The 72089-nt window shown below is 40.7% G+C and overlaps 3 protein-coding genes across 4 annotated transcripts; 1 reads left to right on the top strand and 2 right to left on the bottom strand.

The window, feature by feature from the left end:
* The first annotated feature begins 41548 nt into the window (after window positions 1-41548).
* Window positions 41549-44913, top strand: LOC113156037 (nucleoside diphosphate kinase B-like). Its single transcript, XM_026350849.1, has 5 exons — window positions 41549-41656; window positions 43214-43346; window positions 43950-44051; window positions 44251-44363; window positions 44456-44913. The coding sequence occupies exons 2-5, from the start codon at window positions 43218-43220 to the stop codon at window positions 44568-44570; spliced, it is 459 nt and encodes a 152-aa protein (XP_026206634.1). The 5' UTR covers window positions 41549-41656; window positions 43214-43217; the 3' UTR covers window positions 44571-44913.
* Window positions 44914-45830: 917 nt separating this feature from the next.
* mbtd1 (mbt domain containing 1) lies at window positions 45831-61368 on the bottom strand. The gene is made up of 17 exons (XM_026350848.1): window positions 61205-61368; window positions 59941-60145; window positions 59674-59807; window positions 59471-59585; window positions 59287-59369; window positions 59086-59203; window positions 58691-58825; window positions 58499-58587; window positions 58106-58340; window positions 57178-57233; window positions 56793-56897; window positions 56522-56669; window positions 56228-56310; window positions 55800-56034; window positions 54449-54520; window positions 52939-53094; window positions 45831-52519 (listed from the first exon to the last, which is right to left on the bottom strand). The coding sequence occupies exons 1-17, from the start codon at window positions 61223-61225 to the stop codon at window positions 52401-52403; spliced, it is 2109 nt and encodes a 702-aa protein (XP_026206633.1). The 5' UTR covers window positions 61226-61368; the 3' UTR covers window positions 45831-52400.
* Window positions 61369-61752: 384 nt separating this feature from the next.
* On the bottom strand, window positions 61753-71414 carry tdrkh (tudor and KH domain containing). Of its 2 annotated transcripts, none has more exons than XM_026352254.1 (14): window positions 71210-71414; window positions 68107-68267; window positions 67914-68005; window positions 67176-67377; window positions 66690-66829; window positions 66280-66595; window positions 65985-66151; window positions 65187-65362; window positions 64583-64647; window positions 64301-64452; window positions 64088-64198; window positions 63328-63382; window positions 62402-62483; window positions 61753-62316 (listed from the first exon to the last, which is right to left on the bottom strand). In XM_026352254.1, exons 2-13 carry the CDS (start codon window positions 68234-68236, stop codon window positions 62428-62430), a joined length of 1662 nt encoding a protein of 553 aa, XP_026208039.1. In that variant the 5' UTR covers window positions 68237-68267; window positions 71210-71414; the 3' UTR covers window positions 61753-62316; window positions 62402-62427. The 2 variants fall into 2 exon arrangements, with proteins under 2 accessions (XP_026208039.1, XP_026208038.1); XM_026352253.1 differs by lacking the exon at window positions 71210-71414 and adding an exon at window positions 70030-70109.
* Between the last annotated feature and the right edge of the window lie 675 nt (window positions 71415-72089).

Here is a 72089-nt window from a genome sequence, read left to right as displayed (position 1 = left end):
TATTTTCATGACCCGGCTGATGATTTCCTCATCTGTGACTTGGTTGTTTGAGAGTAGTGGCCTCAACTGCTGTCTAATGTCTGTGTGCTTTGACCCTAGGCCCTGGTAGATGGTGTGAAGGAACACCTCCTGTATAGTCTTGGGATCATAACAAACATCCGCATTGACCTGCTTCGACTGGAAGAGAACTTTTTGTTTAAGTCCAATCATGCGATACAGGAACTGTTGAGGGTGTTCATGTTCATTTTGCTTTGCACACATGAGTTCCTGGAACAGTTCTGTAGTACCTTTTTCCCCAAGGTGGGATCTGAAGAAGCCCTTAATCTCGCTGACGGATAGTTCATCTTTATTGATGAGCATGTCCTTGAATGTGCCAGGCTTTACAATCTTCAGCACACCGCGGATCACTTCTGTCTCTGTAAACCCTTCTCTGACTCCCTCATCTATCTGTTTACAGATGCTGCTATATGTAATATCAGAACTTTGGTCCCCAATCTGCCCCCCATGTATCTTGAATTCTCTCCTCTGAAGATATGAAAGGTCCTTTAAAGAGACCATCTTTTCTGCAGCTACATGTGTGGCACTGTGTGGTGATGGTAAGGATTGGGTTGGCCCATGCATGTTGTGACGACCCCTCGATTCTGTATCAGCTATATCCTTAAAGTGTTGTGTCTTCTTACTTGGCTGATCATGTGTTATGGTCACCTGGTCTGCACGTTGGGTGCCAATGTTGGTATCTGTAGTAGTAAGTGTTACTAGTGTGTGTGGGTTTGGGGATGATTGTGCAGTGTGATATGGTGCCTTAACTGGTGGAGTAAAAGCAAGGGTGTCATGCACTGGTGTTACCCCCCCTGTGACCACATCTGTACTTTGATTTTCAATTACATTAAGAACCAGGTCGTTTAATGCTAATAACTGACTCATACCTTCATCTTCAGTTTTCAGTAAAGTATCGGACTGCATGTAACTGAGGATATAGTCCACACATGTTTCCTCGTCAGTGGGGTCCAAGTCACCTTCCCCCTGACAGCCAGTAGCAATGTCTTTTGCAAGCTGGTAAGCTTCGTAACCTGAAAGTTTGTACAAGTTCTTTTTGATGCACCAAACGAGTTCTTTCCGTGGCGTGGACATGACTCACTTTTATGAGACAGCGGTGCAGTTCCCCTGGCGGAATGAAGAGCCGTGTAGACCTCTTATCTCCCCTGGTGGACACCCACAGCTGTGACCTCCGTCGCAGTCACGTCCCCTCCTCGTTGGTCTTGTGGTTCTGGTATAACTGGATCTGCTCCTCTCGACGGTTCTGGAAGAAGCAGATCCCGGACGAGCCCCCACAAATTGTTACGGGTCCCAGGAATGGTACCACAGCAACAATAGTTGAGACACAATCTGGAAAACACAGGTAAGTTGCAGCAGCAATGAAGCACGGAGCGCTCAGTTCATCCTCCAGACTGCATCTGAGGGTGGGCGGAGGAGTCCCCCAAAACAACCGAGGTGCAACTGCTCCGGTTTACAAAGGTTCCTACCTAAAGTGCTGCTCATGCTTATTGTTTTAATAGACAATAAATATGAAAACCCTGTGTGACATAATCATCACTACTCTTTTTAAGTAGTTAAGTCATTTAGCTTAAATAAATTAAATTACCACAAAAGTGGACACACAATTTTGGGTGTATCACACATGGATGATGGTTTAACTACATTGTTTCGGTCACTTGTTCAGAGACGCCTTGACATGTGACCAGAGACACCAGGAGTCAAACCACTGACCCTGACACATTTTCTTGTGTATGTTAGTGTTTTGTTTAAACCCTGTGGAGTGGTGTGTGTGGCTGATGTGTTTTTAACAGAGTCTGGAGAACAACAGAGGTCTGAAAAAATACTTTATTGATCCCCATGGGGATATTGTTGTTGCACAGCTTCCAGACAGTACACACTGGTGCTATTAAAGGGTTTCAGTATCTTGTCCTAGGCCACCACGACATATAGCCAGGAGAGATCAGGACTCAAACCACTGATCATCTGGGTTGTAGAGGACTGTTCCACCAACTGAGCTATTGTTGCTTCAGCATCTGTGGTTGTTATTATTAAAAATATGATTTGAATCACACAACTGGCTGTGTTCTCTCTCTCTTTTTTAAGGCTATCTGTTACAATACAGCTCCAGTATTAGATCCAGACACCACCTGGACATAAAAGCTAAAATATTGATTTCTTGTCTCATATTCATATTTTGATGTCAAACCCAAATATTTTCAGTCTACACCAAAAATAAAGGAACTGGCCTCACTGTTCCAATACTTTTGGATGGTGGTGTACATTAGTCTATTGAATTCTATCCACAATAGTGAGGAGGTGGGCCTATTCTGAAACACTACACAGTATACTGTAATTATTTAATGCTGAATTACTTCTGCTAGGTAATTAATGTCCACAGTTATCAAGTAAAAATTGATTTTATTGTTGGGTTTCATTTGTTCATTTAAAACGTAATAGTTATGTGCATTGAGTAACTCTTTGTGAGCATGTGTGATTGCATGTTTTATGTGCTGCCTTTGCCCAGGCTTGAATGAGTTTTTATTACATATTCGAGGTGTAGTTTGGAACACGACGCTGAATTTCAACCTTATTCCCATGTATTTGTCACTACACGCATGTCTTCACTTGCCGATGTTCAATATAGTCTGACAACAGGGAGTCTGGCTGAAGGAGGTTCTATCTTCTCCACTAAGCCCACAGTAATAGTTTGTGGAGAACTGTGGCTTGATAACCTGAAGTGACTCGACGTGGCAGTGTATTCACACAGAGCACGCTAAACGTTGTATACCAAACATCACTTCTTAGTATTACTGCCAATATTAAACTTGTCAAAAGTATTACTTTCCTACATATTACTCAAATTAAAGTCATTTGATGCCGGCTATGGTTTCTTTTTCCAACATGACGTGACTGACACCTCTCACCACCCACTCTGTGCCGTCTGAGTGCATACTGTTATGACTGATGCCTGTGGAAGAGCAGAGAATGGTAATACAGCAGCAGCCGGTCAGACGCTGTCAATCCTGCAAAAGCGAGCTAAAGTAGGAACGAGTGGGCAGCCACTGGCTCTTAAGTTTGTCTGATATACTGTTTAAACAATGGGTACTCATTAGAGGGTCAGCTGACCACTTAGCATGCAGACGGTGATGCCCTGCAGAGTTCAGTTTAGCTAATGTTCTGACTTAACTTGGACTGTTAAAGCCACAGTACGTCACTCCCCTGCATGATGTTGCTCTCTGATGCTGTAGTTTGCTTCATTTAAAGCGCTGTTGTTAGATTATTAAGACATTCAGACAGTAAAACATACGCTTTCACAGTTGTTTAAGAACCAAACTTTAGTACCCTCACACATATCATAGCATAAGCAATCAAAAAATATTTTGAATATTTCCTCACAACATCTTTTGAACATAATCATCAGCTTGCAATCTAAACCTCAAAATCCTTGTAGGTATGCCTTTCTGATGCTGCCCCTCTGCATCCTCATCTTCTCCTTTGTTGGTGTCATCTCGGGCATTAGGGAAACAAAGCTCCTGTAGCCCATGAATATTTCAGGCTCTCCAGCTGTGAAATGTTTAGCCAGGGCCTTAGGCTCAGGTTTTTCGGGCTCTCCAGGCCTCTAAAACTCCACTGCACCGTTTTCTTTTTTTCTTTGTGTCTGATTGAGGTCAGTTTCTCTGCCTGCTTCGACAACAGATGTGGTCTAATTGGTTTAACTTTCTTTCTGACTCGTAAATAAATGAGTTGTCTTATTCTAGGAAGGAACTATGTGGGGGTCAGGACATCTGCAAATCTGTAAATTATAGGGATTCTAATTTTGAGAGAGCCTTTTTGGATTCATAAAAACATTTTGGTCCAGTGTATATATGTAGATAACATAAAGTAGCCAGAGAATTCATATTGATACACAGTGTGCGTTTGCAGAGCACTGCTGAAATGAAAAGGCAGACTAAGAGAAAGGGCTACATTCACAGTCTTATACATGTTCTCCTTTTTTATCTATTCCTGTGACAGCAGGCTGTTGCTGATGCTACAGTAAGCAGCAAAGATGTAAACAGTAAAATGTGCTTAAAAAATGCTGCAACATGACCGTTTTTCATTGACATAACGTACTGAAGCAGAACATTGTCAGGTTGGTTGGAGCAATATATTTACAGAAAGACTTTGTTTTCATCTAAAGAGTCATTTAGGCTGCTTAGAATGCAGCTCCAGCCTCCCCTGGATGTCTGTGTGCAACACCTGCTTTCAACACCGCTGACAGCCCGAGGACACAAAGTGGCCCCGTGGAAAATGAACTCATGCCACTTAGTTGCTGTGTGGGAAAAAAAAAAAAAAAAAACACCTACGAGCACAGGTCTGCAGTGTACAGGTTTGCTAACGCCACTCTTCAACATGCATAAAATGACCCCTGGCTTTAAAACGGAATAACATGCACATAAGGGATAGGAGAGTTGAGGGAAACCTGCATAAATAGATGTGTAATTAAATAATGCATGGACATAAAATATGTAGGCGTAAGCACATGCACATTAATTGAACTATGGGGGGCGAGAGGAGAGAAGGAACAGGAGGCAAGGAGTTAAATGTGGCTGTCCTCACATCTCTGGCACTTGTAAAGACACCTGCGTGTCCACATGGCCCTCCCCTCCTTCGTGTTATGTACTTTCTCCTCTTATCATCCTATTTGTGTCCTGAGATGAAAAGCAACAACTGGGCCCAGGATCAATTTAGTCCAGTTCGTTTGTAGCTCATCAACATGCCATTTAATTTCCTATTATCTATTTTCATTTGATCGATGGATTTTTTTTTTTTAAAGGGAATGTGCCGTTGAGCTCAAAGTGACATTTTAGCAATATTAATACAAGCTGGAAGTAGAGATGAGATTTCCTGTGCTCACAGACACTCCCAGTCGCCCCACGACATGCCTGGAAACCCGACATGAAACCAAATTCACCAGCAACGAAGACAGTATGAGCAACATATCAAACAGCTGCTGAACAAATAAGAGTTAACTCACTGAAGACCCCTTTTCCCATCTAAACAGGTGTGCGATTGTGAGCATGTTAGGCTAATTTTAGTGAACTGTTGGGAACAAGCTTAAAACAAATGATTGAGTCTAACTAAATGTGTAGAAGAGTTCTGGATCTTTGAGGTTCCGACGAACCACCTCTTCCTTTCCACATGCAGTGTGCGTGTTTGCATGCTTGTGTACAAAGGCAACATCGAAGCAGCAAACTGTATTATTCATACATTCACTCATGCATTATTCAGTAAATAATCCGATCCAACTTGATATGGATTGATATCCACTATATTAATAATAACTGATACTGTATTATTACTGTATGACTTATATAGGTATAAAGGTGCACACATTCAGAATCATTTTGAATATTTAAACATATATGTTAAAAATAGGCAGCTTTAGATTTGAGAACTAGCACATTCATCATTAATGATATACCATATATACATTTTGAATGCTGCATTAATACACACAGCTGTATGTACTTATGTACACCATACTGGTCAGCTGTGCTTGGAGACTCCAAAGACCTACTGTAGTAGCACAATTTCGAATATGGCACTAAAGAGCCAAATGAGACTTCAGATGATTGCACAAAAACAATTGTGACACCACATGCTTTTCATGTATATTTTAACACCAGTGAGGCCATGTTTGGCAAGTTGTAAATGACAGATCTCGCCATTCACCATTTCTTGAATTATTTACATGGACAGATGTAGGCGACGCAACAGTCGTCTACGTGATCTGGGGCAGTGATGGCTCTGCGTACAGATGGAAGGTTGAGCTGCTGGCCCTCTTTGTGGCAATGACAACCTGGAGCTGGGGATGCTCAAAAGAGGGAGACCAATATCAACACAATCATCAAAAAGAGACAGCAGAGGATGAACTTCCTGCGCAAGCTCAGGAACCTAAATCTGCCTCAGGAGCTCCTGATTCAGTTTTCCACTGCAATCATCTAGTGTGTTCTTTGTGCATCCATCACTGTCTGCTTTGGATTCGCCACCAAACAGAACATCAACAGACTTCAATAGGTAGAGCTGCAGAAACCATCATGCTAGCCTGACCTTTGTTTTTTGACTTGGCAGGAATCTCACTGCTGACCTCTCACACTTCGGACAAAGCATGCAACATTTTTTCCCAGACTCTAGCATTAAACTTTCGGGGCATTATTCAGTAAATAGTCAGATCTGACTTGGTATGGTTAAATATCCACTATAATAATAATAATAATAATAATAATGATACTGTATTATTCTTGTGGATAGGCAGTTACAAGGCTACATCTGGAAGTTGAGTCATGGCAACTTGACTTTCTTTAGTTAGTTGAAACATTTCGCTACTCATCCAAGTAGCTTCTTCTTCTTTGTCTGAAGATAGTTGGTTAGAGGCCGCAATTTTATGCTCTTTTCTGAATTTCATCATACAAACTCTCCTTACTCTGATTATTATTGCAGTAATGTCAGAGGCAGTCTGGGTTTGATAACTCTACGACACTTAGATCCACTGCAGTCTACCTGCAATTACAGTAGAAATTATTCCCAATTATTAATAAAAGAATCCACGTGGTATTGTAAGTACATTCACCACTTTGTCTGTGGGTGTGTGTAAAGACATTCTGTCATTACAAAACTTTAATATTTAATGTGATTAATATTAATGTTCAATATTATTCCATGATTGTATGTACTAACTTAATAACTTGTAACTAACTGCTATACAGTGCTTGATAGTACATTACTATGTGTGGCTTTCAAGAATTTAAAACATCATACATTTCTGTTCATACATGTTTTGAGTTGGTAAGCAAAATATGATTATATCATTTCTTTGTATCTGCTCATATTTGGTCATACAATGTGTTGAATGTTTGTAGATATCATCATATTGTGGAGCTGTGCACCGGCTCTGGCATAATCTACAGTATAAATAAATGTCCATGCATAGATACAGTAGCAGTCAAGACTTTTTCCCAGTGGCATTGTGGGGGGTCAAGGTGGTCTTTTGCAAACTTCAGTTGTGCTGCAATGTTTGAATGAATGAATTTAAGGTATCTACGTGATAATTTTACAGAATAATGTCAAAGTGGCTGTCCACCAGCTGAAGTTCAGAAAAAGTTGGTGAAGTAGAAGGAAAGTGACCCTAAACACTGAAGTAAAAGTACACTTAATGCACACAGTCAGTCAGCCAGATGATGCTGCTGAATTAACTCAAGACAGGCACTAACACTGGATATCCTAAATATATATATATATATTTCTCATGTCCTTTGACATCTCATATTGAGGCTATCAGTTCTCCCTTAGCGTCGATATAAGGCACACAAAGATGGCACTTCACAACTAAAATAAACAAGGTGCATCAATATTTGGCACCTAGAGCAATGCCATGGCATATTAAACCAGAACTCTGTGTCGGGAAGACGACAGAGTGGTTGCATGGGTGAACAACGTGCAGGACTTTCCAATCGAGCAGAGCCAGTGTGAGACATGTCGTAGAAAAGGTAATGCTTGGAAGTACTTATTTTGTTTTTTCTTATAACCTAACTGAATTTGTTGTGCCTAACCCTTTAAAACATTACAACGAAGTGCCTCTGGCTTTGTCTATGCTGTATTTAAATGTGAGGCATCAGGTCCCCCTCTGCAGAGGGTGCTGTTCAGATGTGGGAAGAAGCGGCAGACGTCTTCGAACTCTATTTGTGACTCAGATGAAGTCTCCAGAGCTCAGGGCGCTGCTCCACGACATGACTGCGGCCAGTCAGAGGATAGGCGGACGAGGGCCTAAGAGGTGCCCGCACCCAGATGAGAGAGGGAGCTGCCACAGGAGCCAGCCGTGCAGAACTGACATCTCCTGCTCCCCACCTCTCTGCTCCGTAACCTCCAACATACTGTGTGTTGACAGTTTTCACATCACAGCCCAAAGCTGACCTCATCCATCAAACAACAAATGACATAAAGTAGATACATAATAACCCTGTGGATGTGCTGCAAAAGAACACTTTTGCCACCAGGATTGAGTCACTAGTATTAAGTTGTACATTGATTCGCAGTGCCCTGATAGCCAAATGGTTAGCGTTCATGCCATGTAACCACAGTGTCCAGGGCTCGATCTGGTGGGGAACTTTTGCTGCATGTCATCCTCCTCCTCTTCTTCCTTTCTTTCCTGTCAGCCACTAAAATCTGTCAAATAAAGGCTCAAAAGCCCCAAAACACCTGAACCTTCATTTATCTGACTGAAAGGTTAATATGAAAAATGTGTGTGACTTTCGAGGCCTCAAGTGGTATGAGAACCTGTCATGCTACCATAATAAATATATATATACATGGCCTTGAGATGCTTTGGAAAACCATTGTCACTTAGCTCAGTCCACTGCTGCTTCCAAAAATGAAAGATGTAGCACTATTACACAATATCACACTTGCACAAGTGCAAGAATGAGAATCTTCCGTTCTGAAATGATTAAAAAGTGAGATTAAAAACAAAGCGCATGTGACAAAGTGGTAAATATGACTATGTACCAAACATATGTACAAACTAGTGTGTTTCAGCATCAAACTCATGGGGTTGCTGGAGCCAATCCCAGCTTTCTCTCCTTCACACTTTTGTCAAATAGATAAATGTTCAAGCAAATTAGCATTGAATAAGAGATTTTTTTTTTTTTTATTGCACTTTAAAAATGTCCAACCTTTCTGGAAATATTATATATTAATAAATATACTCAACTATATGTCACAGTAGGCTGTTACAGGAAATGCTTTTAATGTCATTCAGTGTGACGAGCATTCACTGAAGATCATACCACATCCAAATGTCACAACGCAAAGCAATTTGACATGATGGAACATTAATAATTCCCTGTGCAGTGGGTCTCTTCATACACCCACCCACAATTGTCCATTGGCGTAAAGTGGAGAAATCTTTTGTGAGGAGCAGAAATTTCATTTTGTATAAAGTGATGATGATGTTTAAAAATAAATGTCTTCTACCCAGTGTAATGATGTGAGGAATAAGTGAGAGACAGGGTGTTAGCATTGAAATTAAAGCAACAGTAAAAGCTTAATTTATTCATTTCTACTGCAACATACTGTTGTGATAACACTTTGATCAGTCCTCTGGTCAGTGAACTTCAAAATGGCAGATCTGGTTTCACAAGAAAACTTCTACGAACAAGCTTTTGGTAATGTGACTGATGATATGGGGATTCTTTTAAGTGCATGTTCATGTCCCATTGTCAAAGGTATTTTTGTAGAAACAGCGTTGGAAGGAAATGTTCAAGGATAAGTAGGTAAATAGGATGTGTACCTGTCATGTGCAATCAGTAGCTGCCATTGAATTATCCCCATGGACACTGCAGAGAGATAATATGTATACTGAATAATAAAATTCAATGTTTTCAACTTCATTCCTGTTGAATATTTTAAAAATGTCTTTGCCATCACATCGACTACTTGCTCATTCAAGGACTCGCAAGCCTGTTGTTGAAATATTTTACTTTTCTTGTCCTGAGCCAACATCCAAATTACAAGGCTGACTGTCAGACCGAGCTCCACTGTTTCACAGGAGTTGTTTACAATCACCGTCATTATCCGCCAAACAGCATCAGCGGAGTGATTGTCTTTTGCGGCGCGCCATTCATTTAGCTCCACGAGAAAAAAAGAAAGGAGAACAGAGCTAATAACATGTATGAGGACAGCGAGGACCCTGCAAAGAAGAATGGGAGGATGCTTTGGTGTAAAGCCCTAGGCGGGAATTTCATTCCAAGCATCAAGGTCTACAATACGTAATTAATAAAATAATATGCTGCTGCTTTTCGACACTGTTTCTCCACTCAAGCCTGCAGAACGACTGGGACGAAAAATACAATTTGCTGAAGACACGATCGCAGTGGGTCATTGCCTTCAGGGGTCTTCTAAGCAGACAAAATGCACAAACAAGCAATTATTTCTAAATAGCTAACCTCTGCAGACGGAATGTAAAAGAAACACTATCCTTAGCAATTTGTTGGTAGCAATTATTCATTTGGACATTAGAAACTTTGTTTTGCTTTGAAAGGAAAAAAGGAAATTCTGCTATCTGTATTTTCACCCCAACGAAACGCTGTTGAATGCCCTCACTCATGGCCTTCAGTTATAAATCTGTCTTGGGTCTAATTTGTCATATGTTTTGTAGAACATTTGTATCTGCAACACACAAAGTGCAAATGCCTGGCCAGGTATTTGGCATCATCTCAGTACGCTTGGAACCTTCGACGTACCAGTTGCCGTCCACAACTCTTCCACCTGGAACACCAAGGAAGGCCACTGAAAAGCAATTCATTGTTGATTCAACCTATATTTGTTAAACAACAAAATGATAAAAGTACATCGCCTACCTTCTCCTTTAAAGGTCTAACAGCTCCTGGATTTTTGTCCTCCAGAAAGTTTTGCCAGTGCCCTACTTGTATGGAAACTGTTACCCTCTCCATGTTGGTGTAACTTGGGGAGAAGCTGCCTCCCCATAGCCCCACGAAACACTCGCCTCAGGGCATTTTGTCAAACCTCTCCCACTTCAAAGTCTCTCAGCATCCACCAGAGAGGCCACTGGGGCTTTGGCATCAATTTTAAATCATAAAGTGGAGGAGAGGGAGAATAAAATCTTAACAAAGAACCACCAAGAACCAAGTGTGTTATTATTGCCAATATACCCATGGGCTCCATGTGAACCAGGGTTTAAAAATTGGATGGGACTGGGATGGGGTTAAACACTTCAAGGTGATTCAGATCAACCCAGCAGCTTTCTATTCAGTGCATCACTGGAATCAAAAGCAGCATGTTTTGCTTCTGTGTTCAAAATGGAGGAAGGCACAATCCTTCAGACACTTTTCAGAGAAATTCTTTAAACACGCTAAGGAGGTGTGGCCCCACAGTGCCTTTAAACACTGGATTTACACATCAAGCAGTGAGCTGCAGATCAACAAGGCTGTATCAACTTCCTACACACTGAGGGTCCAATTACTGATACCACTGATGTCAGATCTGAAAGGATCAGTGATTAAAGATACCACATGTAGCATTTTGTTTCTCGGAAGGCTCACGACATGGTGCCTATCCCCATCACTCTGCCAACAACACACTGTCTTCCACCTTCAGTTTTAAGTTTAGTGTAGCATGTAGATGTTCATGTGGATTCTATCATTCTGATATCGACCTAGCCACTGACAATGAGGGCTGCAAAGCCAGTGCACTCTCTGGGTGCTGGTCCAAAGCAAAATGCAGCTGACTGAGACAACCTATCCATTGAACTGTGGTGTGGATCTGAGAAAAGCGTAATTCCTTAGGTTAATAATATAAGTTAGCTATACAAAATCAAACTTTTGAAGAGGTGAAGTTGTAGCATAAATTAAGGAGAAAAAAAAAAGAAAGTTGTGTAATTGCTGATGCTGTACAACGCACAGGTGACACAAAGAGTGGTGTATTTCACTGAGAAACTGTGTCAGCAATCAATGCAGCTAAGTTGCTGAGTTTAGCTCCAAAGCCCATATGAAAATTGTGTATTTCTCTCTGTAGCTTGACCCTTGAACTCACTGAAGTGAATATTGATCACACACCACATGCTACAGACAATAGTTTCCACTATGCACACACGCACACACACACGCACACTGTACGTACAATTTAATTCCCCACCATACCTGTGCCTCGGGCAATCTGTGGATGAGGCAGAGTGCGATGGCAAGAAAATAATATAGAATAATATTCATATTTGTAGACTTTATCATTTTGGTGAATGAGTAACTGGGTGGCAGACCCTCCCATGTTGATATTGTTGCATCAGTCAGAGTCAGGTTTAGTGACTTTTATGGTTATTACCATCATTATTACTCACTCACATGAAGACACCTGCACCCTAGGGGTAGAGGAGAAGCTCATTCTCTCTATCCACATAAACATTGGCATTTTCCAATATTTTCACACAATGCAGGTCTTATTTTATTTTTGGGGCTCCCCACCTTAAGGTGTGTTCAAAATGAACCCAACATGTATTTTCACCTATTTTTATTCAGTCTCTTGATTCCTAGATTTTTTGTTTAGTCCATTTTGATAGGAACGTCTTTTCAATAGTGTTTTTCAGAAATTAGGAAGAAGTGCCAATGAGGCAGCAGGTGTCTCTCGTAATAGAACAAGATTGGCAGGTTTTCTACTGTTCTGATTTTATAAAGAACACAATATAATTATCAGAAGCCAATAAGGTCATAGCTTGTCTCCTTTTCCCACCATATTGTGTTTTTAATACTGATTTGAATCTAGTTTAATTTCACCAAATGCTCATACACCACCACGTGTGTGTAGGTAAAAATAAAAAAAAATAAAATGTATTAAAAACTAAACAGTATGGAAAAGGAAGGACAAAAGAAGAATTATGACATCTTTAGCTTTCAAAATATAACTGTACAGTAATAATTATGAAAATGATGGTGGTTTGATTACAACTACACGGTTAAGGTTTGTGAAAAGACTGTGGTTTGTGAATCTTTAAGGGGCCTTTCTCAGTTTTAAATATACTGCTGATTAAAAGTGTGTGTTGGATGTGAGTTGCAGTGACACAAGCAAGTGAAGTGATGTGTTTTTTCATTTTTTCATTACATTTTTTTCATTTGTTGATTTTCTGTACATGGTTTTCAGTATTCATATGTGAGCAACGGGGGTAAGTGTTGTCCAAACTCACTTTTTGTAGCTACATGCTGCTACTGCTATACACTATGCAAGCCATGGACCACATGACCACAGAGGCTATCCTTCTATCCATTACAAAACTCTCATAATTCACCATATAACTGATTGCAGCAAAATCTGAAATTAAAGAAAGTTGGTAAAAGTTGTGGGACAAAAGATCCACTTTGCATGTTTAAATAGTTACCATCTGCTTACACCTTCTGTTAGTGCCAGTCATGTTCCAAGAGATGCACCCATGTTTCAGGTTTTGTAATGTTTTACAGAATTCTCTGAACTTTCAAAATGATATGTTCAGATCATAGACCCAACCTATTCACTGTAGATAATTCACATCTAGAATGAATGGTAATCACATAAATAAATCAAGACACAAATCCCTTCTCTCCAGTTATGTTTTGTATCAGTTAGCAGGACAAATACACAAATACTAATGGACAGGGGTGGTTCCACAAATGGAACCACCCCTGTGGAGGGTAGCTCCCTCACGTGTAACACTTATAATAATGTCTGGAATCATTTTAGCCATTAACTTTGTTTAAGGGCTTGAGGAGTCCTCAGCTAATGAACTTGACTCAAGTCACAATGAATATGCAGATAATTGAGTTTTACATCACTAAATTGAGGAGAGGCATGTTAAGCTTTTGCCATCTCAAGTTATGACTGGTAGCCGGACTAGAACAGGTTGATAACAGGTGGATGCTGCAAATGGTTTTCCATTTCCATGGTTTTCTGAGATGCACCTGATGAACAGCTATAGAATGACTCAGTCATTGTGTATAAAATTTAATCTCCTTCACTTTGAAGCTTCTATTTGCTGCCTGACATTACTCCTGAGCTAGTTTCCTAGTTTAACTTATTCCGATGCTTTAATTCTCCTGGTATCTGGATAAGCTATTCTCTTCCTGTGTCCTGATCACAGTAAGTTTTCTTAGTTCTGGGATAAATGTGAATAAATGGACAAGGTGACACAGCTAATCTACTGCTATCAGCCCTTTCACCAGCTAAGCTGTGTTATGGATGGTAATTGTTCCTTTGAAGATCCCATATCCTACATTTGCATGATCCCTTTTTAAGGGAGGCCTTGAAGGTCAGAAAAGTGAATGTAATTGAGAGTCAGACGGATAGACCTGTCAGCGTGGACAGAACTATCTGCCATATATACTGTTCATCGTGTACCTGGGAAAGATGTTCATTTGCCTAAAAGGCTCAGTTCCAGTGCAAGTGCATGTGCCGATAAACGTGCGTCATTGTCTGCTAATGACCATCACTCCGCCTGTGTGACTGCGGCAAGATTGCCACTAAGTGGTCCTCACAAGATGCACCACATATTATCATCAATCACCATAAAAACAGTGCACAAGCTCCATCCTCACACAAACACCACAGCACAAAATGACACAGGTTGTGGAGCCAAGGCAAAGAAGGAACGGTGCATTTAATTCATTCACTGCTTCTTCCCCGACAAGGTTTATTGGTATCGCCTGACAAAGTGTGCACTTAGCATGCCATACCAAATAAGAAAGACAAAAGAATTGAAGCCTTCACTTTAATTGACTCAAGCCAAATTATTATATTAATTCATCCCAAGAAACAAATTGCTTTGAGGGTTGTTTAAACCCCTCAACAATCTCCCATGTTGACTGAGGGAGCGCGGGAAGCTTGTGAAGCGCTTCCTGGTCATAGTAAAACAAATATGCACAGAGAAATGGGAGAGCCGGTTTGAATAACAAGGGTTAGTGTCAAGCAAGCTCACTAGCCAGTTAGCCACATGCTTTAATCCTAGTAAATTGAGACACAGTGTCATTTAGGATTTAAAGGTTGCAATTTACAACAAGAACAGTGCAAACATTATTACAGAGTGCAGTTTTGGTATTTGGTTCTGTAAAGTTCTGTGGACCCTTGTCTGGAGGAAGCCTGTCTAGAGTGAAGCTTGGTGATGGTTCTGGCTTTTGCTTTCTGTGGCACGGGACATCTGCAGCATTAGAAGGTAAGATGGATTCATTCAAGTGTCGGCCCCTGACATGAAGAAGTTAAAACCATTTTAGGTAATTGGTCATTGAAGGTTTGTGGGGGCACCTTGGTATGTGGCTAGAATGCATGCCATATATCTGCAGTGGTTAGACCATTGTTGTATGTCTCTCTGTGCTCTCTTTTGTCTCTTTTGTTATGTTTCCTGTCTGTCTCCTTAATAAATATCTTTTAAAAAGTTGTAGTAACCACTCCATTAGTTTTGCTGAGTATCATCTGGAGAGACGTCTCCACCACTGGCATGTTTCCACATCATCTGCCAACACAGGCCTGTGCCGGGCCACTTGTTCTCATAAATGTGCCATGAGTAACAGCTTTTTGACAACCCTGGATCTCATTCTGTAGTGGTTGCATTCACTCTTCCTCTTCCTCCTTCTCTCTCTCCAGTTTTGGCTTCCATCATTATTTAAGCCAGGACTTCTAACATGCGGCCCGTTTTACAGTGCTCAAACTCTGATTGCTAAGGGGACAAATTAGACATAATTGTGTTCACCTGTCAGGTATCGGGTAATTGGTAAATGGCTATGGCACTTGAGTGGCAGCATCTATCCCACAGGGAGTGATGTACTGGATTGTGTCTCCGGTGAGAACTGTGTTTTGTTTTGTTTTACAGTGCAAGGCAGAGAAGGTGCTCATGGTTAGTACACTGAACCACGTAGGCCACATGAGTTAGGGGTTAGGGGTCAGGTAACAGTTCTTGTGTCTCAGCAACTGTCAACAGATAATTTGAAACTACTAAAGAGTTTTAATTGCCATTTTCTCTCCATCATGTGAGCAGAGAAACACGAGTATTGTGTACTCACCACTGCTGTGTGTTTACAACCTGTACAGGCATTTTAAAAGTCAAATCTACGTCTCTGTTCCCCAAATGAATGTATAAATCAGGCAGAGGCGTTTAGGTGTGTAATCACCCGTGAAAGCAGTGACTCCCTGAAAGTTAACAACATAAAGCTTTAATTAGAAAATACAATTTACGGGCATTTCTCTGCCTCTTTCACTGTTCCCCTCGAACACACACACACACACACACACACACACCCAAAAACAACTAGCAGCTATCTCTTTGATTAGAGATGACAAGGGCTTTTTTTAATTAAAGGAACATTTCCCCAATTTCTAAGCTTTTTTTCCCCCCATGTATTATTCATTAGGTTGGTGTCTATAACATCTACAACAGTGTTCTCTATATCTCGGTAGCCATTTATAGCAAACTTGTTTGCCTCCGACATGCAGCGACATGGCACCTGTGGATTAAGGGGAACCGAGATTGGTCAGGAAGCATGCTGATGAAAACAGAGCTGCTTCAAGCTGACTGGTTTTTCTTAGCCAGTTGTCGTAACTCAATAAAGATAAGTGTCCTCCAGGACACACGGACACAACGAGCTTCGGGAATTAACTCAGCAACTTGGCTATTGGCTGTGCAGTTTTCCGATGGTATTCTGATCCAACTTTGTATAGAGTGATGATCTTGAGGGCTGCGGCAGCGATGCTTGCCAGCTGACACCTGGCTAACCTGACCCAGTGGATGTAGAGGATAGCAGACATATGTTCAATAATTTAATAGTCATGTTTTAAATGATCTGTTTTAAAGCCTGGTGGTGCTTTCCAAAGCTGTTTTCACATGCACACACCAGGCAATATCTGCAGAATGCCGTCAGGAAATTGTGTAGCATCCAGGAGTCCAGGTGACATATATTCTCACTCTGGCAAATAGTCAGTTTGATTTCAGGGTATGGGATGGTCAATGTGTATCAAGCTGAATGGCTTGACTTCTAAGGTTCGTAGGATTCAAGGCTACATGCAATCCACAGTATGGGTTATGCATAGATTGAGAGCATTATTATAAATCAAGGTTTAGCCATACATGTTGGTTTCCTTAAACAAAGATAAGTCCAAACGACCACGATCTACTTTTACGTACAATCTCACATATCGTCTCATTGCTCATAGATGTCAGAGTTTGGTTCTGCCTGTTCTCAGTACAGCTTGCAGCATCAACCCTAAACTCGCTTGTGTCTTGAACGTCCGCTCTGCAGATTTCATGTGAAGCCTGTGGGGACTCCCGTCTGAATGTTTCAAATCCATCATTTAGCCTCAATTTAAGGTATCACTGAAGGAAAAACTAAAAGAGCTCAGTAGGAGGTTTGACATTTTTAATTTTATGTGGATTGATGTAATGCTATCTTCCCCAAAGTGTGTGAGTATGTGTGTGTGATAAAATGAGTCTTAAAACTTTTCAAAGACATAAAACAAACTGTGGTCATGCTCTTATTTTAAGAAAAGGAAGAATATTAAAGTTAACAGATTTCAATTTGTATGCAAATGATAGTTTTCTCCTGCGTGCCACTGCTTCTATAACAGATATTTCTCAGAAAGTAACAAGGAAGCCACCTCTTAAGAAAAATGACACACCTGATTGTGATGTGATGGAGTATGACTTCAGATTTACAAGAACATCTGTCTGTGGAATATTTGATGGCACTTTGATGGAGTCTATGAAAAGTAAGCCCATGCGGTATGCTGTGAACAACAGCCTCAGTTAGAACAACAGTCTTCATAAATTATCAAAAAGCCATTTGCGGTAGGAGTATTTTGAGCACTATACATCAAGTCTAGCTGCATTTGGAAATGTCGAATTATTAAGTGGTGCTTTAATAAGCATTTTCTAAAGGTTGGGCTGGTAAATGTGATTTGAAGGTCACCAGTTGAAATCCTCAGACCAGCAGGAGGCAGCTCAGGGAAAGTAAGAAAATGGATCAATCTAAATATGCGGACATGTTGTATAATGAGCCACTTAATCCTTAAACGTTCCATCAGAAATGATGGCAGGAGAAGGCAGCTTTAGAGATTTTACTGAGAAACACAAAAATGTAAATATATAAGAAAAAGTGCAGGGAAAAAAAATGCTTTTAAAAAGTAGGCATTAAAATGAGCTTCTTGAAAGCACATCAGATGTTGGTGAAAAAAGGAATATTCACACTCAGCTATGCACAGATAGCTGTGAATAATTAATATTCATGGAAAAAACGGGGTGTTATTAAAAAGTTGTTTCAGGGCGGATTCCCATGATTTAATGTTAGCTGTGTAAAAATCATTTCTTTTCTTTTTTTTTTTTTTCTTTCTTTCTTGTTTTCATTACCGTGTCCAATCTTATGAGTGATTGCTTTGCATTCTGGGGGTTGATGTATTCTAAATACCTGAACTTCATTAGAATTTCACATTAGAAAGTGTGATGTGTGATGCAGGGAGCTCGTGAACCAGAAAATCTTACTCAGCCCTGCTAGGAGCCACTGCCTTTTTCAAAAATGCATGGGCAAAAGACCTTAAGGGACACACATATTTAGTTATGGTGATTTCTGGTCCTCTCTGTCCACTTCGTGTAGAGGGTCTTCCATACGGTTTGGTACAAACATTTGTTTGTTTGTTTTTTTATGTATTTTGGTGTAGGAATCACAGCAGTGTTAATGTTTAATCATTTCTGCACTATAATATTCAGGTGATTAACTTTGCCACTCTGAAAATCTCCTGTGTTGCTTAAGCAGTATGTTTGAACCTTAAAAAGATGGTTCACTTGAATCAGATAGGATGTGTTCATGCACTTCAGAATTCAATTTTGCTGCATCCACCACTAGTTATATCATCAACAAAATTAAATGAGCTTGTTCGTGTAACGGTGTGTGTTTCACAGATGAGGTGGTGGATTTTCATCTTTGGCTCTTGCTTCTTTCCTATATCTCGCCATCAATCTGATGTTGGTTTCATCCTGTTGACATGCTTATCTGCAAATCTTACAGTGTCTTGTAGTTGCCTCCGTATTTCTGAGCATAGTGGTCTTTGACAAATCCCCACACGACTCCTGAAGAGTGTTTTTGATCTATCGGACAGCTGTCTTTTTTCTTTATGGAGTCATCATCTGGACATGTCTTCATTGGCTTGCCGCCCTCCTTGCAATAATGAGCTCATCTCAGAATTATGTTGATTTTTGCTAATTAGCTAACAATTGTATTATGCTTTATGTCTTATAACGGGTTTGTTGACTGTCACTGTCCTCATGTTGATTTACAGGAGCAACGGTTTCCAAAGGTGATTGAAAGACTAAAAGAAAGATGCTGGAAAGGTGCTGATAGTTCTGTTATGCAGTGCTGCCCTAACACTGCAATGTCCTTCTAAGTTTTTCACATTTGCTTTAAATAATTGCTTTGTTCCTCACTTTGGATACAAATGAAAATGTAAATGCATTAAGCAGGCAATGAAAAGCAGCTGAACTATTAAAAACTAACAACAAGACAAGGTGCCCTGAAATGGGGGAACTATCAAATATATAAAAAATCTGAGAGTATTGTACAGTATTGTATTGATTTCTTGATTTTCTGGGTATTAATGACATGGTAAAAAAAAAACAAAACCTACCACCGTTGTTCATATTTGGTCCAGGCAGATGTGTCAGAAAACAACTTTCCAGTCAGAGAAGAGCATGTAAATAATGCGTTGAGCACAACACACCCCTAGAACTACAGCTTCACTAGAGCCCAGCAACTGCCTGTTTCTTTGCGTCTATGTGTCAGACCTTGGTTTTGTCTGTACACCAACAACTTAGGTTCGCATTTTGACAAGGTAACATTTTGCTGAGTGAAATGATGATGGACTGACAGTCTGGGCAATGAAATGCTGTCCTCTGAAACATACTTTGGTCAGAGGTGGGTAGGTGGTTCTACCATTGTTGAACCACTGAGCTGAAAAGTTTAGCCTGGGATACTTTGAGATCAAGACAAGTGACCATGCTGACCCCTGTCCAACCCCATTCATTGATTAGTGGGTATTATTTTGACTCTCACTGCATTAGTATACTTCTTTATTTCCTTAGTTTCCTTATTTAGTTTCAGTTTTCACATGCGATTGTTTTTCTCTCTCCCTCTCTCTAGGAACAGGTAAAAGCCGATTTAACCTGCAGTCACTTGGATATGTTTGCTTGTAAAGGTATCGATATGTCTCCCAGGCTACACCCCACACATCTGCAGATAACTCTAATGGAGTGGCTGCCGTGCCAAGTAAGTGAGAGTAAAGTGCATCTGCTTTGCATTCATCATCAGCGCCTTCCTTTGTTGTTTATCTTAATGTTTTCCTGCCTACCTGCTGCTAAAAGAGATCTGTCTTCCTCTCTTTGTTAGATCCAGGAAAGCACAGAGACACATAGTGCACGCTGTACATCTCTACACGGTTAGGAGGTTTCATTCTACGCTTCCTTGCTTCTAAACTCCACAGTTTTACTGTGCTCGTGTGAAATTATATAAATAAACAGCACCGCAGCCCACACAGCTCATTCATTAACATGACTCAAAGCAAACTGTAGTCTGTACAGCCTTAAATATGCATATCAACTATTTATGCAGTTGCTGCACACACCTTGGTCTATAGTATTTATTATGTATGAGGACAGCACTGTTGCTCAGACTCTTGAAATGCTTTGGGAGAAACATAATCACACATACACTAAAAGACACACGCGCTATGAAAACGGTGACAGACAAAAAACTGCTTATTACAACAGTAAAGTGCAGGCGAGGGGAGCGCACATATCAACAGAGCTTGATAAGTGTTTGTCTGTTCTGTGACCTGCTGAGATTTACATCATTACCTTTCCATTGCAGCCGTCGTATTAGCATCCAGGCGCGTTGGCCTGTCACTTCTTTGCTGACGGGCCCTGCAGGAAGGCTCTATGAAGCTTACAGCGATTTTGTGTGTGTGTGTGTGTGTGTGTGTGTGTGCATGTCTGTCTGGTTCAGTCATGCCTATCAGCTAACACACATGGGTGTAACCAGCATCAATAAGGCCCACAAAGACATGGGCAGCCAAATGCCATTGTCATTCTAACAAATGCCGCCGTCAGTATGTGTTCAGGAGGAATAACTGGCCTCTGTGCTCAAACACAACTGTTGCAGATTACCATGAAGGAGGGCAGAGCACTGACAAGACAGTGTTTAGAGTGAGAGAGAGGGTTGGAGGAACAATCTGGCCTCCAGATAACTCCAGTTCTCAGAAATGAGCACACTATTAGCTGAAATATCTGAAGAGGAGAGGAGGGACTCACAGTCTCTCTACACGGGAACAGAACTCAATTGGCACTAATGGATTATTTTAAGTAAAAACAGTGATCGGCAGTGGGTGTCAGCTAAAACTAGAACTTTGGAAAAGAAAATGTAGGTAAAGATGTTTCATTTTACATCGAGCTTTACTTTTTGTTAAGACCCTGATTTACTAAAATCCCAAACAGAGAGTATAAAATGAGTTATTTGACTTAGCATATGTTTGCATTTTTTTTTTCCTTAACTATTCCAAACGTATTCACACGAGTTGTTAACATGCATTTTGGACAAAATATTTAATTTCTCCTTTCATCGTAACAGCAGCCATCCATGCTCAAGCAGGTTGCAACTGCCTTTCAAAGGCATTAAATTCAGACACAGTCTGAATTCAGCCACCACAAATCGCTTTAAGGTTGGATAAATCACGTGTGTGTGAGTTTTCGGCACCGGCGCTGAAGGCTTGTACCAAGTGTGAGCTGCAGCAAGAAGCCAGTGGAACCAATAAAGTGACTGCAGACGCTGAACACCAGCATTCTAGACCAGCTCCAGTGGTGTCAGACCATTATCCAGGAAGTGTGTCTGTGCATCTTCACAGGTAGTTGTCGAGCCACAACCCAGGAGTCACGTCAGGATTGGTCCAAATTATATTCATGGTTCCTGTTATATGGTTCTGTGTCTGTGAGTCGGTCAATATTGATGTGTTTTTACCTCAGAAATCAGGTCAAATGAGAATTAGAACAAAAACCACATTCCATGCCTGTACAAACATTTCCCAACTGATCGCACCACAGTGAAGTGTGGTGGCCCCGTCAATGAATCCAATTTCACTTTTCCCGCCCTGGACAAAGATTACAGCGCTGCAGCTTGACATTTTAACCTACAGTGGGATGAAACATCGTAGCACAAAGAGATTCAACCAAATCTTCATCCTCTTAATTGGTCAAATCCTCAACAAATTGCCTGTCAGGCTGTTCATAGCATGAAATCGGATATGCTGGGGCACAAAGGCAGGATATGGGGTTGATAGAGGATGGAGTGAGGGAGGTGGGGAGAAAGGCTGGAGTTGAGCTGTAATGGTCCCATCTTGGTTGCAGATTAGGCCTGCAGACAGGCACTTCTCTGATAGGCTGCCTAATAAAAGGACACAAAATGGAGACATGCTGTGCAGCTATACTCTCGGTAATTGAAAAGCAATTACAGGCCTTTTCTCCTCATGGCATTAACACGCTTTAAAAAAAAAGTCTGTCAACTAATTTGTTCACCTCCCCTACTTTTTCTTTCTCTACGTTAACCAGCATCTTTCTCACTTATCTTCAGTCATTTTGGAAAATAAAGAAACATTGGTAAAGAACCACACCCATTTGAGAATTTTGATCGTCCTCCCGGTGGTACGTTCACTTGCACACGTAAAGGAGCCTCGGAAACTCAGCAGGTTGCAGCAACAACTGTACTCACTGAAATACAGATGTGGTAAATGAACCAAAATTAACCCAACTCGTGATATTTTCCCTGAGCCATACATATCCTTAAAGTGAATTAGTGGACACACACAACCCTGTTGTTCTGTTTGATCTCCTTACTGTCTGTAGTTTGCAGATTTTAGTTTCTCCCCGTGAGTCAGTAGAAGATCAACGAGGCACCGAGGCACTCCCAAAGCCACACAGAGAACAGTGTAATAGCCGTCCCTTAATTAGGTGTTGGTCTACTGTTTTTATCCCTGGTGGGTCACTTAATATACTGTCTGTGCTGTGGCAGTTTGTGGCTTGAGCCTTGCTCTATTAAAGTCCCTTTAAATAATCAGCAGGGAGTTTATGTTCTGTGCTGGTTATCTGTTCAGCCAGGTGTTGTAACGGCTCACTTGCAACGGCCTGGGGTTGGATGTAGGTAGACACCAGAAAAAAAGAGGAAAACCCTGGAGATTTTGGCTCATCTGATATAAAAGGTGCCGTCTTCTCTATGTACACGGTATCAAATAAAAGCTGAAATTCTCATATCCACTGTACTGATCCACTACAGTCAGAGGGGACTGGATGTAATGGAAGCTACAGTTCTTCCTTTACAGAGTCTTTTGACTGTAAGGTTGATGAAAGCAACGAGACTGAGTCAGAAAAGTAAAGCTGAAATCCATAAAACCAAAACAATGAATTTTAAGGAGCTAAATATGCTTGAAGGGCTGAGGAGAACTCCATTTTAGTGCTATATTTATTTTTAGTTTTCTTTTATATTGGGCAAGTAGAAAGAGAAAGCAACAAGGAAATGAAATTGAATTAAAACTGGTAAAATGCAATAAGAAATATAACAGCAAATAAAAAAACTTGACCTTAACTAAGACATAAGTAGATCAGAAACACAGTTACAGTGCAATAGTAGCTTCTAATTGGCCCCGAAACCACAAGCAAATACAAAAGTCCAGTAGAACCTGCTATTTCTCTGCAGTACATAATCTTTGCACAACATTTTTCATAAAATCTATCGATTAGTCCAACTTCAAGTCCTCTAAATTCAGTTTTTGCCGGTCTTACTTTTTAAAAAACAAGTCTTTATTGAATTTTACACAAGACAATTTAAACCACAGAGGCAAAGAAAAGAACTGGGACACAAAAACAATAGGGAGTAGAAAACGAGAATAAAAGCCATTAAGGTGAAACAAAGTGCAGCAGAAAACAGCAGAGTTTGGGTTTAACATCACCAGGAAGTTGGTTCAATCTGTGTGATGCAGAGTTGCTAGAATCAGCCTCATTCACAGTTCAACCAGCCGACAGCTTCCTAAAGCTCTGCTTGGTTTATATTCTTCAGGATCAGACATGTAGCTTGACCCCATTCCATTGAGTCAGGGTGGGCGGCCATCTGCCTCAACATTACCTTTTGAGAGGAACTGCAGTGACCATCACACAGCCACCACCTTGCTCAAGGACACACCTGGTAACAGAGACAGGGTTTGAACCAGGAACATCCTGCATCCCAGGCCATGCCCTGCATGCTCTACCAGCCACCAGGCTGCAGAGTGTGCTTGCAAAAGAATTCTCATGTGGGTCACGTCAGAGGATTGGGCCCAATGGCCTACGGGCACTCAGGTCGGAGGACTTGCTGGGTTCATTTAAAACTTTGGCAGCAGGGATCTGAATTTTAAAATGCAAAACCAACCAAGTAGCAAAAGCACATGGAGACAATGCCTGACCTGCAAAGCTGTCTAACCCCCCTTTAAAACTACTATTCTCCAGGTTTTTTTTTGTTTGTTTGTTTGTTTAACTGTGCACACGACCTCTGAACGCAAACAGGATCTAAACACGAAAAGGTTGTTCGATTTCCCCCTAGCACGGCCCCACGGAGGTGCCGCGCCGTCCTTCACGATTTGGAGCGTGCAGCGCAGAGAACACCAGCGCAGTGAGGTTTGATCCGAGCCCCCTCGCCCTTTCGCCAGTCCTCTGAAGTATAATTAATCATATGTGCAGACATTTCCGCAGCTATTTCAGGCAGAGCTCGTGTTGGTTCAAACTCAAGCCTGCTCGCATCACGTTCACTACTGAGTTGGATTTCTGAGAAGCTATCAAAGATCTTGGTCTCACTTTGGGTTATCGTGTCCCCGTTGACTCTCATTCTTTTCCATTGGCAGTCAGAGCAGCTCCTCTTCCTTCTTGTTCTCCTCTGCTTTTTTTTCCATCTTGTTTTCTTCACAGCTCATAGCACTTGTAGCTCCCCTCTACGTCTTTCTCTTCTCTGTTCTCGGGAGCTTTTCATTCACTCCAGGCACGGCTGCTGCTGCTGCAGCTGATGCTGGTCCCCTTTCTGCAGCTCCTTGCTACAGTGCAGAACATACCTTCCCACCGCCTTCACCAACCACGCTCCCACCAATCCAGCATTCAGCCTGCTTCTTCTCCACCTTTATCCCTGTATCCCCTCGCTAATCGAATTGGTCTCACTTTCTTTCACAACCAGTGTTTTACGTACAATGTGCTCATCTCCGTGCGCTTTCCTTTTCTCTCAAGCTGCATCTTTCTGCACTACATCTCTTGCTGGTACACTGTTTACACCCTGAAGGATTTCACTGAAGAAGTCTTTTGTGTATCATGCTTGCAGAGACATGGAAATGACAGGGAATTAGAACGGCAGCAAATGTTTAGATTTAGATTTTGCCTTTTCTAGTCGTAGTATTAAATATTACAGTTAGGGGTATGTTTGTTTCTACCCTCCTGTTTGCTGCAGGCTTATTCTTGCAGCACATAGGGCCTGACATAAATAGGGAAAGACATTGCCAAAGTTTTATTTTTGCTGTAAGTTTTCTCCTAATATCAGAAGGAGATTTTGTCTGCTCAGTGTTTTTTGCTTGTGATAAAGTGCATGCCCACCCTTTACTTCTCTCGGCTGCATCGCTCTCACCCTTGTTCTGACTTGGAGGGTAGCGTAACAGAGGCGAGAGGGGCCTGACCTGATTTTTCTTTCATTGCATTGTAATACCACCAAGTCCCAGTGAGCACTCTTCTGTATTACCATGTCATAACTTATTCATGACAGCCTCCAAACGCAACTCTCAACATCCTGACTCACACCCCAAAACTCTCCTACACACACACACACACACACACACACACATAAGCATACACATAGTGGTTGCCCAAGGGGTCAGGTTCACATGACATGACAGGTGTGTCATGCTTATTATATAGTACACACATACACACACACGCAGCTGGATTGGAGTTTTGGCTCCACACACACTTGTTGGACAAAGAAAAATCTTACTGGTTGAGATGGAACCCAGTGGGTGGAGCCTAAAAGAGCAGGTGAAGCGCCAGCAAAGCACAACAGGGCTCACAACATACTCATTTGAATTAAGAGCTACTGTATAGTGGTTTCATCTGAATGAATTTGTAGTTTAAATTCATTGTTGTAGTAAAATCAAATTCTCTCCCTCCTGACGGGGAGACTTTCCGACACGGTTCAGCTGCTCCGATCACGCATCACTGACTATGGACTATTAACGTTTACCCTTTTATGTTTTCTAACCAGTCTGCACTCAGTGTTTGTGAACGTTACTCCATGTGCCGGCGCATGTGAGAGGAGAGAAGGAGAGGATGAGTGAAGAGAGCACAGACAAACAGAACAAATCGAACCAAGCAGACCCAACTTTGTCTTCCTCGTCTTGTTTTTAACCTTATCAGGTTTTTCTAGCTGCTGCAGTGCCCCCTAGTGAGGAGAAAATGCAGCAACATGAATGTCACAGAACAAAATATGAGTTTAGGGTTTGATACTGGAGTTAAAACTCCAGTGGTTCCCATTAGTGTCAGTAAGAGATGATGGTGGCGGTGGTGAAAATACACTATTACGAAGACGTTGATTTGAAAATGATGCGTGAGGCAGTGGTGATGGTGTACGTGTAGAAAACAGGTGAGTAGATGAAAGATGATCATCATAAAATGGATGCAGATGAAGGATGGTGAACAATGATAACAGTGACGAAGACGGATGACAATGATTGATGATGACGACGAAGAAACAATGAAGAGCGATCGCAAAAATTACAAGTATGAAGTTGATGCTGTAGACAACAGATGATGATGACGCATGGTGATGATGCATTACAACAATGTTAAAGATACGCGGTGATGACGATGACTGATAATAGTGGCAACAGTGATGATAAAAAGGATGATGATGATGATGGTAAAGTGTTGAGATGCTAAAAATGTGATTATTATGAGTGATGATGATTATCACAATAATAACAATAGTAAATGGTCATAATGATAATGGCTCTGATGTTGATGAAGATGATGAGAATCGTATGAGGAAGAAGACAACTGATGGTGATGGATGGACATTTTATCATTTTATAATGAAGGCAACTGTGATTATGATGATGATGCAGTGAGAATAACATTTATAATAATAATACTTATAATAATAATTGAAGGAAGCTGGCTTGATTTGGCTTGGTGGGACTGCTGAGCTGTCCTTTGTATGGTAGGACGTACCATACGTAGCATGTAGTCATAGTCCAGGTGAAAACACTGACGCTGATTCTGTGAAAAGCTGTTTTAGCTATATTTAGATGTATTCAAACATACATTTCTGCACATGAATCAGCTTTAAAAATGACAGGATATTCCTTATTGCAGCGTACGGCAAATCTGTATGATCAATTACTGTACGATGACTGCTTCCCAAAAGAAGAAAGCATACACTGTATCCCAGATAACACTGTGCTGAAAAGCTATAAGCTATAGAAGAATTCAAATGTATTTAAATAAAAATGGGTCAGTGACTTTTTAGTATAACCAATAAAAAAGGGCGAATTTTCTATTTACAGTCAGAAGCTGTGCATATGCTGCTAGTTTTGCTCTGTTTGCGTTCCCCCAGGGAGCTCACTTTTATCCCGTATCTTCCTCGCGCTGATAAAACTAATAATAGTTTAACTTCTCTTCCTCCTTCTAAACAATTTATGACTGCAATGATTATTTCACAACAACAGCGGCCCTTGAAAGCCAGTCAACAACCAAGAGGGATTGTTATGAAATCTATTTGCAGAAGTGTCAGCGCGCATTAGCTTTATGATTTTACAGTGAGCACTGGAGTAGGAGTCATTTTAGAGCACCGGTTCAGGCTTTTCGCTGTAAACATATAGAGTTTGAACATGAAGATGGATTTTCTCATCAGGGACTGTTGGGCTTTCGCACTCCTCTAGTGTTTCACAGCTAAAATCTGAGGCACAGTAACGTCGACCAGCTGGCAGACTGGTATAATTACTGAGTGACCCGGCCTTGGAGTCAGCTGAGGTGGACTGGTGCCCGCAACCTTGCAAGTAAAATGTCCACAATCTGTACCAGAACAAGTTGGACTGGAATAAGCTGACCTTTAATAACATTTGGAGGGAAAATGTCAAGAACAAAATGAAAGGACATAAGATATAAACATAAACCATCCACCTGTGTCTGTAGCTTCACTCAGTCTGTGTCTCTGTGTATTTTTAGATTTATTCATTAGAATGATTCCTCTGTCTTTATTTGTGACTCCAGAATATGAATGAGTGCATAAATCAGATCGTTTTCACCATGCCACAGCGTTTTGTTTACTACTTACACCTAGAAAAGTAAGCCATTTTGAATCTGAGGAAAGGGGAGGACATTGAACGTAGCACGTAGAGAAACAATTTGGCATGGCCTGAAAAAGAAAGAAACCACTGGTGTACCGAGCAACATGCAGAGAACAGGCCAGCCTAGGAACACGCCAACAGCTGATGACAGAAGCATTGTAAGAAAACCCAACTGCAACAGAAGAAGACCTCATCGAGCAGAAATACAGAGGCCGTACCACGAGCTGAAAACCTCTCATCAGCAAAGAAGAGAGAAGAGGCGCAACAAAATGTCATGGCTGATTATTATATGGATCAACATTAACCTTGATCAAAGTGCTGTAAAGGCCAAATGTTGGAGGAATAAATGATCTGCTCCTGATCCAAACCACACAAGCTGTCAAACATGGTTAATGTAGTTTCATGACTTGGCTTCGCATGCATATAAGTCATGATGGCAGGAGCAAAATGAACTCCAGGGTTTACAGAAACATTGTGTCTACTGATGTATAGAGAAATGCATCTGAACTGATCGTGAGGGACTTCGTCAAGCAGACGAAACAAAATGCAACATAAGACACTGAAGATGAATTTAAGCCGATGAAAAAAGGAGAACCCCTCCCACGGCAAACAATATGTTGTTTTATGTATCTTCATCTAAATATCTGAAAATAAAACCTGCTACATACAGTGCTGTACGCCTGCTGTTCCTCCTGCAGGTTCTTGATCTGGCCAGCTAATTCTGTTCTTCTTCATCAGGGAACGAACTCCTCTGTTCTCCACCGCCGTTGTTTTCTGGGCCTTTCTGGGACTTTTGATATTCTCGAGTTCAACGCTGTATCTTTTTCACACAAAGGAGGAGAAAATTACTGTAAGGACCGAGTCAGTCAGCCCACCAGAATGAAAATGAGCCGCATTCAGGTGAGGTGACTGACAAGGCAGACCTGGAGGTACAGCGGGAACAGAGGGGGCTTTTAGAGCCGTTTTTTTTTTCATTCCAACACATACTAATAGTAATTACACAAGATGGAACTCTTAAAGTACTGAGGCAGGAAACTCAGATCCCTTGTGTGAAGACTGTATTGTGTGATACTTGTGAGTCCGAGTCTAATGCACGTTTAAGCTGGACTCACAAAAATCCACTGCACACTAAATTATTGATTGTCTAGAAGTGTCACCTCACATGAACATGTGTGTGTGTGTGTGTGTGTGTGTGTGTGTGTGTGTGTGTGTGTGTGGAAAAAGAGGGCTGTGATTCTGAGCGGCACGCATTAACATGGAGAGAAAACAATGTTAAATCAGGATTTAAGAGAGGTCTTGTCTCGATTTGATCTTCTTCCTCTCTTCCCCCCTCTTCCTTTCTGCACCTGAGCTCATTCAAGGACAGACAACAACAAAAAAAAAAAAAAAAAAACACAGCACTCTAAATCTTCTCTCATGTCGTTTGCTTGGAGTTTAACACGATTCACACTCACACACTCCCTTTAGATAATGAAAGGAAAAAGGGCCGGTAAACATTTGGCTTGGCTTTGTTTTGGTCGCCTCCCACTGTATGAACATTTCCTTTTTACAAGTGTAAATAGGCTCCATTCAAAGAGCTGACAGACTGGTAAACAAATCGAGTCTGTGCATACCTCACCATTACCTATACACCTGATCATTCTAACAAGGATGCTCTCATTTTTAAAGTTCAGCCTCTCATAACTGCAACTGTTGCAACTGTTAATCATATGTTTCAGCCATTACACGCCAATAGGCAGGTCTATATGGATGAAAGAAAGCCTTCTGTGCCATAAGGAGCTCTAGCCAAACCAACACTGCCACCTGTTGTTCACCTCTTGCAAGTACCCCGATTGAGGACGGGCTTGCATGAAATGTGAATGATACAACAGTGTAGCACCTTCAATCAGTGAAGTTAAAGAACATTTCATAATGACAATTCATATTTTGAAGGCAGGTGCAGCCTCCAAACGCAACATAATGTCATTGTGCAGAGGGGGAGGGGGCTGTGGCAAGCAGCCATGCATGCAATAATATACATGGGGATGTATGTATGCAGGTTAGCAGCGGGTCAGCTACATGCAAACATCACACATTTGGGGTATGTGCAGGAATAACAAAGCAGCCTAGAAGGCAAATTAGCAAACAGCAGGGAGCCTCTCAGGTTTAACGTAATCATCTGAGGCAACCTCTCACTCTCTGGTTTCAAATGTGTGTGTGTGTGTGTGTGTGTGTGTACTTCTGTGTGTTGAAGCTTGTCAGGGTCAACCAAACACACGCTTGTTGAAGAATATTAGACAGCCAAACGACTGGAGGAAGTAAAACAAAAAAAGAAAAGATGGAGGAGGAGGAGGAGGAGGAGGAGGAGGAGGAGGAGAGAAAGTGCGAGCAGAGGCAGTCGAGCTCGCCAGGAATTATTGAGGAGCGTCTGTCAGTTTGCGCCTGCATCCTAAATAATGGATGAGATCCTCGGATGAGATAAAACCAAAATTCCACGCCGTTACAAGGACATGGACTGCTGTGAATACTAACTACTCTTGTGCGCTTTCATTTCGCGTACTGTGTGATCATGCAGCCCCCCCCCCCCCCCCTATCCGAGTGCCAGGAGCTCGTGGAGTTTGTGAGCATCATCACCTGCCTGGTAGAAGGGATCTCCTGGCCTCTAATGAGCTGGCTCCTGCTCCCGCTGTCACATAATAAGAAGATGCCTTCATTCTTCATACGTCTGGATTCTCATATGCACCATACTGTTATTCTATTCTCTCTTTTGAGTGGAAACCGCCTACGGCTTATTTATTTACACAGAGAATAGAAAATACACAGCAAGGAATACATGATGATACAGGGAAGAATGATTCTTCCCGGTGTTTTCATGGACGTGTAGCGGTGGGAACAAGCCAGAGTTTGGCAGCTGGGGGTTTCTGATTCCATCCCTGAATTCTCATCCATCAGTTAGGATACATACAGTATTAGGAGCATGGGTGGACAGGTTTAAAACATGTTTAATGGGGTTTTAGCTTTGTGTTCAGTCATACTGTTCATCCTGACTCATTCTTAAAGCCCTTTCTGTAAAAGTGATGCGAGGCAGCATGGGCACTCGTTGTTCTAATGTCTATGTAAAGATAATATCATGCTTAGGTTATTAAATCAAGTGGGTTTCCTCCAAAGTTAAAGTTGTTTTAGCATGAAATTCCCTCTGTATTTATCTACAGAGGGAATACAGCAGGATGACAGGTTGAGTGATGCTGTGATGTCAACACACTGTCCTGTGAAGAGCGATACAGGAGGAGTGGAGGGCAAAGCAGACAAACCCAGCACACATTCGTTATCACCGTGTGAGCAGACGACATGTACTGCGCAGACAGTTGAAGAGTTTGATAGCCATTCACACCTCGACATGTGACCCTAGTGACGAACATGATGGACAAGTTCCACACAGGCCGCAGCAGAACTTCATATATTCTACTGCTACGTTTTTTTAGTGTGACGCTCACGGTCACTCATCATCCTGCTGCATGGCAGCGTCCCAGCCAAGCAGTTTCGGTTTTAGGTGGAGTTGAACAGTGGCCAAATAGTTTGTAATCATAATTAAGTTGTGATTTCTGTTGTGTGCTTCGTGATCATACGGAAATCCCACCTCCGAGCGTTCAGGGCGCCACACGCTGACTGCATAATCAGCTGCTGTCTCACTAAATCACACAGCGAACGCTGCGTTCTCAACACATCTGCGCCTCGGTGTCTCCGCAGCCTACTCTCATTTCTCTGTCTGCTTCCGCAGCGGAAACACCTTGAGCAGGAGGGCATTGTGGGAATGGTGCCAGCAGACTGCAGGTTTCAGCAGCAGCATGGAGACGGTGCAGACTGACAAGCCAGAGCATCAAAGGCCTGTGAAATCTCTATTATCCCAGCCGCTTTTTCTTGTAAGGGTTGTGGGCGCACATATGTATTTTTTTACTTTAACTAGCAAATGTTAAAACATTCCCATGTTTCAAACTGTCAACCTAAAAGAATTGGTACCAAGCGACAGCAGTGACAGCATCCCAGCGGGAGGTCGTCAGCCCCCCTGCGCAGCATTGGCCCCTCTGAGAGTGTGTGTTCCCACCTCCCAAAGACAACCAGGTGCCGGAGGATCCATTCAGCCATTCTGAAGACGTGTCCAAGTTGGCCGTATCAATCATTACCTCGTCTCGTTTCCGTGCACACTCAGAGCACGACAGCTCTCGCTATCTACAACCCAACCATCAGCGCCCGGCCCAGACAGATGGCTCTTTCTCACCGCACCTATCTCCACTGCTATCTATCATTTTTCTAACAGGCTCCATCACAACCCAAACACAAAACATCCCTCACGTACATTTTTTCTTTTCCACAGCCTGGGTTATCTCAGTCATGAGCTCCATTCTGCAGCACATTAGGAGACATATCAGATGAACACAAATAAAAAAAAATAAAAATCTCTCACAGTCACTGATATTTGTCCAAGAAGGGTGCCCGGTGTGATGTTTCTATCTAACGAGGCTGGAAGTGGAGATGCTGACAGGTTGAGATACTGCAAAGCAGTCGAGACGAGAAAGGCCCACAGAGAGAAAGAGAGAAGGGGAAACACAAGGTCTGTCTGCAGCAAAAGGACCTTTACAGTGTGTCCAAGCAGCGTGGAGTATCATTTGGTGGAACTTCTGCAAGGACAGGAGGTGTTTGACTCCTTGTTGTATTCGATATCACACAGGAAGTGGAGCTGGTGCAGATGCTGAATGTAATACCGAACGAGAGACACAAATTCACCGAAGGGGGGAGCAGGTTGAGCTGACCACAAGCACACGCGCAGCGTAAAAACCTGCACAGTCGCATCAGGTGTTGAGGATGAACAAAACATGCGAGTGAGGCATGGCTTCCTGTCTAAGGAACATCTGTAGCAGCGATACAAGTTCCACGCAGGTGTCCACGTCCCCTGGTGAGGTTCTGACCCCAGAAGAACAGGTGGCTTCCTCCTTCCCTTGGTCGTCTGACAAACCTGCCACTGTGCTTTAACACCTCATCATTCCTGCTGTTGTTCGTGTCACCTGGTTCCACATATATTAAAACATGCGACAGGCTTAGTATGGTTTTCCTGTCCGTTAACAACTTTTAACAGGCTTTTCTTCTGGTCTTCTTGTGCAGCAGACCAAGTTAAACGCCACTAGCAGAGAAATACAGTGACCTAGTCTCCTCTCCTTGTGCCCACTACAATACCTCAGAGTGTCCCGGATCAGTCACCCTCGGTGGCCAGGGGCAGGGTGGGGCACCATCCTGACAGCTCTCCTCTGTTCAACCACTGTGAAGTTACTGGAAATGTTTCAGTTAGGAAGCTAAATTGATGTATCAGTGTTGTGACTGGATACGTCTGAACATGTATAATCTTCTCTGCAGGTTGCACCTACATATTATCAATGAACTATAATAATACTGTTTAATCCAACTGATAAGTGTTACATGGGCCATGATGAAGTCACCTCCACGAATGAAGCATCAATGCGGCTCATGCTGTTGTGATTAGTTAACGTTTCACTTCGAACGGCGTGACGTCGACGCCGCTGTGATGCAGATGTGTGAGCAGCACAGTGAACGACTCCTGTTGGAACCGTCCTACCCTGTGAGCTGAACGCACCGCAGGAGTGCACACGTCTCGCGCCCTCTCGTCCCCTCATTGTTGTCTCTCTGACAAGGCAGCTAGCAAACTGCCCAGCCTTCCCCACGTTACAGGTGCCACCTAACATCTTAAGTGCTTACAAGAAGACAGTGAGAAGCTGTCGTACAGCTGTGTATAAAAAGCTTAACAGCCTCATTCTACTACCTACTGTACTAAACTCTCCATCCACCCTTTGGCCTCGAATCCATGGGAACTGCTACCACGGCGATAGCTATTAGTGCCCAGTGCAGAGCCCCGTGGTGTGCCGGGGGCTGGTAATGGCCCACTTTGAGGCTCGCTGGAAGCTTGTCAGAGGTACCTAATGAAGACAAAGGCACGGTTTGTAGAGTGGAGAAGCACAGGTGAGGAGGGGCTAATGCTCTGTTAATGGAAACCTCTGCTGTCCTTGACAAATCGTGTTGGAGAGCCGGAGCTCGCACAGTGGGCATGTTAGTGCACGGATGCATATGCACACACTTTAAGTACAATATGTAGTACGTATAATTTAGATCAGGCTCCCGCGTTTTAGCTTTCAGGATAATAGCTGTGAATGCGTCCTGCTACGATCTGCAGAAGACAGTGCACAGTTTCATTTTACCAGTTTTATTTTTACAAATGCAGAATTGACTCACGTAACCATTAAAACGTTTATTTCTGTTAGGAATCGTTGTCTGCTCTGCGTGGGAAATTAAAGGCTCACAAATGGATTTCTCCTCCTGGGTTTATGAATCGAGGACAGCGCCAGGTAAACTGGTATCGAGGGATGTGCAAAAGAAAAATGAGCGGCTGTTTATAGTCATACAAGTGGCAAACTGAGAGCGAATTAAAACCCAGGGCCTTCGTTTCTCACTCTTTCCTGACACTCACGGATACAGGTACAGTACGTCTGTATGAAACCTTAAATCTCCAAGAATGATTCAATTAGGAAAGTAAGAGCAGCCACATGGCTCGAATTAAGCTTGTCTAGTAGTGTATGAAGGTAAAGCTCTGCTAAAGCCCTGTGCATTTGCCCACAAGTTGAGCCAAACTTCTGCAGAGCCAGAGAACAGTGGAGATTAGGGCCAAGAAGCCAAGGGCCAAATGTCTAAATACTACGGCGATGCAGCGACAAGGCTGTATCACAGTGTCTTTCATTCTTCTTTCTCCTTCTTTACACATGGCTGTGTTTGGTACGCTGAAGAGTGTTCGGGGTATCGTGTGAGTGGGAGGCAGAATAGGTGGGATGGGGGCTTGCTGCCAGTCATCCCATCCTGCAAGAGCACATGAGAGGCAGGGAGGAGGAGGCTCTCATTGCAACCTTAGCAAGGCTCGAGCTGCAGCCTCTGCTGCAGGATGATGACTCTGTCCAACAATGATTGAGGCAGCGAATGGCTGAAAGCTTCTCGTCGCTGGTGCCTTTTCTGCCTGACACATGAGGAAGGAAACAGGCTTAGCTCTGGGGGCCTGCAGCCAGACTGCCCCCTTGTGGTGGAGGTTGGGAATCACAACATTAAAAGTTCATCACTTCATGTTGATGTGTTTTACTGTTAGCTGTGATGGAGTGTATTAAGTCTAACTAGGATTTTTCAGTCAATAATATGAAGTTACTTAAAGTATTTTGGTTATTACTGGAGACAAAAACAGAATAACTGTGTATTGTGATAGATGATGATGATAATGAAACTTTGTTAAAACAATTAACTACAGATGTTTTACTTTTTAAAACCACATTATACTAATACCTTGGCTGATGGTACAGTCTTGTGTTGCCTTGATTATGTGCACAGTGTGTATACAGGAGGCAGTGAGCGAGGTTTGAGTATATTGGAGTAAAAGGGCTATCTGAGCTGAAATTACAGCTGGTAAATTGCCTCTCTTTATTGTAACAGGGCTGTAAGCTGCTTTAGAGGAAGGAAGCTGTTATAATTTTGGCCTGTGTGTAATGTGTAATAGAAAATGGATTTAAGGTTTTCTTTACTCGCCTTTGTATTGGAAACTACTGTAAATGAGGTTTTTTTTTAATTAAAGAAATCATTCACTATGACTCAAATGGTCTTTTTGAGAAAGACCTTCAAACGGATACATAAGCTAAGTGAAAAGAGAACTGTTAGATTATTACTTCTATATCATATGAACAGAATCACTGTCCTCAAATTGGTCTAAAAGGCTCAAGTTAGAATTGAAAGTAGAAAAAGAATGTTAAAGAAAAGAGCAGAAGCCACTATGTTCTGGCAGTAAGTAATATTTCAAACCAATGTTCCCCAGTCACTACTAGCTGTCTTTAATTGAACACCATAGCACACCTTATTAAGCAGCTTTACATGACTCTATTTGACAGTCTCTCTCATCAACACTTGGACTCTGTCAGTAGAAACACGGCAAAACTGTAACAATTAGTCATTATTATCAAAGCAGATTTTCATTTTAAGCAACCACAGGACAAACTGTCTCTAACAGTAGATGAACGCTTCTCCACTAACCTCCAGAGCAGCATCAGTGCTCTTTGTGTCGAACTCCACTGACCTGAACGTATAGACTGCATTATTTTAAATGATATTTTCCTCCCACATCACATCAGTTATGTCAGATCACTGTCTCATTAAATGTAAAGTGTCTCTAGCCTGTCTTTGTAGCCGTTGTGCAAACGTATTTAGAGCTGTGTCTCGACACATCAATCCATCAACTTTAATTACTGTTGGTGTGAGACTAGTAACACTGTCAAAGCTGGAATAAAAAATCTACCAGCTAAACTCACCAGTCCGAGGACATACAATGTCCACTTTGGAGAAAACTTTAATTAAGAAACCGCAGCTTTTTCAGTGTCTGAAAAATGATCGACCAGCATCTTACCTTTAATTACCGGTACCTGAAAAAGTCTTTGCTAGAGAAATTGTACAGAGAGTTATCCTTTTACATTTGTTTCTCTCATGAAGCTGTATAACTTAAAGTGATTCTTGAGTTACTCCAACTAGTTAGAAACAGAAAAACATCTCCCTCCCATCTGAAGTCGATTAAAAACAACTGTATGTGTTAGATACGTTGAGTATGTTTCTGTCAGTTCTGTGTATATCATGTACACGTGCTCCTACAGGTGTGTTTTAGCATTTAGAGAGGCCAGGTTATAGATAGATATCCAGGACCTGGTATGACCTACTTTAAAAAAAGGAAAAGACAAAGAAAAAACTATCATACAATCAATAAAAATAAATAAAACAAGAAAAAAAATATAAAGTGATATAATGTGGTTTTCAGTAGATCACTCTGAGAGTAGTGGTGATAAGAGTAACACATCGTCTCTAAACTGTTTATAGGCCAAGGGAACTGTGAGTCGATATTGCTCTGTGACTTAAAGAAACATAAGTTAAAGGGTAGATTGAGAGAAAACTTATATTATAAAGTTTGGAACTTCTACCGCATGTAACACTTAGTGCCCTTTGCAGTCCATAGTGTATGTGAGAAGACTACAGGAATAAATAACTGTGCAGCACTTTAAAGATAGCTCCAGAGCCGGGGGACACGGGGAGTTACCAGTAGAATAAAAGATAAAAAAAAAACACAATAAAAATATAAAAAATATTAGAAAAGACAAAAAAAAAATAGTTTTGCTTGTGGGAAGTAGTTATCAACGCTTTTTGAAACCTTTGCTTCTCTCATGATGACTCATTTTTTTGTTTGTTTGTTTACTATCTTAAGTAATAGTAGTGTCCATACACTGTAAAATATAACTTGTTGTCTCTGTTTTTTAGAATTGTTTTTACATTAGGTCAACAAATGCAGTTTGTGTTGTTCAGGAACTGTTAGTTCACATATCTAACATCTTTATTCATCTTTTTGAACCTGTCCATTCAGTGGAGTTCTGTCTCATCACTGTAACTGCACTTTGAATGATTTGACTTATGAAGAATAGCAAGAACAGCAAGAATAACATTGTGTCTTAACATTTCATTTCATTTTCAGCAATACAATGAGGGCCATATCTATTTATTTCTCAGTTTTTACATTAGAACAACTAAAAACACAAAAACAGTTTTTTTAGCTTCTTTCCTTACACAAAGACCATCAAAGTTCTTCAGACTATGAAAGGATCAACTTGACATCCAGATGAAGTCGGCAGATGCTGAGCCAGGTCCTCCCTGCTGGACTTCTGGACTCTCAAACAAGACACTTTGAGACGCTTCTTATCAGACTTTGAACCGTGATAAAGGTTGGTGTTGAATTTGGTTCCTGAACCTCCTGAACAGTTCATTTATTCACATTCATCATTTTAAGTTGAAACAAGTTATATTTCATAGAGCATGTGGACACATGTGGTTCAGCATTCTGCATCATAACAAGGGCCTTGCCCTTTTATAATCATACAACGCAACTTATGTAACAACAAAGTCAGAGGCAATGGACTGTGGCAGAACAGGCTCAACATAACTTTATTACACAAACACTGCATGTTATAATAATGCAGTGATTCTCAGCTGTGTAATAATCACCTCCTGGTCATGTAGAGGCTGCAGGCTTCATAAAAGGAAAAAACTAAATCAGACTTTTTTATTTGTGTTGGCAGTGTCATAGACAGATACCCACCTTCAGGTAGCGAGGACTCAGGTGAATGTTGGCTGCCTGCCTGCCTCCACCATGTTACCTGAATTCACTCATTTGTGTTTTTTACTTAGCAATTTGTGGCGATAAATAACCTGGATACCTACAAGAAGTTTGTCTCAACATCATTTTACATTCAAAGCAATTCTGAAGAACAGGCTGTGAAATCTGTGTAGAAAAGAAAAGTAATGCCTCATTAAAACACTACACACTATTGTCTGAACCAAATGCTCAGTTGCCTGAACCCACTGATTGAATCAATCACTCTTTTGGCAAAATCATAAGCACTTTTCACCTGTTTAGACACAACTTGCCAACACATTTTCATTGTGATGCACCTGTGCTGCATAATGGTGAGCACAGGTGACAAAAGTCAAACACCATTAAAGCACAGGTGTCACCACCTGAACACAACAACTCAAAACTGATCACACTTGTGGCTAATGATGTGAGGGAACATATACAGTTAGCCAGTTCAGAGAGCACTGGTTTGTCAGACCTTACAATGGATAGAAATCTGAGAGGAAGAGTTCGTGTGAGAGGAGGTCGAGGTGGTCAAGGTGGTCAGCACAGAACAGTAATATCTATCATCCCATCTATGTTGTTGTTTGGGACAATGTGAGTTTTCACAGAGCCCCCCCAGGTTAGAGAGTGGTTCAATATGAACCAAGGTTTATCAATCTTTGCCTTCCACCGTACTCCCCTTTCCTAAACCCCATTGAGGAATTGTTCTCCTCATGGCGGTGGAAGGTATATGAACGCCAACCTTACACCAGGGTAAATCTCCTGCACGCCATGGAACTTGCCTGTGGTGACATAGGTGTGGAGGCATGCCAAGCCTGGATACGGCATGCCAGGGGTTTCTTCCCCCGTTGCCTGTGCTATGTGTAAATGCACACGATTTCTTTAGTTTTGCAACATGCATTTAGCCTACAGTGAACAATAAACTTTTATTTCTCCAGCTTCATGTCCTGAGCATTGTGTTTTATATTTTTCTACATAGTGACCAGTTGTATTTTTAATTTTGATTGACTTGGGGCACGATTTGACAACATAGTTCAGTTTTGAGTACAGATTGAACTGTTTTGAGGTGACAGTTTGGTTTTGCAAGAAGAGTCTGAGGTTTTGTGACTGTAGCTTGAAACGTTGATTTTGTGTTCACAGTTTAGAGAAAAGGAGAGCAGCTTTCAAGAAATGTGTCTTAGCAATCGAGAAAAACTGTAATCTGGATACCTGTAAGAAGTTGGTCTCAATATAATTTTACATTCAAAGCAATTCTGAAAAACAGGCTGTGAAATCTGTGTAGAAAAGAAAAGTAATGCCTCATTATTATTAAATAATTTACTGTTTTACGTTTCCTGCCATGTGCACTGTCCTCTGTGTTAAGGGCATGAAAGAGCACATGGCACAAAAACTGAGATGATGCCAGGTAGGTAATGCCTGTGAGCCCCAGGAGGTCTTTATAGTAAGACAGCAGCACAGCATTCCCCAACTATACACACACATACAGTGCACTAACAAGCTTTCTGGAGAGGTGTGAACAGCACTAAACTGCCAATAGTATCATCCCCCTGGATAGCTCAGGGAGAGAGAGAGAGAGAGAGAGAGAGAGAGAGAGAGAGACAGAGGGGGAGGCCGTAAAAGGAGAAGAGAACAGTTTAATCCTGGCCTTAAACCCTGGAAAAAATAGTACTGGGAGTAGAACGCAGGAGATTAGGCCAGGGGATTAACTTTCCATTTGTTTTCTAAGAGCATCCGCCGCTGGAGGTGGAGGAGAGGAGAGGAGAGGAGAGGAGAGGAGAGGAGAGGAGAGGAGAGGAGAGGAGAGGAGAGGAGAAGAGAGATAGAAAATAAACAACTACAGAGAAGATCAGAGGACACAGCAAAACATCTTAACAGCAGAAACCAAAGCAAAAGAAAAGGGGATAGGAAAGGAACAAGAGGAGATGAGAAAGGAGATATGAAACTTCTGTGAAATATAGACGAGTGGGTGTGTTTAATGCTATTGTGGGGATGGATGGAGGAGGAGTGTGCATATATTACTGCAGGCATCAATGGAACAATGTGGCTTTAACTGACTTTCCCACCTCGCGACTGTGGCTGCGTGCATGGTGCTATATATCTCACTTAAGCTTAGGCTTCGTGGAACTTAACATTTCATCTTCTGCCCGTCTAATAATCACGGTTCATGTGAGGCAGCAGAGGCCGTACGTTTGGAAGACACACCAACCCGGGCCTCGCTCACACTGCCGCCGCAGCCTCGGCCTCATTAAAATCGATGGCAGGCAGCCAGCGGAGCACAGGGTGAAAACATAATGTTTCAAAGTGGATTCAGTCTCAGAGGGAGATTTGGTATGGGCTGACATACCTAATATTTTATACGGCTAAGATGTCAAGCTCAGAAAAACTCCATTAATCTACACTGGGAGAAGTGTGCGAAGAGGGAACCCTGGTGCTTTAGATAAGAGATACACTTCTTGATGGCATCAATATCGCAGGCTGTAGTAATGTGATGCCAAGTGAGTTTAAAAACGAGCTTCTATCTCATACTACAAAAAGCCATCAGCTGCAGATTGAACCCTATGATTTCTCTTTAAAACCTCATTTTGTAGGTTACAGTCCCAAAGACGTGGGACACACTGCACACTGCGCCTGTGTGTCGCAGCAATTGTGAAGGTTTGTGAGCCAATGGAAAGACGACTACAGTCCCCAATGTGATGTATTCTGTCACTCGCAACCCAGACTGTAGACTGAAAACATTTAGGTTTGACTCCGAAAGATGAATATGAGACAAAAGATCAACAGACACAGCTTAAAAGGAAAAAAAGCTTTTGTTTGAACCCGCGTGTTCATTTTTATTTTCATATAAAAATCAGCAATAAGGGAATCCTCCCACTGGCTCCCATCACTTACTAATTCATCAGTTTAGCAGTTCCTCTATCTCCCTCTTAAACAACCTCATCACTCCTCCAAAATAAAAGGCAAAAGAAAAGGCATTTAAAAAAAAAAATCATCAGTCATCAGAGGAGCTAGGGGAAACCTCAATAAGGTTGAGACACACCCATTAGTCTTGTGTCAGTGAAAAAATATGAGAAATATATTTTGAAAAGCAAAACGTGTGCATGCAAATATGGATGAAGGAATAAAAAAAAATAAATAGCAAGCACTATTTTCATATGACTTTTTTTTGTTTTGTTCTTTCTTTTTTCTGTCCCTTTTTTCATTTTCCAGTTCAAGTTTGGTTTCAAAGCCACATTTTAAAGTGAGAGATGCTCCTAGAGGGGACGTGCTCCTGAATCCACGAACTCCATGAACCCACAAACCGCTTCTTGACTTTTGGCCCCCGTGACTCGCCGTCCGACGGTTTCCGCCTTCGCGCATAAAAAGCGGCTGCGCACGCTCCGTAGCTCTTCTCCCGCGTTAACCGGAGCTAGTGCCGCTTCTCTCTGGACCGTCACCGTCAAGGTAACGTGAGCAGCTGTGCACGAATTAACGTTTCTCTCTATTATTCCCTTCTTTTTTTTTTTTTTTACACGGCTTGTGGCGGGTTTTGGTGTCGGCCAGTGGAACTTGAGGCAACATATGTCGGTGTTCGCACAGTTGTACCTGTATCTGCTACTTTTTATTTCTCTACTACGCTAATGAGTGTTACATAGACCGTGGCCGCCATTGTTTTGTGCGGACGTGCGCCGGTGAAGGCGTTTCCGCGCCGCTCCCTCCGCTCAGTGTGCGTTTCCCGCAGCGGCCCCGACAAAGAGACCATGTGGCCCCGGGGCTCGGTGTAGGCCCGGGCCTGCTGCTGGCGGCAGAACTGCTCTCTGTGGTGAAACTACCGGTTATGAGGCGTCTTCCTGAACGGAGCTGAGCGTGTCGAGTGCTTCCTCTGCTGTCAGCTGCAGCCGCCGGTCGAGCCGTCTCCTTCGGGGAGCGGCTGGTGCTGAAGTCCGGTGGCGTGGTGCTCGTACGTCGCCCACGTGTCGCTGAACGTCTTTTCAAAGAGCTGTTAAAGCTGCAGCGGGGACGATCTGCAACGCAGCTGCAGCTGCAGCTCAGCTACGACCACTCCGCCAAACCCCATTGATAAAAGACGAACTTTTACCTGGACCTCGTCGCACTGTTGTAGGACGGTTCGAGCCACTGTCATAAGGACTGGACTGGCTCTGTTCGCAGGAGCTGCAGGGGAAATGGCAGATAATAGGAAATCAGTGCTGTCTGAAATTCATGTCTAGACAGCCCGTGTGTGGCTTCGTCTATTTAGAGTGTATTGAATAATTCCTTGATGAACATGGGCCCACACAGGTCATTTCATTATCCCTAGTTACTGTCATCAAAACAAAGACATCAGGATGTAGATGAACCCAAACATGGTGACTAATATTTGTAGTGTAATGATGGGTTTCTATCTGAGGCTAATGGTGCTCAGAGCTGCACAGAAATCATTATCAGTTGTAGCTTGTGAAACAAAGGTTTGCTTACCATGCATGTCTTTTCTGAATGTCCTTGCACTGACATTTCTTCAGTTAATTATTGCTTGCGACTAACAAGTCATTCATAAGTGTACAAGTGTTTGGTAAATTTCATTACCTCAGCATATCTCAACTACCTTTTAATCTGACTTGATAACAGGAAGAACAGCTTCACATTAAAGCAGCAGTAGTGACTTAATTAGGTTGATTTTTAGTTAATAGTCTTTAGTTATTAAATTGTACGACTTGCTACAATCAGGCTGTGCACACTCATGGTAACTGTAACACCTCTCTGCTCAGTGGCCTATAGAAACAGTCGAGGATAAAGCTCTTTACTCTGTGGGTGAGCAAGTTTGTGATCACTTTAAGAGCCACACTAAACTCAACTGCGTCGTGTATGCGCCGGCTGTGCAATGGGGTCGGGAGCCTCAGCGGCCGGCCCCACCAACTCCTGTGACGGCTGCATCAGCTGTAGGAGTAACGCTTCAGGCTTGCCCTTCCTGCTGCACTTCACTAAATGTCTTCATTCCTTTTTCTTTTCCCACTGTGTTTTCAGAGTCATGGCTGATTTGAAGGAACGCACATTCATTGCCATCAAGCCTGATGGTGTGCAGAGGGGCATCGTTGGAGAGGTTATCAAAAGGTTTGAGGTCAAGGGCTTCAAACTGGTGGGCATGAAGATGCTTCATGTAAGTACAGTTGATTTGATGAACTTGCTTATGTATCCTGCAACCAATCGGCCGTACATATGGCACATGAGCTGGTGAATGTACACAGTGAGAGTTAAGACATCCGCTGAACTGATTAGCCTACTTGTCTATTTCTGACTGATTAGCAGGTTTGCAGTCTCCTGATCCTCTAACATCTGATCTGCCATAATGTATCACTGCCTAACTTTAGCATGACATGTGCTTCACACACCTGCCTTGTGCAAAAAATGATGCAAAAATAACATGTCTGGATCTTGGTGCAAAATGCATCCCATTCTGCCACACTGAAGTAGGTTTAACCCTCAGATTAAATCCTGCTGTCAGTGATGCAGCAGGAAGCGAGGGCAAGGAGCCAAGTCCACTGTTGGCACCAGAGGAAGTGACTGACAGAGCTGCACATAATGTTTTCTGTTGGCCCTCTGCTTAAACATCACCAGAGCCCAAAATATCTTATTGTCTAGAGTCTGTATATTACTCTAGAGAGGTGCAGACTGTCGGGGTGAGGTACTAATTATTTTTACATGTCACCTGGGACGGTGTATAAATTGAAATTTTGTGACGTCCCCTCTCCCTGTGCTGCAGGCCTCTCAGGACCTCCTTCAGCAGCACTACGTGGACCTGAAGGACAGACCATTCTTTCCTACTCTGATCGCCTACATGAGCTCTGGTCCAGTGGTTGCCATGGTAAGAGACAAAACACAGAGATTGTTCCTGTTGAACTAGTGCTTAGTATTAGTGTCACTAGGTGATACTAGACATTACAGAGCCTAAAACCTGCTCTGCTGCCTGATTGTTGTGGAAACTAATGGTCTCAATTTGCCACTTGTGTATGTGCTTACAAAGTAGCGCATTCATGTCATCCCTCTGAACGTGTGTATTCCAGGTGTGGGAAGGCAAAGGTGTGGTGAAGACAGGCAGAGTGATGCTGGGTGAGACCAACCCTGCCGACTCCAAGCCCGGAACCATCAGAGGAGACTTCTGCATTGATGTTGGCAAGTGAGTGCAGTTCGACGGTAACTGATGAGCTGTTGGAGGATAAGATGAGTTTATATTGCCCTCTGCCTCACTGCCGTTTCCCTTTTTCACAGGAACATCATTCACGGCAGTGACTCCGTGGAAAGTGCCAACAAGGAGATTTCCCTGTGGTTCAAACCAGAAGAGCTGGTCAGCTACACTAGCTGTGCCTTTGACTGGCTCTACTGAGCTGGCTTGGCTCCTGCAGCGCTCCTCAACACGGGCTGGACACCACTTCAACTTATGCCTCTGATTTTCTGTCTCTGCCTGTAGCCTAGAGGGGGGACAAGAACTTGACAGATGTTCTGTCTCAGTCCTCACATCCCCTCCGGTCCTCTACTTCATCATCATACTGTACTAGGATCTGGTCTCGGTGCAGACCCAGGTCTGGTTCATACTCATTCCCAAGTTTATTCCCTTTAGAAACATTCCATTCCTGAAATGTCCACTTCATGAAGTGACACTTGTCTTTGACTGTCAGTTTTGTTAAAGGTGATCTGCTTTCCAATAAAACACACAACACCAACTGTCATTGGTCTCATTCCTCAGCACTAATGTTCAGTGATCTTGTGGCTGTGACAGCTCTAAGACATGATTTATATTATCAGAGCCCAGGCAGGATTAGCAGGGAGCCATAATCTCAGTTGAGCTGACATTAGTTGACAGATGGCAGATTTCTTTTATTCATTTTTATTTTTAGTTTGTCCTCTAACCATGAGAATGCCCACACGAGGCTGATGAGGAAATTGCATGTAACAAACACTAAAGCTGTCACCTGTCAGTTTTCAATTTGAGACTACCAGTCTACATGTAGCTATAAGAAAGAAGTGGGGAGCAATTTGGCAAACGATGCTCTGCTTTAGAGAGGTAGCATGAGCTGTGTTGCAGTTTGTACTATAGAAACCTTCCAGTGAACAACTAAAGCTTTTGTCCTTGGTCTTTAGTTCTAGTGTTCACATGTGCACTTAATGTTTAAAGACCAGGAACCATCTAAAAAGTGAACAAGACACAGTTAATGTCACCAAAAGGATGTGTTTAAAACTGCTCAGCAATTTTAGGAGATAACAATCCATCCACATCTTTAAGAGCCAAACAAGAGCATAAACTGCTATGATGGTGTAAAACAATTACATTTACTGTATAACTAAGTTACTTCTCTGGTTTACATTTTCAAATGACACGTGTAAAGTACAGCACAGTTTATGATTAGACTTCCAACATTTAGAGTAGTTGTGTGTAGAGGGATGGGTGCTGATTCGGAGTTATCAGCCACGTTACATTCAACTCATCACGTATGTGTCAAGATGTTGTTGCTAGAGAGAAACTCTCAATGCAAATTTCCTTTGGTCACAGTCGAAGACCATCACAAATGTACACAGTGGAGTTTAGTTGTACTTTAATTGGCACTCTATACAAAGACAAACCCATGGTATTTGAAGTTGTTGAAGCTTTTTTTTTATTCAGTGTAAAAGTCAGATCTTACAAAAATCACCAGATAAACTTTCACAGCCATGCGGAAACAGTTTGCAACGCCTGTAAACAAAGAAGCCGTCCAATACAACCACTATTAGGATCCAAACATTTGGCTTTATTTACAAAGTCTATCAAAGCTTGATCACAGCACAAATTTACCATATGAAAGGAAACTGGTATACACTATCAAAAAGATGTACAAACTTTAAACTGCAATCTATTAATGTACCTCAACGGTCAGTGTTAATATCAAGAGATTTATAACTATTAACATAGATTTTTTTTTTCCCATTTGTATCCAAAATAAAAACATTTTCACTATTACCCTCTCAACTCACAATTATTTTTCAGACAATAGTAATCCCAATACATTAAGTAATTTTTATCAAATATATATAGCACCACAATATAATGGTTTAATATAAGTGGGGGGCTATTACATACAAAAGACCCGTGTTAGTATCCAAGGAAAAAAAGAAAAACAGCTCCAACCTGCTCCTCATACCTGCCCACATCTGATTGAATCAGATCGGGTGCAGGAAGAGCTCTGCAACCAAGTCCTGTTATGGAAGCTCATCACTGCCAGGAATGGAAAAATTAAAAATAGATAGAAATGACATTACATCAAGTCAACAGTATGGACAGGGCTAGTTTAAAATTTAGTTACCAATTTTACTAAATCAAAACTAAAATAATATAAATGAAGAAAATAAAGAGATCCTAAGTTATTCAGTCTAACCCAAACATTGTGTAATAATTCCCCTTTTATGAAAGTTATAATGTTAACTTTTAGTTCCCACCCTTTCTGACAAATGTTGATTCAACTATACCATCATTTTGGAAGTTGTAGTTTGTGCTGCTGTTTAAATACACTGCACTATATAAAGAGGTGTTATTTAGCCTCGCTCCGCTGATATAAATTGAATGAGCAAAACACTTAAAGTACAATTCAGTAATGCAATGCAATGCAATGCAGTGAAACAAATCAATATTTCTCTAAATTAGCTTGAACAATATTATCACCTTCATGAAGAGGATTTATTACAAAATATTTCTAGTAGACTGCATCAACACAAAATCTTAGGGTACTAATAATCTGGCATTTTACTCATGGCAAAATTATTAAAGCAATACAAATTCAAAAACTCCTGAAACTCAAATTTTCATCATCCTGTTTAAAAATGTCAATTTTCATTTCTATCAACTTTTTTTTTTCTTTCTTGGTAGAAATGGACTTCCATATATTGTTGATCACAGAAGGTGAAAATGCAGACAGACTGAAAAACCAACCAATGACGGTCACAATAAGAAGAAAGAATAAAAATAAAAAAGCCCCGCACGACATCGACATCATCAGACACAATGTGCTCTGTTCTACATGCATTCACTTGATCAGTGCACCCAATGCCAAACCAAAATTGCTTTCTTCTCCAGCTACCCGTGGCTGAAAATCACATGTTCCATTTTTGATTTAGGGTTCAAGGTGAAACAAGAAATATTAATATCTACAAGGAAAAGTGGGAAACTGAAGAACCAGAACAGTGTTGATTGTGCATTTGATTAATTAGGGAGGATCTAAGGGAAGGTAGCAGCAGTTAGTCTATAGAACAGTCCTTTTTTAGTTTTTATACTAAGATATTAATGCAGTTTGCTCATGAAGTCCTTAATGCTTCATTCTGCCTTCCAACATCAGAGAAAAATACCTGTCATGACAGTTCCTAACTTGAAACTCATCAGCTTTGAATGATTGTGAGACACTTTTTAATGCTCATTTGGTCTTAGAAGCTTTGAGTTTCTGTTGAGCTTTGCATCCAATCTAATCAGGAAACAAATTCAAAAACAAACTGGTATAAACCAATCTCACGTAGCGTCAAGGAAAAAAAACAACGAGCTACAGAAAGCAGATGGAATTTTTTTTTTTTTTAAATAACATTTTTTTTTAAATCACTGTAATATTGAGTTTTACATGAAGATTAAAAAGCAAAGCATGAACAAAAACACATTAAATGACAAGTGAGATAAGACCTTTGTTGTTTGAATGATGTAAATAAGCACCATAACTTGAATCTTATAAGAAACTGAAACCCTGATTGTAAAATGCAACCACTTCTCAGTGCTTACTGTTGCGATTTAAATACCACTTTTTAAAATTTCACTTTTTGACCCGATTTGACTTTTTTTCCTTCTGATTTATTATTAACTTTGCTTTAGAAGTACCAATACATACAGAAAGATAAATATTTTGTACAAGAGAGCAATAAGACATAAGGTTTACTTTAATTGAAAAGGTAAGATAGTCTGTAATAATAATAAATAACGTAAATACAATTAAAAAAGTATCCAATTCCGGTTTAATTTTACAGATTTCAGTTTCTTATGTTACTTGTATTCTGGCACTTTTCAGCTTCCATAGAATAGACACACATAATGAAGACGCGTGACAACCTTTTGAAAATCCAGATAATTCAGACTTGGTTTACAAAAAAAAAAATTATTAATAATAAAAAATGAGAGAGAAAGAACAACACAAACTTCCTGAGAATTGAATAATGAACCTTACTGGTAGAAAGAGAAATGTTATAGATAATTTACCGTCACTGAGAAGTTTACATCTGCTCTGCATTTCAAGCCTTTGGCCATACAGTGAGTATTCTGTATATGAACCCTTGCTCACAAAAATCACAGTTACACAATATAATTTTGTTAAATTATCTCATATGTTAATTATATTATTGTAGTGATCATGACATTTGTGGGTAATATAAGTTTTATTTCACACAGCAAAATAATATTGGATTTCTTATTATTGCATATCATTCAAATTAGAAGACTACCTCATGTGCTGCTGTGATAACATTCCTTAATGTTTGGTGTCTAGTCTTAATATGGATCTTTTTTAGGTAATCATTTGCATATGCTAACACACTACCATAGTCTATTTCACACTATTGTTTTAGATAAACGTGGCTAGCATCAGGAGGTAGTAGATAAACAGCTGCAAAAATCTAGCTCTAAGTAGAATGAAAGAGGAGGAATCTTGTCATTTCCACGGCCAGGCATGGCTATCTCAAACACCATAATTTTTCTGAACCATTATAATAACGAAGAATGTATATATGTATGTATATGTATATATCTATATATATATATATATGTGTATATATATGTATGTGTATGTATATATGTATAGAATCTATGTCTTTATGCCACTTTTAGATGTTGTCTTATGAGAATGCTGCCCTCAGGGACTATTGGAAAAGAAGTGCATTGTTCATGTTTCATTATTGACGACAAACTTGTTTTTCTGTGGCTCAGGTGACTCATGAACTAGCTTGCATACGTATGGCTCTGACACAAGAAGAACCTAAGCAATAAGAAAAAGAAAGAAGAAAAAGGTTTTGCATATTACCCTAAAATATTTTACACATTCTTTTTCATATTCACAATTGCTTGAGTAAGAGACGGAAGGCGGATAGCTCTCTCAAGATGACAGGAAGTCATACCTCATATGTTCAATGACCGAAAACACGCTACACATGCTGAGTATATGGAGGCTTGAGTGTGCCACGTTTTCAGTGTTGAATCATAATCAGTTAATGAAGTGGTACATTTTGAAAAAAATTAACAAAATTATTCAATTTCAATAATGCATGAAAAAATTAAAAACACCCAATAATTCCATTTCTGTAACTGCATTTTAAAATGTGACAGCAAAATTATACTGTTGTGCCATTCATTTAATAATAATTAAATGGGCTGTCTGACTGACCAGTTATATTAACATGTCAGAGATGGCCAATTAGAGCTCCTGCTTGTTGGGTTGTTTCCTCAAAAAGTGAAAATTTGCCATACCATTTTCAGATTCAAGGATATTTATATATACTGTATAATAAACAAATAGAAGTATTACCGGGCAATGTAATCTTTTTTCCATTATCTAAAAAAAAAATTTCATTAACTAAATTATAATTTAACACTGAATAACTTCATTATTCTGGTGGCATATTCCTGGTATGTATGAGAATTCCTCATGAATGTTTGTCCCTCTCTAGGTATAAATACACCAGCTATGGTCAAAAAACACAACCAAAACACCTGTACCTGTAATATGACTGCTGTGGTGCAACCTTTGACAGTAGGGCTGGATTCACATAGACATTTATGGAAATAAAAACTGACAGCCCTTCTCAGTCATGTGAATGGGAGAGTGTATTTACACAGTGAGAAACAACACTACTGGGCCAAACTGCCAAAATGATGATGCACAGCAATCTTATTCAGTATTTTCTACAATGCAAAAGGATACCCACCAGCCGATCTAATTGTAACATAGATGCTGTACTTCTGCAGTTGAGCTTGATCATCATAGCCAGCTGGTGCTATGATAATAATGTCTTCATATTACTCTTTTGGTGTCTGTTAATGTCTGGTAAATCAAACAACACATCCCCACCAAGAGATATATCAGTGTTTAGATATACGTCTATGTGAATCCAGTTTTAATTTGTGTAAGATTTGGCTGATGTTTAGGGTGCAACATTAGTTGGCTGTGTTGTCAGCTTCATTAGACTGACATTCCTCCCTGACAGCAGCTACATCCAAACTGTAAAGTTCCATGTACGTTTTGATGGATCGGACAGTGGGAATACCATGTCAGAGTGTACCCTATAATACCAGTAAGGTTTCTCTTTTCAACATACCCTGCTGCTCACTTATAAGTAAAGTTGTTTCTCATTATGTATTTCTTAAAAAAATGAATTTAAAAAAAGACAGCTTCATAATTTCTGGTCCAACATTACAGAACATTTTTACAAGCATTTGTTTAAATATTGGAAAAAAACTGTTTCTTCAGGCTCACCACAGCAATCGCAATTACTAAACCTTGTGGCTATTGGAGGATTTGCTATTGTGGTTCCAGTGATGTATCCCTAAAACTCCACATTGAACTCAAAGCTGCCTGACATTAGATTAGACACATCCTTAAATGTTTGCTCCACTGATTAGGCTTCTCCTAATATAGCTAAGGCAATCTATAGAAATGTGAAAATAGGTTTGTCAGCTGGAACAGAAAAGAAAAGGTCTTGAGGAATTGATATAGCTCAAAATGTGGACAAACCATAATATAAAACCATATATTGTCCACAATACCCACTTTATATAACTGAAAGATACTTAATGCAGAGAAGATTTCTGAATTTAAAACATAATTTATAAAGGTCTGCAACAACTGAACCAGATAATTATGTTTAAAGCTGCACCTTTCCTTTTTTTTTATCCAATTAAAAAGTAGCTACAATAAAAAAAAAAAAAAAAACCTAAAGGTACCATGTGCAGCTTTAATGTAGACATTTTTGAATGATGAGACATTCAAAAAAAAAGTATAATTAATTAGAAAACTACTCAACAAAAATGTTAATCTTTTTTGCATTTTATTCAAATCAAAATTAATGGAAAAAAAGTCCCAAATGCAAGGCCAGACGTCTATCTGAACAAAAATAACCACTGAAAATATTTTTGTTGCAGCCTTGATGTGGTGTGTGATGTTCATCATGTGAAAGCTGGGGTGCCAATGAAGTGATAGCGATGACACTGATGACTTGTAATATTTGAACCAGAACTTAATGCAGCTGTGAAAATCCGCAGAAGACCAATATCTGTAGTTCTGAGCAGCACTGTGCTAAGATCTCTTTAAAACGCAACCCTGAATCTATACTCTGTGATTCTGTTTGAATATGTCTCCACATACAAATATGAATATAATCACTTATGAAACTATGCACATTACATTTCCCACACAGCTGGCCAAAAGTGTAAATGTAAAATAAGCACATTAAGACAACAACTTATTATCATTACAAAAGAAAAGAAAAAAACTTCAAGTACTTTCAACAAAGTAAAAGTCCCCCTGGCAAAATTGTTCAGAATCAAAATATACACAACTCTGTTCCTCTTTCTGTCAGCCTTTTTCTCTCTCCTCAGGCCGTTCAGTAGCTGACTATGACCTGAAAACAAACCAAAACAATACTAAAGGAAAAAAAAAAATTAAGACCTGGCTCATTAAATGGTTCTCACAGTTTCTACAGGTCTCTGTGCGTGGCCCAGATTGTGGCAGATGCTTAATAGGCTTATGTTGACTTGCAGGACCACCGAATAACTCGTCTGGTTGTACGTTTCCGACAGGAGAGGAGAGAAAGCCAACACTGCATCACCTGAAGGTGGTGCGAAAGAGAATGCCCAAATATCTGTGACCGAGGAACAACCCGGGGTGCTCTCTGAACCCTCAATCACACAGGTTTTGTAGGAAAATATGGGCACACACAGCTACAAGGTTAAAAGATTGTTCAGAGGGCTGCTCCACTTTCAGTATGAAACTTCCCCCCTCTTCTCACAATTGCCATTTCCTGCACTGACTCAATTGTAGGCCTGTAGCATTGGTCTATGTGTGTGATTTGAGACAAGTTTGACTCTGCATTCCTGTTGCTTACTGGGGTTTTCCAGAAAGGCATCCTGTCCCATTTTGTCCTGCTCTGTCCTGACCCTGTGACCTTAGGGCTCCTGTTTGATGTAGTAGCTGCCCGAGCCATTGCTTTCCTGGTCAGAGGTGCCCTGTGAGAAGGTAAACTCGTCCACCTCTGCTGTATCCTCCTTCGTTCGCAGGAGAGACTCTACAGACAGGGACAGAGACACATAAGAGAGAGAACAGCAGCGCAGATCAGCCATTTGTGTTCATGCACTTGAAACAGTTAATGCTAGCTAAACGTGCATGACAAGCATCAGGAGAAATATTTAATAAATAAACCATTATAAAATGAAAGAAACATGCCTTAATCTGCATCAACGTGAGTAACAGCAAAACTCATAACTGCTGCAAATTTAATAATGAGTGCAGTACCGTTCTAGACCTGTACTGACATGAGGAAATGAACATGTACAAACATATGGAGATTTAACAGTAGAACCTTCATCAGCAGCAGGGTCCAGCATCACAGCGAGGCCCTGTGAGAAGGAGTTCCCCCTGTTGAAAACACCGCCAAGCCTCAGAAGGCTCAGCGTCATGCTGGTTTTATCTTTAGTGTGACTTTACCTGATTTATGAGTTTGGTGGAGGTGGGTTCGGGGCCAGGGCCGAGCTCGCCCCTGGGCAGGGTAAGGGGGCGGACTCTGCTCTTCGTCCCCTGAGAAGCTGCTCCTCCTCCTGCCTGCCTGACTGAAGGGCCGTCGACCAACAGGAATCTTCCTCTCTAAACACCAAGCCAGACTCAGGTAAGCTACCAGGGGCTTATTACACACAGGGGGTCATTTCAACTGGAGTGTCTTCTCAATGTTCAGATTGTGTATTAGCAAGGAAAGAGATCAGAGCTTAGGGTGAAAATGTTGTATTTAACCTCACACTGTTGCCACTTGATATGCCCATCTGAATAAGCCCCTGGTAAGCTGTACTCAGAGTGCCAGACCCAAGTAAGCAGATGCACTGTTAGGTAGCAACTTTAGCAAAGGTATGGAAGCCTGTGTTTGCCAATATTTCAATTAAATAGGTTAATTAAATTCTATTTTTACTTTTCATTTGAATGCCTATAATGCATGTTAAAATAAAACTATGATTATAAAATAATCACTGCCAAATGAAACCTATATATACACATTTTTATCTTCTGATTCTGACTAATTTCTAGTGGAAATAAAATTGATTTCTTTTTTTTTTATTCATCTTTTCTTTTCATAGACTATTAGACTAATTTGAATCATAAATGATCAATATGTCATGTACAAGTAAAAAAAAAGGCCATTTTCCATTTCATTACAACATTTTTGAAATGTTATTTTTTGTCATTTTTGAAATTTAGTCCAGTATGTTATAATGTATTAATAATGTATACAATAATAACCTTGGCTATCTTTAGATTACACACTGAATTTAGAAACACTGTGACACTGTGTGTCATTTAGAAACACTGTGCAGTGTTTCTAAATGACACACTGCACAGTGTGTGTCATTTAGAAAATATCTTTTCACAAGCAATTGTATTATCATTTTATCATGTATGTTTAGGAGCAAAGTGAAAATTATTTGTCAGTTAGTTACAGTGTGCATGTATGAATTTTGACCATTTAATTTAGATTGTGTTATCAATCACGTGCACACCAATGAAAAATAGACCTGATTAAATTATATATTAACAGCCAAAGACTTCCATATAAACTGCTTTAAACATGTTCAACACGTTTAAAGCAAGTGTGCAAATTTATTTTTAGCATCTGCTTTTGTGATCTGAAAGTTTGGACCTAAACACGGGTGCAACACCAGGCCTTCTGCTCTCAAATACCTTAGGAATCTGAAACACTAAAACAAAGGCTCCATCACTACTTTGGAAAAGTAGTTTACAAAGGGAGGAACTACACTCATCTTTTGACAACTTCGTTGTGACACAAAACAACCAATAAAATATTCCAGACACACCAAATGGGTGACCAATAAGTCAGCGTCAGAATTACCACCACAAGTGTAGCTGGTGACAATAAGAGAAACAGGAAAAGGAGAAGGTAAAAGAAGAAGTGGAAAGAAACCAAGTGACAGTGGAAGGAAGGATTACTCACTTTTCTTTTGGCCTTTGTACTGCTGAGCCTTTTTCTTCTGCTTAGGCACAGATTGAGGCATGTCTCTGTTACCTAAAAAAACAACCATAATATTGGTTAAAAACAAAATAATCTGTTGACAGAGGGTAAAGTACAAGAGTGAGGTACAAACCAAGGAAGTACACCATATCATAAATAAAGCATATTGATTGTATAAACTCCAGCAATGCAGAATCAGTATTAGGACTGATAGTATTCAGTTCTCAGCAAATACAAATAAATGTAGTTCTTTTATAGGTGAAGTAAAATAACATTGCCAGTACAACACAATCACAGGCAAAATAAAATGGCTGCCAAAAGCTGCTTTTACATATGCAATCTAGAAAATGGTTGGAGAATCAGGTCTGGATTTTGTGTAAATTTGTGTGTTCAGAAATGCAGCAAACAGTAGGGGATAGTCAGAGCCAGAGGTGCTCTCTCTCTGGAAAATAGTCGGTTTGATTTCGGGGTGGAGGGGTGGTCACTTGGTAGAGCGAGCAGGAGGCACAACGTGACACAAAAGAACTTAATGCGCCTATGAAATTGTTGTGTTATGATTGCATCATATCAAAGTTGAGCGTTTGACATGATTATAAACAATGTGTTATGTATATAATTCTGGTTTCCTTATAGAAAGAAGTAATAACAATAAGTAAGGTATATATCTCCCAATACTTTCTGGTGTTGTGCTGAGTGAATCAACTGAATAGGAATGGCCACCTAACCACGGTGAACCCTTCGGACTAATAGCTGCTGCATTCACACCTGGGCTCTCACAGACGCGGTTAGGAGGCTCGCAGGTTACAGTCCAGGTAATCTATGAGCTGAATTACTTTCTGACATTTGTGTTCTCCCCGGATTCCTGTGCAGGTGTGAAAACAGCACAAGCCACATTAGGTATGCTAATGTCAATGGATATCAGCTGGTCGATACTTATATTAATGACATATATGATATATGAATGTCTTAATGAACTTTAAAGCGAGATTATCAGCAATACCTAGAATAATATATAGAGAACTGAAATTACAGTGATATAAACAATTGACATATGAGAGAGTAGCACTCATACCTGGCTAGCACTAGCACTAGAAACACTGGTGGTGTAATGGGGCGCCGTTATCCCGTAATCTGTTCTGATCATCCCTGTAATCGTGCATGTGATCCGCAAATTGTTTGCAAAGTTTAACCATCATATTGTGACATGCAGTTTTGCTGTCACTGATTAAAGTAGACCTAATGATTCCCGAAATTTTCAAGCTAAGCTGCAGTGAAAAGATACAAAGTAATGTGTTTGAAGCGGTTACTGAGTGGAAATATATCATGTTCTTACTCTGTGAAGCAGGAGGTTGGAGCTGGTAGCCTGTGAGCTGACACCATCCCACAGGGTAGAGGTCAGGCGACTCGCAGTCCACCCACTGATCATACTCGTCCTCCCAGCCGTCAAAGTGGATCCTCAGTAGCCGGTGCACAATCCTCGTCACTGTAGCAACGCACACCAGCCGTGGCTCCATAAGGTCAACAGCTTCCAGCTTCATGCCTTGTCGGAAACCATGATTGGGAACATCCTACACGATATGTGGCAGAAAGGGTAGTAGGAAAAAAACAAAGACATCACTGGTAAGTAGATTGCTGAGAAGCACTAATAAATATTGAATCCCATTGCTTTATATAACATAGTATCCAACAAGAAAATAACCAGAAAAGAAATGCCTGAAGACAAGTCATTGAACACTAATGAGCACAAACAGAGAGTCTGACCTTGTTGAATAGCCTGACAGGAGCTGCTATTGAACACGATTCTCTGAGGTAGTCAAACCATTTAAATGGCAGTTTAGTGTACCCTGAGGAACAGAGTCAGCATTGAAACCAGAACAATAACAAATCAAACATTAGAAAATGTTATCAAACTACTTCTACCCAGAAACTTGGCCTGGAAATGAATGGAATTTAAGAGACTACAGAGGCTTGGTGTTTCTCTAAGTAGGAGCAGATGCTCACTTACACTCTGGAAAAGTAATACATAGTATATTATATAGTATACAGGTGTAGCACCTCTAGGGGGTGTGAGTTCTATGTTGTTGATTTCACAGAAGCCAGCAGGAAAGATGGAGGGGGAAGTGCCATGGTAGCAGAACCAGTCAGATCCGTCCACAGCCTCCGAACCGTCAATCCCGATCATGAGGTACCCGTCTGCCAACACCTAAACAGCAAAAGGAGGGATGAAGTTCATCTGGAGCAAACGTAACTTTAAAGGAAAATCCAGAGTCAATCTGTTTAATTAACAAACTTTCTGTCTTACGCACAGCACGTGACAAACACTTACCTTTCTTACAGTGGCTACACATATAGCTGAGAGGTTGAGAGGGTCAATGGCTTCTAACTTCATTCCATCTTTGAACCAATCCCTACACTGGTCCACTTCTTTCACCTAATTGATATATGGGCAGAAATTAGACCTTGTCACAAACAAGTTATAATAATGACATCCACCCAGTAAATGTTTGAAAACTGCGACACTGGAGAAGTTCTTTAGGGAATATGTATGGTCACATTTAGTCACCATAGAAACAATTAAGATTCTACAAAGTGCATTATTTGCACTTACTTCGACATGATCGATACCAAAATCAATTCAAAACCACTGGTTTTGTGACTGTTAAAGATAAGAGTCATTGACAGTTCAACTCAAAACACTACGCTTGTATTACCTTGTGGAAGAGCTGTGCAGGAGCATCCACTTGACCGTCAATTTTCTTTGTGATATCTGAGAAATATAATAATAGATCAAAATGACTCATTATGTTTACGAGCATTTTACAGTACACACTGATAAAAAGCTACATGAGCATTTCAATACGTTTTGCAAAATCATATCTGAATAACCTTAAACATTTTTTTATAGTGCCCTAATTTTATGGAGTACCTACAGTAGTATCTTTTCATGTCATTTCAGGGGCTATTGCCTTCGTGGAATTTTTTTAATGCAAAAATGTCTAAAGATTTAACATATTCTTCCTCTTCTCGACATATTTCAAGAAAAAATAATAGTCACAGATAACCTGCCCTGCTGTTCTACCTGTTGGAGTTGTCGTTTAAGGAAATGATTGTGCCTTGATCTATATATTTCTGACTATTTTAGCATTTGTCTCTGTATGTTTTCAGTGGTGTTTGGCAAGCTAAAATGCTATTTGATATTCACTGAGAACATTTCGAAAAATAGTAATTTTAAAGTCGTGATCTAAAGACAAAATAATAGTTACATGAAATATTTTATTTTTAAAAATTAATGACTGCAAATATTCAACAAGAATAAAAATATAAAAATTCAGCAGCTGTATCAATTAAAGCTCTCTTATGTTATTTCACGCTTCATAATTCTTACATTCAAGTAAGAAAAGTAATCTACAAACCATAAAATATCACCAATAGCAAAAATAAACAACAATAACAATAGGGATTGTAGATACAGTATAAAGAAGAGTCGAGCTTTGGTTCTTCAGTTTTATTTCAAATTAATAAAAAAATAATAATAATAATAATAATAAAAAACAAAGTTTAACTCTACATCTGAAGTCTTTATGATGAGGCCTTACACGCATCACATAAACTGAAAAGGTATGAATTTTCCAAACTCACCGGATCGTTTGAAGCGGTGTCCGATGCTTCGTGACCAGCCAATATTGTGGATGAGAGGGCTGTACATGTGGCACCAGAAGTCGTCTGACCCATCCTGGCTTTCCTCATAGACTAGCCTGAGGCGACCTCCAATTATCTGCTCCACAAGCGCCACCCGTGTCCGGCACAGGTAGTTCTTGTCCACCACCTCTACCCGCATGAACTTCTTAAAGGGAAATTGCATGTTCTCGTGTACCTACAATGAAAGATGATACATATACTGATGTATCATATGTAGTAAAGTCAAAACGTCTGAAAACATTATTAACATTAATGGAACTGTTTAATAGAGCCAGCGCCATCTTAAAATCAAAGTAAGTTGGCCATGAAAAGTATTATCATTTTGTGTCTCACCTTGTCATTAAAGTCAGGTGGCAGTGTTTTAGCTCCAGTGAGACGCTTCACAAGAAAGACTTTCCAGTTAGAGTACTTATGCTGTATGCCTGTTAGAGAGATTACAAAAATACCAACAACAATTACTACAACGCATCCAAGAACAGATGCATTCAAGACAAAGACTGTGAAAGCGTTTGGCACTAGGCTCACTTTTTGGAGGTACGAGGGGTTTGCCATTAGAAGCGCACCATCCCACCTGGTGTACCTCAGGGATACAGAGATTACACCAGAAGTCCTTACTGCTGTCGTTGTCAAAGCCCTCATACCGCAGGAGAGCCTTGAACCCTGTGGAAAATAAAAAGACACTGAGGGTTGACAGTGCATTGTTCAAACTCAAAACACAGCTGATGAAGCAGAGAACAGACATCAGTGAAGAGAAACAGTACTGCAACAAAGTCTGGAACATTAAACAGACCAGACTTTGCCGCCACAGCAGCAAGCACTCAAAAAGCACATATTCATGCAAAAGTGATAAGAATATAGATACTTCTTAATACCATTGACATAACGTATGACAGTTTAAAGAATTGAAAGAATATTCTTACCTGCTAGCTTAATAATTTCTGCTATCCAGTACACCTTAGTGGAGAGATTGGTATCGGAGTTGAGAACTTCAATCCTGATACCTTCTTCTACGTCTCCCCAGCATAACCCCATAGGGGCCTGAAGCACATAGGAAGCAGGGAAGTTATTCAGTCCAGAAAGAAACTAATCAGTGGTTACAGTCTATTCTAATGTTTACTTACATGCTTGAAACAGCTGACTGGAGCTCCAACTGTGTTATTGCTACAGATATACCGACCCCACTCAAAGCTCTCTGCAGGGACCACTGGCGGAAACAAAAAACAATGTAAAGTTGCAGTATATGTAAACAAAGTAGCGCTGTTACCCAGTTAACCAATATGATGAATATGTTTTTTGATAACATACCAGCTTTTGATTTGGCCTGGTTCTGTTGACTTGCTTGGTACTGGGCGTAAGCTGCCAACTTTGCCATAAGAGGTTGTTTCTGTAAGACCTTTGCCTTTTTTGTTGGTGGTTTGCCCTTTTAAAATCAAAGCAGAAGTCAAGGCTTGAGTAAATATATATTAATCTTAAATACATGTGCTATATTGGGGCCACGGTGCATTTACCTGGAGCCTTGCCAAGATGCTAGCTTTTTTGGAATTTGAGGAATAGCTCCTAGAACACGACACACTGCAGAAACGCTTGGTTTTGGAGTAAAAAGCATCTCGTACTCCGACCATCCCACACATCTCACAGGTAGCTGTGAAGACGAGACAAATTATGTACAGGATCTTTTCAAATCAGACTTGTATGTCCTTATCTGGAAACATGACATGATTATGTACCATAAATTTATTCAAAGCATAGGTTCTAATCATTTTCCTTGTACTAACCCATTCCAGCCTTGCCATCTGGGTAGGTGTACACTTGGCCATTGTTCTTGATGATGGGCAGGGTGGCAGGAATGGAGGGCACCACCTCATCCTCACTGTCCTCTGAGCTGGAGCTGCTGGTGGACTCCTCGCTGCAGCTGTCATAACCATCAAACATCCCGAACGAGTCTCTCCGCTTACGCTCTGAACGTGGGGTGCGTTCAGCCTTCACAATTGACAAAATGACAAAAGTTAATTTAAACGCTGTGTATGACTGTGTATGTATTTATTTGAATTTTATACTGCATATAAAGTCTGTCTTAAACAACAATAAATGTGATGATTAACCCAAGCAATAAATTAACTCTAATGTCCGTCAGAAAACACTGTCCAATGTCAGTTTCAGTCCAAAGCCCAAAAAAACAAGCGTATATTTGCAATTTATAAGCAAGCAGCCCTCGTTTATTGTTATTTTTGCTTATAAAAGATACTTACGTGATAGATCAATTATTAATATTGCTACTAATTTTCACATGATCAAATAATGAATCGTTTGTCCTCTTGAATTAAAGTATCGTAAAACAACAAGTGCAATTCTATTACTTCTGTACATTTTCAGTTTATCCTCGATATCTTAGACACCTTTTTAAATTGTCACTGGGAATTTGGTTGTGAAGGATAATTGCAAATTACTATTAAAAGTCAACTTATTCTAAAGAAAAATCGAAAGACTCTGATCCGGAACAGTGTAGACATGTTTACTGTTGTTCCAGCTTGTCTACTTCCTCCTTCGCTTTCAGCATCACAGGTGACATACAATCTGACTGCGCTAACATTAGTTATTTAGCCTATACGCATGCTGTACGGAAAAAAACAATACAACTTACCAGCTAGTAGCTATATTCTGTGCTGTATTCAAGGTCTACAACATAGCTAACTACTATATTAGCTAAATTAAGCGGCGGCCTTATCAGAAATAGCTCTTAATGCTAACTAGCGTTAGCACGTCTTGCTAGCTAGCTAGCGGAAACCAGTTTTTCTAGTTTTTCTTCACAAAAGCAGAACACCCGTTTCATTTGGGAAGCAAACACCCTCACACTTGAAACGAAAATGAACGTCGGTCTCTTTTATTTCTTTGGGTTGTTTGGAGAACGTTTTAATATTTATCTGGCTCAACAACAGACTGCCTACGATAAACACACAACAACAAAGGAGGAGCGCTAGCCTAAGCAAATCCTCTGCACTCGGGAGCCTCGCGGCCCTATAATGTTTCAAATGCACTCACCAAATCCCTTGTGTCTTCCATCAGCCCTTCATATAGATAACGTTCTAGTTAACTGTGCTGCCCCATGCAAATTAAACCCATACGCCAGGAATAAATTAGGCTTTGGAATACCAAAGTCTAAATGAATACTACTAAGCAGTGTATCAACAAATTACTCTGCTGCTTCTGCGCATGTGCGAGCGTAACCTACTTTCACGCGATTGGTCAACCCGGAATGGAGGTCATCGACCGATGCAGAAACAAAACACTGCACTCTGCAATGGAAATGAATGAACGGCTTCTTTAGGGCTGTTAAGAGTAAAACAGATCACAGCACAACACAGCTCGACCATATCACGATCTGTGACACCTACAGCAATACAAACACAGGAGGCATTCATTGCATAAGTAGCTGTTCGAGTCACTCGTTACAGTTTCCTACTTCATGCTTATTAAAACCAATTCAGATTTATGCTACAGATTGATGGACCAGCTTGACAGTTTACCCCCCCATTACATGAGTAAAATGTTAATTCTTTAAGCACACTCATTCAAACCATTTTAATGTGAAGCATACACCAAAAAGACGAGACATTTCTTCTGGAATAAAATAAATGTATTATATATAGTGCAATCTGTTACAGCGCTGTAGACAAACACTTTCTTCAGTCATTAGGTAATGATACAGTAAATGCCACATTTTCATAGTGAAAGCTCTCTGAGGACCAAACTCAATAATACTGTACATTTTGATTTCTAGATATAAGAACTTGTAAAGCCCATTGCAAAGGCCAATAAATCTTGAATATGCATACAAAAAAAAACCTCAACATTACTGGCCACAAGCTGAAAACATCTGGTTCCACAGTGTCAGTTTATTCCTCTTTACCTTTCTTAAACACAAAATGTAGGAAAGAAATATTCAAGCTAAATTGCCTTAGGTACAACATAACAGCATTAAAAGCAAAACAGAAAGTACTGCGTACAGAAGTAACATCAACAATAAAATGAATTATGGCTGGAACAACTGATGTCAGGTAGGTAAGGCTTCATAATGAGGAGATGAGTTTTAGGTCAGACAAGGAAACATCTTCATCTGGGTAGAGGTGATGCTGAGGAGTGGACTGTCAGTGCTGGAAGATAAAATAAAGTGAAGTCGTCATGTTTGCTGATATAATTGTTGTTGTGGTCTTTTGCTAGTAGCACAGCAAACAATACCTTGATATGTATGTAGATCTTTGGTCTCAGAGCAGCTCATCCTCTATGACATCATCAACACTTCCTGAGATTGAGGCAACTTCTGAGGTAAAAAAAGGAAACAACGGGTCATTCCACCATTGTTATACCAACCTTTTGAAATGCTGGCCTTACTTTTTATCCACAACAGTGACGAAGGTTGACAGAGAACTATAAAGTAAAAACTTGTTTCATAATAATTTGACACAGTGTTCATCGAATTTAACTGAAAATAAACTACTAATGGAGCTGGACATCGCATAAGTCACTTTTTTGGAATGTGTCGTGTAAGAAAAAGTATCACAAAGCAAAAAGAACTAAAGGTTGGAGCTCAATTTTCTTTTTAATTTGATGAGAGCCAACAGACTGAATAAAGCCAAAGCAATAGGCTAATTGCTAACTGCTAAAATGTTTAATAGAGCTGAGGGAAACAGTTGGAGAAAATCCTCGGTGTTTGCCTGTAATACAAAAATGTAAGCAATGTACTGACACTGGTATTAAACTTATTCTCTTTTTGGGCAGAGGCAACATTTTTCAACTCAAGATTGCAAATTGCAATTTCGGTCTTTCACTGTCTACAGTAAATATTCTGTGGAAAGATTCAGGAACTCCTGCGAAATGTGATTTTAGGAGAACAAAAATTCTATATGGGCACATGGTGAATTATTACGCCAGGGGCCGATCCTTATCAGGCTGAAATATGTCTCCAAAAGTCTCAGTAACTCCTACATACAGTAAATAATATAACTACTAGAGTTGCTGTGGTCAGTCAGGAAGCAGCTATCATTGAACACAGAGTGAGACAGTGTTTCACATCGTTATACTGTAGCTCCACTACAACATTTGATAAGATTTAGACTAGTCAGTCAATGACCAACTTTACGTTTGAGTTCAGTGTCTGTTCTCACCTGATAAGCTGATACAGGAGAGACTCAGCTCTGATGATGCTCCTATCACGTCATCCTATTCGATCAAAAGAGACAAAGACGTTAAGTGTTTATAACTAGAGTCTTTAAAAAGGTTTTTGGCCAAGAACTCAAGTGATAGGACAGTCCATGGCCATAACTTCAGGTCCACTTCCAGGATTTTAGCAGTTTAACTTACAGCAAAAAACAAGAAACTAAACTATAACCCAGCATATTCCTATTTAGTTCTCTACCACACTGGAAGAATCCTGGAAAGGGCATGGTTTGCTAATGCTCTGATCTCCTTTACAATACCTCTCATTTCACTTATTTTATTCCTTCTTCGAAAATCACAAAATATCTGCTCCTCATCTCAATATCGATACAAGACGCACCCGGGACTTTCACTAGTGAATAAAACAATACACAAGTTGTAGTAGCTGTGGTGCCTGTGTCACAGATGAATCACAGATGTTCAGTTCTCCAAACCCCTAAAAGCTCACAGGCTATCAGGCTTTTGCCTCACTGAACAATATTACATTCTAGGGATCTAGGGTCCCTTCTGCCTCTGTGGTGTACCAACATACATCTTAGGGTGTGGAACATGGGATTTTTTAGAGCAACAGCATGAGCAAAATTTTAGTCAACAGGTTTAGTGCTCCTAAATGAATATAGAATAAAGAAAGCCTCTTCACCTTTACAAGAATACACTCTATATAATTATTATATATATTATATAATTATTATGTGTTCAGTGACTCACTAGCATCCTCTGAAGACAGCCAAGACTGTCCCCTTCAGTCCTCCCATTCTCCATTTCCTGGAAGCTCACAGCATGGCCCAGGCGTACAAGCTCCTCACCAATATCTACAGTCTAGGATCAACAGTTTTTTTTTTTTTACTCGACATGTGCAAGGAGACAGGGGGACAGATGAAACAGACTAACACAAAGATAAGTAACAAACAGTTGTCTGACCTTGCCCTTGCTGTTGTCATACAGCTTGACATTGGGCCAGGAGGAGAGCTCAGAGTGAGAGTAGCTGCAGAGTTTGGCCTGCAGTGGTTTCCAGGAGGCACAGTGAGTCAGCTGCTCAAATTCATCCAGGGCTGCCTCAGTCCACACCTCTCCTGAAGAACGTGTTCATAAAATGGATAAAAAACATAGCACATTTTCACATTTAGAACATTCATTTAAAATGTTTTAGCATTTCACCTTATTTGCATGCATGTGGTAAAGGTATAAAGACGAAACATTTACCTTGTGGTCTCACTCCTGCTAAGCTGCACTCAATAGCTTGGAATGGTAAGCTTAGGAAGTCGCTCCTGAAATGTTAATGCAGCAAAAGCAAAAGCTGTTAATAACTTAGCTCCTGATGCCACAGACAATAACACTGCGCTCTGCAGCTGCACATTAAAGTACATGAGATCCTCTTATCTCTGCTCATGCTCCAGCATGCATGAGAACAAATCCTCAATCATTCATGGTATAACGTCTGACTGCTACCAATTTAAAATGTCATCACAGATGTACTCCTCACACTGTAAGACATTTCTGACTGCATCTTGTAATGCCAGGTTAAGCAGCTCATCATCATCATCATCATCCTATACTGTATGTAGAGAGCACCACAATAAACTAATGTGCCTGTTATTCCCTATCAAGCGTCCTGAAGCTCCTACTGTATTAATGATAATAATACAGTGCAGTGTATGCACCATGCTATTTTAAATCTGTGTGTCTGCTTCCTCCATCTCATTACTTACCTGTCCCAGGTGTCTTTTCTTGGTAATGAGAAAGCTAAATGTTTTAAAACTGGTGTACAGTTTTTTATCTATTTGACAGGTGTAATTTTCTATCTCACCTCATGCGCCGGAGACTGTCTCTGGGTAGTTCTCCGTTGTCACCAAAATCAACATAGTAAAGGTCCACCAGGCCAGAGCCCAGGACCCCAAGGACCCTTGCCCTGTTCCATGTGTCGTGGTCTCGGTATGGAGCGGCCACTATGTCCCCCACAACAATCGTCTCCACCCTCTGCTCCTGGAGGACAGAAAGACAAAGATGGTTACAGGTGTTATTTATTACAAACCCCAAAAGCCATGTTTACCACTGTGTTATAAATTAATATCTCCTTTCTATTTAATTTCTATTTTAATCCTTTGGGAACTGAGGATACTAACAGAGCCCTCACAGACTTGTGACCTGTCCAGGTTGTACCCTGCCTCTCACCCAATGACCACTGGTCCTTTTGACCCATGATAGGACAAACAGTTATGATAATACTGTAGATGACTGGCTACTAAATGTTTTTTTGCATGTGTAATATTTGTACATTGTTCCTGAATACATGACGTCAGCTTCTCGACAGTCTGTAGTGGTTTGGTCTGTTTTTACTCTTCAAGATGCTCCATATCTTTTCAATAGGAGACACTGACGGAGCATCAAAATGTGTTTCTATTATCCAAATACATTACTGGTCAGTAAAACACCGTAAATTTTTCCTTTGTGCTTTTGTTAGAGAAAAGTTTTTTAGTTTCTACTGCATCTTAAAAAAAGTACTAACTTTTCTGAATATGGGGTTTGTACTTTGTAATTAATGTGACATCTTTCCAAATGAAAAAAAAAGCCATTGTATGAAGTGTGAAATAGACAGTGTGGTTACTATGGGGTTCCCGCTGTTGTAGAAGCGGTTCATCTCCTCTGTCAGTTTGTCCAGTTGGAGGGAGCGAACCCCCAGGATCTGGATCCAGAAGTGGTTTGGGTTTTCCGAAGCAGAAATGTAAACTTCTAAATGTTCATCCGGCTGGAAGCTCAGGTCTGGGCTGGGAACTGGAGAACACACACACACAGAAGTTAAAATCATCTTTTTATAATATGACTGTTCAGGACATATTACAGTGAGGCACTTGCAGGGTAGCTACATTTTTGCAAGACTAAATCAAAGAGATTAAACTAACTTTCAAACTTGGAAACTTCAGACAGTGAGTCTGTAGAGAGACTCTCCTCCTCATTATCTGTAGATCTGCTAATTTTAAGGTCCTCCATCTTGTCTAGAATATTTTCTGGTTCTCCCATGGTTCCGTTTGCATAAACAAGCCCATTTTTCTCTGTCTGAGAATAGGGGCCGTTGTTGTTTAAACCCACTGGTGCTTCAGTTTCTGTGCTTTCAGGCTGGTTGACAACAGTATGACCGCGTTTCTGCCGCAGGGCAGATGACTGTGAAATCTTTGTCCTAACCACCATGTCCTCTCTGACTTTTTCTAGAATCAGCTCCTGCAAACAAACCACATAAGTAGCCGTTACATGTGTTCTAAACAGCAAGCTTACAAGGACTGACCACACAATCCAATGAGTGAATCCTCCTTACCTCAGCCTGTTTCACCTCTTCTCTGGTCCCTGTGATTGTAACATTACCCATTGCTCCTGGCCCATGTGTCTTCTCTTTGGAGCAAGACACTTTGGCCCCTGTGGCCCTGATGATCAGTTTCATAGTCTCTCCACCACGGCCTGCAACACACACACGGTAATTATTTTTTCTTTCCACTATAAATACATCACTAATGAAACTGAAATCTATAATGTTACTGTGTTAAAAGAGGCTTGGTATTGGTAGGTATTTTACTACATGTACTGTGTGATACATTTTGTAAGGCAGTTAATTCAGCCAAAGTTCCTATAAAATATTGATAAATGCAGCTTTTAGCACTGAGGCCAATGGAAAAAATAAGCACAAATACATGTACATGGTATCAGCAACTTCAGAAACATCAGTACAGAGCATTAGCTTGACACCCTGTTGAAAGTAAAAAGCAACTGAGGCTACTGGAATCAATCTGATCATCTTGGCAGCTACCTATTATACGTCCAAAGGCAGTTTGAGGAACCTCCAAATTCACAGTGACTGGTTCAGATTCTGTGATCAAGTTCTCCAGGATGCAGCGAGCCAGAAAGACTTGCTCCTTAGAGCCCTGCAGCAGGAAGCACACGGCCGACTTACATCCAGGCTCTCCTGAATCTGACAAAACCCTCACATGAGCTCCAGACTTCTGGGTCACCTGAAGGAAAAAGACAACCTAACATGTTTTTGATCCGGTGGAAAATAGATAGAATGCGTTTGACACAGTTCTTGAGAACTTAAAAATACTCAAATACACAAATCAAACCTGATATTCTGACATGCTAATGACCTTTTGCAGCTCACTCATTTTTTCATTTACACATTTACATGTGACCTACACAGTATATGGGCAGAACGACAGTGTGTACAACTCTGTACAACTAAATGAAAGTTAGTTGTCATGAAAACAAACACTTCATTATATTGATTTGTAATCATTTGCAATTCTTATATTGTTGTTTCATTTATAATAAATAACATCTTCTTAAAATGCATTCAATAGCTACAAATTAGACTTCCATAATTCTGCAGACAAACTGATAATGAAAGAAGACATTACTTCAACAACCAAGTCAAAACAGAAATTTGAAATATTTGCAGCTTAATGCATGTAATGGCCCATTATATTGCCCACTGAGCAATTCAAATATTGTCCACAGCTTTTAACTGTTGAACTATTATTTTAGAACTCACTGTATCCAAAAACTTGGCCTGGTGTCTGGATATGTTCCTATAAGCGTCCACTGGAAGTGTCATCTTAGACATTTCGATGTTGGGCCCCTGACCTGTTAACGATTATTATAATTGTGGAAGAGGTCGTCAGAAACTGAATTTGTTATTGTACACTAATAGGACTTCTAACAACAAGACTTGGACAGATACTTACTGCTGTTGGTGCAGCTCATGTGACGATAAACCATGTAGCCCACCGTGGCCCCGACAGACAGCCCAGCAGCCAGAGCCACCATTTTGCCTGAGCTCAGGGAGCTCTTGTGGCCCTCCTTCACTGCCTCCATGACACGCCGTGCACCCAGTGGGATGCTCCACCTAAACACAAACACGGCACATGTTTGAGTCCTAAATGTGCTACACATTTTCAGTTCTAGTGATTAGCTTCTGTCTTTGAAACAAGTCAGGCTTCTGTAGCTTTAGAAAATGTTCAAATGATCTTCACAGCAGTCACAGTGTATAAGCTGGTGTTTTCATGTACAATCCTCAGTGTTTTGCAGCCTTTCTGGGCACATGAACAATCATGCAGCACAAAAATAAAAGCATTAGCCAACAATTTGCATATTTACACTAGTTTCTCTGTAGAATCCTAACTGATTATTTCAATTCTGTCTTGCAAATTATTTCCATCCTCGTGCTTAACACTTGGTGACATGTTCTTTTTATCCAAAACATACCTTTGGTGGTTGTCATATGTCCAAAGTACTTGTTTCTAAAATGGCTTTGCCTTTACCAGATGTTGCTTTGCATACTTCAGACACTAACTTCTGTATCCAACTCATCATTCTTCCATGTAGACCAAGTTTGTCTAAGCAATGCTGCACAGGAGAACAGGAACTGGCATATAACTGGCACTCTTTAATGACATTTGATGATGAAAGAATCGCTGAGCTTCCTCTACAGATCCTGAGTCAGCTGATTAAAGAATTCAGCCCAGCTTCTAAGTTTAGGCAGTACATGGTGTAGGTTCTCACTGTTTGTAGAGTCTGAAGTGATGGAGTAGTGAAGTTCCTAAATCTTCATACACCCTCCTAGATAGCAGGTTGTGGATAACTGTAATTCTTGACAGTGACAGGGAATGAAGTAACCATCTCACTTGTTTGATGGAGTGCAGTCTGACAATAGTATTTGGTATCTTTTCAAAGGAAAAATGAGCTTGAAGACTATATATAATTATAAAGGCAAAGGTTGTTTTGATTCTAGACATGTAGAACAGTCTGAGGATTTGAAAAAATATATTCACTGAAATTGAGCGTCACCATGAACTGCTTTACATGATATCTGGAGGGCGAGGTGTGTAAAACATGAGAGGGGGCTAAGATGAATCCACGGTTGAGGAGTAGTAGTAAGACTCTTCTATGATTAGTTAAGGAGTTCTGAGACTTTACAGCTAATCGGGTGCTCAGCGTTATGTACATGCTACAATTACTGTTTATTTATTTATTTATTTTTATTTGCCAAACTTTTCAACTTGCTGAAACATTTTGTGGCTCTTAAACTTTCTGTAAATTAGACAATTTAACTTTAAATTAGACCACTTATCTAAATCACACTGAGCCTAAAGTATCATTTTCTCCATGGAGCTCCCTGAGGGTCCTCAAAGCATTCACAGAGGCCCCTACTTGAGAAGTACTGCAGCCATCACCAGCTCCAACCACATGGAGTGAAGAAAATGCGGTTAGCCCATAGAAACGTGCCCAAGCAGCCGCATACACAGCTCAGTCCCCTAAATGATGAAACATTTAGTGTACAGTATTCTGTACATACACCCACACAAACACACAGCACTGTGCTTCTTATGAATGCACCAAGCCAAAGTGCAGCTGCCTTGACTGCAGGAATTGCACTGGAAGCTGCTGCTGCTTACAATGAATACTGTTTACTGTATTTGGGTGACCTCCAGTCATTCCACAGATCACTGGATACTTGCAGCCAGTTCTTTCTGGGACTATTAATGCCCCAAAACTATGATTCACAAAAAAGTGGCAGAATGCACTAGAGGTGAGCCAACAGTGAAGAGTATTTCGGACCATGCAGGAGCAAGGAGCACACAGCACCACCATGCAGATGTGTGTCTCACTGGGGAAAGAGGGATCTGGGGCTGTAGTTGAGAAACACATGGGACTTGGACAGTCCAACATCCATCTCTGAAGAATCGCAACAGTAAGACACGAATCTTCTCTGATCCCCAGCTCTGTTTCTTGTTTATATCGAAGTTCAAGACTACTGACAGACAGGCAGAAGGGGAAGAAGATTCCAGCAATTCAAGTCACTACATTATAGCAACTGGTCAGAAACACTGCGCTCTGATGTCTCAACAAAAGCAATCATCAACAACTTACTGTTCATTGTGGTTGACAATACAGGCCTACTATAAAACAACAGCGTGCACACAAAATTGCATCCTTTCTGTGGCTGCACACTTTTCTGAGGCCTACTCTGTTTAAAGAAATGTCAGAATTGCTAATGTAGTTTGGTACTGCCGCCTATAGGTCAGTACTGTCAATGAGCAATTAGATAATGTGTGATGCTTTTGCGACACTGAGTGATTAAGTGACTGAATATTTGGGGATTTAGTGTACACTGTACTTAATCTTTACTGCTAATCCATTAGGTATTTCATTTAACATTTAACACTGATCTAATGGCTCATCAGACACATCTGCCCATACAGCAGCGGCTTACCAACAGGAAGTGAGTGCTCTTAATAATCGACATTAGCCACTGAAACAAGTGGTTAAGCGTCCATGTCTGCGTGCAGTATTAGAGCCGAACGACTAACACACAGAGCTCAAGTTACAAAAAGAAGCCATATTTGAGCATAAAACAAAGCATCTTTAAATGTTGATATTTTATAACGGAGTTTGGTGTCACGTCGCATCTGTTTGCAAACAGCATCAACGCGGCAGCCTACATAACCTTGGCTTTTTTTTCCACTCTAAGGTATATTATATAGTTGTCCCGTAATGTAGTGAAGACAACCCGTGATCTAGTACTTGACGTGGCCCCAAATGTCCTGAATGTAACGGCGTTTTCTATTTGTGACCAGCTGTTCAAACGACCGCAAACACACACTCTCCTCTGAGCAGCCAGGCTAGCGTTAGCATTAGCTAGCTGCTGGTTGAAACATGCAAGCCGGGTCAAACGTTCAGAGGGGAACTCTCCCGAACTATGTAACGAGCAGGCCGTGTGTGTTTTCAAGGACTAACCTAATTCAAAAACGTCCATTAATAATGTTACATGTCAAACGTGACACTTACACTCAGTCCTCCTCTCTGTCTGTCTGTGTGTCTGCAGGTGATGTTACACTCCCCGAGCCAGAGCCCCGAGTCACAGCTGCACCGGAAACCCGATTTTACGTTAAAGGTTCAAAAAGTGTGAGTTAAAGAGTAATGTCAGCGTGAAGCAGCAGCAGTGCAGCTATTGCGACTAAACACACTGCTTCGTAACCTATCCACGTTAACGTTTAGGAACCAGGAAACTTACTTTGAAAGGTCAACCGGAAATGGTGCGTGTCTATTCTAACTCCTGCACTTGACACCTGTGTCAGCAGAAACGGTGCTGTGGATCAGACAGAAGCCAGGTGATGCACAGACACCTGGCTTCCTGGGTTTCTAATTTTAGATTTTAGTTCAATCAAACTGGAAATTGTGTCAATATATTTATTTGAAAATAGTCCAAAAAAAAAAAAACAACATTTCAGATGCAGACATAACATTTCTGCCAAAGCTCTGAAGAGGTTGTCTAGTGTTTAGCACCAAGACATCAGCAGCTTATCCTTCAGGTCCTGGTGTTGCCTCCCTAAATCAGACTTGTTTTTCCAGCACATCCTGCATATTTTCAATTGCTTAAAGGTCTGGATACTTAAGAGGCAAAGCAGAACCTTCAACTTTTTGTCATTAATCCTCAAACCACTGCTGAATAATTCTTGCACCGTGACATGACACATCATCCTGCCGAAAGAGGCCATCATGTAACACTGTTGCCGTGGACGGGTGTACTGTCACTTTGCTGCCGAATGACTGACTCAAGCACAACAATCTTATAAATAAAAGAACATATTTATTAACATAATCAATACACCCAAAAAAAATTGCCGTAAGTCCTAGACATAGACATTTAAAAAAATACAAAATATAC

Source organism: Anabas testudineus, chromosome 19 (genome assembly GCF_900324465.2).
Source record: "Anabas testudineus chromosome 19, fAnaTes1.2, whole genome shotgun sequence".
Lineage (NCBI taxonomy): Eukaryota > Metazoa > Chordata > Actinopteri > Anabantiformes > Anabantidae > Anabas > Anabas testudineus.
This window is presented reverse-complemented; position numbering and strand designations above follow the sequence as displayed.

Coding starts and splice junctions, on each gene's coding strand:
- LOC113156037 (XM_026350849.1), top strand. CDS start 43,218: ATGGCTGATTTGAAGGAACGCACATTCATTGCCATCAAGCCTGATGGT. Junction 43,347..43,949: donor TGGGCATGAAGATGCTTCAT/GTAAGTACAGTT, acceptor CCTGTGCTGCAG/GCCTCTCAGGACCTCCTTCA. Junction 44,052..44,250: donor CTGGTCCAGTGGTTGCCATG/GTAAGAGACAAA, acceptor TGTGTATTCCAG/GTGTGGGAAGGCAAAGGTGT.
- mbtd1 (XM_026350848.1), bottom strand. CDS start 61,225: ATGGAAGACACAAGGGATTTG. Junction 59,370..59,470: donor CCAGGCCAAATCAAAAGCTG/GTATGTTATCAA, acceptor TGTTTCCGCCAG/TGGTCCCTGCAGAGAGCTTT. Junction 58,588..58,690: donor ACCCCTCGTACCTCCAAAAA/GTGAGCCTAGTG, acceptor TCTCTCTAACAG/GCATACAGCATAAGTACTCT.
- tdrkh (XM_026352253.1), bottom strand. CDS start 70,094: ATGGATGTTGGACTGTCCAAGTCCCATGTGTTTCTCAACTACAGCCCC. Junction 68,268..70,029: donor CCCAGATCCCTCTTTCCCCA/GTGAGACACACA, acceptor GTTTGTGTTTAG/GTGGAGCATCCCACTGGGTG. Junction 68,006..68,106: donor CATGAGCTGCACCAACAGCA/GTAAGTATCTGT, acceptor AATCGTTAACAG/GTCAGGGGCCCAACATCGAA.